General features: G+C 31.3%; 5 protein-coding genes across 5 annotated transcripts; 1 reads left to right on the forward strand and 4 right to left on the reverse strand.

Annotated features, from left to right (window-relative positions):
* On the reverse strand, nucleotides 140–1,721 carry LOC18594655 (zinc finger protein CONSTANS-LIKE 3). Its single transcript, XM_007022280.2, has 4 exons — nucleotides 1,160–1,721; nucleotides 857–997; nucleotides 594–746; nucleotides 140–384 (listed from the first exon to the last, which is right to left on the reverse strand). Exons 1-4 carry the CDS (start codon nucleotides 1,595–1,597, stop codon nucleotides 310–312), a joined length of 807 nt encoding a protein of 268 aa, XP_007022342.2. The 5' UTR covers nucleotides 1,598–1,721; the 3' UTR covers nucleotides 140–309.
* Nucleotides 8,677–13,958, reverse strand: LOC18594657 (uncharacterized protein At4g15545). Its single transcript, XM_007022282.2, has 10 exons — nucleotides 13,586–13,958; nucleotides 13,139–13,207; nucleotides 12,410–12,463; nucleotides 12,164–12,227; nucleotides 11,909–11,983; nucleotides 11,494–11,751; nucleotides 11,316–11,361; nucleotides 10,969–11,047; nucleotides 10,731–10,866; nucleotides 8,677–8,997 (listed from the first exon to the last, which is right to left on the reverse strand). The coding sequence occupies exons 1-9, from the start codon at nucleotides 13,916–13,918 to the stop codon at nucleotides 10,771–10,773; spliced, it is 1,074 nt and encodes a 357-aa protein (XP_007022344.2). The 5' UTR covers nucleotides 13,919–13,958; the 3' UTR covers nucleotides 8,677–8,997; nucleotides 10,731–10,770.
* On the reverse strand, nucleotides 14,598–18,862 carry LOC18594658 (sperm-associated antigen 1). Its single transcript, XM_018125266.1, has 3 exons — nucleotides 18,263–18,862; nucleotides 16,896–17,084; nucleotides 14,598–16,210 (listed from the first exon to the last, which is right to left on the reverse strand). Exons 1-3 carry the CDS (start codon nucleotides 18,440–18,442, stop codon nucleotides 15,536–15,538), a joined length of 1,044 nt encoding a protein of 347 aa, XP_017980755.1. The 5' UTR covers nucleotides 18,443–18,862; the 3' UTR covers nucleotides 14,598–15,535.
* Nucleotides 34,304–34,981, reverse strand: LOC18594660 (pectinesterase inhibitor). The gene has a single exon (XM_018124629.1). It carries the CDS (start codon nucleotides 34,957–34,959, stop codon nucleotides 34,399–34,401), a length of 561 nt encoding a protein of 186 aa, XP_017980118.1. The 5' UTR covers nucleotides 34,960–34,981; the 3' UTR covers nucleotides 34,304–34,398.
* On the forward strand, nucleotides 44,808–45,227 carry LOC108662781 (E3 ubiquitin-protein ligase RHA2B-like). The gene has a single exon (XM_018124359.1). The coding sequence runs from the start codon at nucleotides 44,808–44,810 to the stop codon at nucleotides 45,225–45,227; it is 420 nt and encodes a 139-aa protein (XP_017979848.1).

The following is a 72,089-nucleotide window of genomic DNA, read 5'->3' on the forward strand; positions in this document are numbered from 1 at the left end:
TCGCCTTACTTTAAGAGTCTCAATACCATTGTTCTTCTAAAGCTTTTATGTCATTTTCTAAGCATTAAAATGAAAATGAAAGTAGTATACCAAGAGTCTATGACTCTCTTTTTTCTTTTACTTCTATATGCGAATAAAGTTCATTTGAAAATAATCAATTTGAAAGCAATTGCTATGACAACACCCACATTAGAATGGTTGGAGTGCTTTTACAAAATTACAAAGTAAAACAAAAGAGGCATACTGCCTTCTTTTTAGACTTCCCATTAGTAATCCCTTAGATATACAAGCTAGCTCTATTATATTATATCAACCAGCAATATAAGGTAAATACATCAGATTTGCCATAGCCTCTTGCAGCCACTCATCCTCATCGTGCTTTATCTGCAAAGCAATAAAATGACAAAACATCATTGCCTGAAGAGGGAACTTAAGTCCATCGATCTAAATAGTAAATAAATGAATCTTTTCTGACATGAGCTGATCCTGTCAACAACTTTTATATGTAAAAGTTATATCCTAGATCTTCTTCTTCCATTTATCTATTTATTCATTAATATAAATGAAGATAGTTATGTGGGAAATTTATGTACCTGGACCGAATCCCAGCAATACGAGTTTTTCTCACCGGTTGAATTGTCATCTTCCTTCTTCATCACCATTTCTTCTTCACATAGTTCAGTGTTCCTGGCAAATCTTCCCCGGACTCTAACCCTTCTATCAGCCAGGGTTTTCCGGCAAGCATACTGTATAATAAGCAATGAAATAGAGTCAATGCACATTCTTGTTGGATATAACATCTAGACGGACAGAGAGAGAGAGAGAGAGAAAGGGAGATCAGAGAAAAGGAAGAGACCTTGATAGTCTTGTTAAAGTTCCTTTGATTTCGCTTCTTCAAGTATCTAAGAATTCTGTCTTTCCTTTCTTCTACTGAATACCGGCCAACCTTAAGATTGCTGTCTTCCATAGCCGGCTGCATTCGATTGCCTTGAATTCCCTGTTAAAAAAAATTATAAGAAAGATAACAAGAACTAAGTACCCCAAAGCACATTTATATAAGCTAATATTTCATATCTGTAGTTATTGGTTTAAACCATTTCATGAAATTTTATAAAACCACACAATGCAGAAAAGAGACAGAAAGAAAGTGAATTCATACCCAAGTTTCTCCCACAGTTGGATCAACCGGCTTGAAATCCTGATGAACAAAACCGCTGCATTCTTCTCCAAACTCACAGACATCCTGCAATTGATATCTGCCACCAAAATTTTGGATGGTTCCAATGCCACAGAACCCTGCGACGTTGTTGTCAGGAAATCCTGTAGGGACAGCCAAGTCCGACGAAATCCCAATTAGCTCCGGAAACAATGCTGCTGGAACTGAAGATGTTATATTAGGTTCTTGCTGCGGAACATCAAGTCCACCACCGTTGTCTAAAAACATTGGAAAACCAATCTCTTGATCTCCCCATGCTGCACCAGAAATTGCACCGGCAGAACCAATATAGTTATCTTGGGAAATCAACAATGGATTTTGGAACTGAGAAAAATCATTGGAGAAGGAATAATTAGAGTAGAACTGAGGAACAGAAGCCATTGAAGAAGAGAAGGAAGAAGGAAAGGTTGAAAGGGAATAGATGTTGGGATTGTTGGTCTTGAGTCACTTAAGGCTTAAAAGGGTTGCTGCATATATATAGTCCATGTGCAAGTGCACTGCTTTGCTTTGCTTTGCTTGCAAGTTGACGACGCTGTGCACTCGAAATTAGGAAAGACAAGCAGCTTGGATAATAATCAAGTCTTAAACTCACAATCAACATCGGATGTTTCTCTAGAGCTGTAAAAGTCTAAATAGGATATAATTAACGAATCGAATATTTCACCCGCTTCATTCTTTCTGTTACTTATCATTTCCTTTTTTGATTTTTTTAAAGCAAAACCAAGCAAATAAAACTATAATTTTATTTATTTATTTATTTATTTAAAAATAAACAAATAATTAAAGAGATAAACATCAAAACTTTTCATTAATCTATGACGTAATGTTGACTTTTATTATTACGCTTTAATTACCTTGAATTTTCCCATTATATATATTTCTGTTTTGGTTGAGTTTTGAAAAACATAAATAACGCAATATAGTTTTTTTTTTTTTTTATGAGCTAGTAATAAAAGAAAAACTGAACACAGAATAGGCTTGACAATAAAAAATTAATAAATCAGCAATTTCCACCTATACATTTTTATTGAATGTGAAATTTTATTTTATAACTTTTTTGAAAATTTATTTAAATTATGTAAATGAAATATTTCAGGAAATATTCTTTCAACATTAATTTTTTTTAAAATAATATAATAGAAAATTTTATATTTATCCATAATGAAAATATAACACCAATTAGAACATTTTGAGTTTATTTGAAAGAAAAATAATTATTTATATTATCTATAATAATTAAATTTTGTAAGAATATAATATATTTTTTTCTCAAGTATTTTGTTTACTCAAAGTAATAGTTTGTTATTTATTTCTACATTAAATGACCTTTTCTTCTCTTTTGGGTACTAATTTTGTTAAGAAATGCATTAAGTTGGGTTCAACTCATTATTCTCCACGTGCTTCTTTTGTTCTTCAAAGAGCACTGAGTTTGGTAATTACAGGACTCCGTTGATTCTTCATGAATAAGCTGACTCAGTTTCTGTGCATGGCCAGTTGTCTCTCTTGCATGTATTAAACAAACATTGTTTAAGCTTTTCTGCATGCATTCATTACGAGTATTAAAAACAAAATAAATAATGAAATTAAACAAAACCAAGGCATTTTAAATTTGTAATAATTTTTTTTTATGATACAAATTTGGATTTAAAAGGGGATCAAAACCCTGAATTTCATGTAAGATAAAATTAAAAGAACAACCTCAATTCTGTTCAATTTAGACTAATTTAAATTCTCCATTTTGAAATCAAGTTGTACAAAACGATTTTTTTTATTAAACCAAAATAAAAACAAATATTAAAATTCATTCATTTCTTTTTTATTAATATTTTTTCCAATTCACTGGTCATCGTTATTTCATTTATCGAATCTGTTTAGTAGTTCCATAAAGAAATCGTAATAATCGGGTGCCTACAGTATGAAGTATTTGTTAGAAAAGTAACGGAAGTCGAGCTTTAATTGATTTGAGAAAAAACAATTTAAACTTAATTAATTAAATCATTACTTGTATTAGGATTTTCCAATTCAGATAAAACTTGATTGGACCAAAATAACAAGTTGATGGTTTAATTGGATATCAAACAAAAAGATATGTAGGAACTGAATATTGGAACCCTGACCTGACCTGAGATGGAAGAACTTTATCTCACTTTAATGCCTTTCTCTTTTCTTTTTCCCCCACCATTTTTCTTTGCACCAAACTCATGAGCAATTATATTTCCTTTCTGTCTTATTTATTTTGGAAAGGGGGATTTGGAAATAGAAGGAAAAGGGAAAAAAAAGTGAGTTTTATGTTCAGGTGCATGATCAAAGTTAAAGGCTAATGGGGACCCAAATAAAGGTACGAGCATGAGATTACTATTCCTTATATTGTTAAAGCTGTACACCACAAATAGTACTAAAAGCTCTAGCCTACTTATGTAGCCACAGAATCTAACACATGGCTTGTAAGATTTTGCTTTCAAATTAAAGTACATCAAATATCCCCCCCATCCCCTCCCCTCCCCTCCCCTCCCCAAGTTTTTTTTTCTCTTCTTATTGATTTCTTCAACTTTTGAAGCCGTTTATAGCAATAACCCACGAAGTAATTTGGCATACATATGTCTTCTCAAATCTCAATACGGTAAAATTTACATTCTTTTTTGTTTGTATATGGAATGAACTATTAAGTACCCATGGCTCTTTTGTAGATAAATATATGTATATGAGATTAAGATTCCTCAAAACAAGGTCTTGTTGAGCTGCTTTTTCGACATGACATGTTTTTGGCAGGAACATGTTCTGTTGATCATTCATCAGTACAATTTTGGGAGGAAAGGTTCTCGTTGAGTTTCCATATGCTTGAATTAAAGTTATCTAATCACTGTAAATTCTTTCTCTTTTTCACTTAATTTTGTCCAAAAAATTCCTTCTCATCAAGTGGGTGTCTTGACAAGTTCTGTTTAAGATATAGAAAATAAAAGGCAGCGGAGAATAATTGGATATTTTAATCGCAAAAATATCTGTCAACAGAAATTAGTTGAATCTATCACAGCTTAGACTTGATCTAGCGATTATTATTCTCTTTTAAGATGATTACAATTTAATTAATTTCTGAATCCTTCGAATCCCTTCAATTTTTTCATATGTATAAGAGTTTTATTTCGGTCTTAACAGTATAATATTTGATAAGAAACAAAAGAAAATAAGTAGGAAGAAGAAGAAAAATAAGCTTCTTTTGTTTGGTGTTTGGTAGAAGAGATGGAACATGAAAATAAAAAAAAAAAAATTAAAGACAAAACAAAAGCTAAGATAATTGATTCTATTTGAATAAATGTGTGTTCCTTTTATTTTTATTTTTTCTCCTCACATTTTCATCTATTCTCTTTATGTCCTATAGCTTCCCTTTTTTACCAAAAGAGGGAATATGAAATTTTTCTCCTCCTTTTTCCTGCCACCATGTTTGTTCCCTCCTATCCAATTAAGGTAGCATAAGTTTCAGGTTCTAAAAGAAGAAGCAATAGTTAGTATTGTAATCCATTAAGTAGCAAGAGGAGAAATGCTGTGCCCACACTATGAACATGATCATTATTGGCAGATGTCACTTTCACCCTGGATGCTGGAAAAAAAGCTCTGAAATATGTTTGCACCAATGATAATGATCATCACTATCCAGTCATACCAAGATACTATTTTTTCTTTTTCATATCTATTTGTAGAAACCTGAAAGTTTATTAATTTATACCTTTCGTTATTAGATTTGAAGGTTTATTCTATGCTTTTTATTTCTTTTTTTCATATCTTTTTGTAGAAACCAGTAAGTTTATTAATGTATACCTTCAGTTATTAGAACTGAAGGTTTATTCTATTCTTTTTATTATTATTTTTCATATCCTTTTGTGGAAGCCTCAAAGTTTATTAATTTATACCGTTAGTTGTTGGAATTGAATGTTCACTCTATGCTTTTTATTATTTTTCTTCATATCTTTTTGTGGAAACCTGAAAGTGTATTAATTTGTACCTTTGGTTATTAGAATTGAACGTTTATTCTATGTTTTTTTTCTTCTCTTGTTTGAACTTTACTCTGGAAGCTTTCTTATGAATTTGAAAGGGTATCTGGTTCAACATGATTTTTTCAAAAAAAAGGAATAGTATTAATTATCTTAAAAATTTGATTCCTAGCTTTTCTTGTCTTTTTCCTTTAATCCTGCATACATATATACATACAAATATATAAGCAAGCTTGGGTTCTACTTTTTCTTAGTAATGCAGTCAGTAAAGGAGAAATTATTATGTAAGTCGTCTAACAAATAACAATGTCATGGGTGTTTAAAAATGATCACGTGGACATATATGAATTCATTTTCTTCATTAGTAAGACTCGTATATATTTAAATAATACGTGATATAGTTTGATTTGTACGATATATCATTGAAATGAAACGATACTTGACCTAAAATATGCCTCAACACCTACTATTCCTACAAGTTCTAGAAAATAAGTGTGCATCTACTAACAATGGTTCTCCCTCAATGCACACTTATTTAGTTAAATGCTCAGATTGAGAATAAACGTTTGGATATTTTTTCAATTGAGAACTAAACGTTTCAATTATAATAATTAAGAATCAAATCTTTTCGATTCCTTATAATTAAAAGCTAAATTGACAGATAAATGGAACGTATATCACACGCATTTAATTGCCATGTCATTAAGATATGCAATTTTATGTCTCGTGACTCCCTTAGAACACAATTTTTTTTTTTAGGCAACTTTGAAAAATGTAGAGGCAGACTCTCCTAGAACACAAATTTTTTTCTTTCTCTCATGTCACTCTTGCTTTTCTTTTTGTTACACTTCATATTGAAAGTGTAGTTGTTACACGTTAAGTTAAAAATTTAATTATTACACGTCATATTGAAAAATATAATTATTACATATCATGTTGAAGATTTAATTATTACATGCCATATTAAAGATTTAGTTGTTACACTATGTTGAAAAATTTAGTTGTTACATCCATAATGAAAAAGTTGTTAAACGTCATGATATAATTTGAACCGTTTTAACTTAACAAAAAAGATTTTATAATAAAAAAAACTTGACAGTTCATGTCATGTGTGTGTCTTACATAAGCCAGACACCTTTCATCTTAGTCTTTAATTGTAAAGAACCAAAAACGTTTAGTCCTTAATTATTACAATTGAAACGCTTAGTCCTTAATTGAAAAGATGCTCAAACGTTTAGACCCAATTTGAGCATTTAACCCACTTATTTTATTGTGAACCTTTTATTTAGTGCCTCTTTGGAAATGACTTGCTCGGAGTTATCCCCCACCTATTATTCCTACAAGTTGTAGAAAAATCTTAGGTAGGATTTTTTGTTTTAACTTGCAAAAAAAAAAAAGACATAATTAATATTTTAAAGTTTTATTGTATTATTCAAAAATTTTAAATAAATTTTTATTATTTTATTACATTTAATCAAGTTTTTATATTTTTATTTTAGGTTAAATAGGTTACTAACTATCATTAATCTAAATATGACTTGTTATTTATATATCATGTGGCACTAATGTGATGCTAACGTGAGGTTACAATGACATGTAACCATTTCATTATATCACATTAACATATCACATCATCATTCATTATTATATATCAATATACCATATTAACATCATGTGATATAAAATGATAAGTGACATATTTTGACTAATAACAAGTTAATTAATTGTTAATCATAAGATTTATTTCACCTAAAATAAAAACACAAAAACCTAATTGAACGTAATAAAAGAATAAAGATTTATTTGAATTTTTCTAATTAGTTGAAGAATTCTTTTTAAAATGCTGAAATTTGAAAATGTTATTGAGTTCTTATTGAAACAAAATTAGATGTGTTATTTATATTTAAAAAAAAAAACAAATACAATAACTAGCATAGATAAAGCAAATAATGGGCTCTAACTCATCTAGGATATATTTATACCAAGAAAACACAAAAAAAAACATAGAGGAAGGAGGAGAAATGGAATTTTAAGGATGAGGATGAGGTGTGTGAGCTGACATCCTCAAATGAGAGGATAATAATTTAATTCCCTATGATGATCTATCCTTGTAATCTTGTTTCCCAGGTGGTATCTGCTCCAACACACTCATGTTGCTGCATGTTGCTCACAGTGAATCTTTAGCTGATTTTTTCAGCATAAAATCACTACAGCACCTTCATATTTTAATTTCTTCAAACTTTCAGACCCACTTTAAGAAAGTATTCGTGTTCCATAGTACACTTGTTTTGTTTCGATTCTTGTTCAAAAGATTTGTCATGCTTTCCATCTACATGTTCACTCGTCTTTATTGCAATCAGGTTTCCTTTGCCTCCCCCCTCCCCCTAGTCTTGATGAGAAAGATATGTTCCAACTAGAAGACGACAAAACATGCCCTCAAGCCCAACAATCTTAACTCAAACATAACCACAGATTATTCTTTATAAGTAGATTCCATACAAGTTAAAGCCGTTTTAATTGAAGCTAAACACCCACTCAGCTGTGTGTGCAAATGCACATGCACGTGCACGTGCAGGCCTCTTTATAGTGGAAGTGTTTACCGAGAAAACAACGTTAACAAAGAACAAGGGATGGAGGGAGGGGGGCAAACCAAAAGAATCCCGAGCCTGCTTTTGTGTGGTAGTGCACAAAAATGCAGAAAACCAGATGCCAGTCATAGTCTTGAGATATATGTATATGGATATAAATATAAAAAGATAGAAACAAGAATGAATATATGCAAGTTCACAACCAGACATACAAACATTTGTAAGAATCTGTGAAGATATTGTGAACTGATGTCCATAGACTTAAATAGTAAGTTTGAAAGCAAAAATACTTCTTTGCTTTGACCCAAATAAGATCACTTTCATGTATAGGCAATGAAGTTAAATACATCGCTGATACATGGATGGAAAAAATTAAGAGGCAAAATATTGAGGATTTCCAAAGCAAAGCCTTTGCATTCACTACTTTTCCTCTACATAAAATATACATGAATACGATATTCAATTTTTTAAATGTATTTCCTGATTAGAGAATGCAATATTGTTGATCAAATATTCTCCAAGGCAACAAATCTAATGCTAATGTAGAAAGTAGTCCAAGAGAGTTTCTGCACTGAGCCCTTGGCATTACTTGAGTAATTTTGGACTAACTTTTTATGATATATAAGCAACTTGCTCACAGCATCTGATTCATGTAAAAACAGCCATACATTGAAGGTCAAAAAGCTTAATTTCGACAAGACATCAGTGTTTTCCCTCCCTTCAATGTAAAGTATCTGCAAATGTTAGTTTCAGGTGTCACTCGAGCTTAGCTCAAGTGGTAAGATATGCAATCCCGGAAAAATTAGTCATTCCTGTAAATGTTGTTAGACTAGCTTATAATTGGGAGCAAATATATAGCAAATTTACATCATGCCACATTTCACTGTAAATAAAGCATCAAACCTTGAGAGGAGAGAAAGGAAGAGAGAGAGAGTTATATCTGTTGCATTTAAGCAATTACCTCATTATGTGCAGTTTGATGTCAAAATCAATTTCAATACACTTTAAACAGCAGATAGGAGATTCTAAAAAGCAGAGCAATTATTTACACAGCATTCCTGCATGAATGAGGTACGGTTAAGACCAAAACTACCTACTCTAATTCGCTGAAACAGAAGCTGATTGAATCCATATTGGCAAATCTTCTGCTATGGAACAAATGAAAACCATCCGCTCAAAGCAAATGAGAACAAGTTTGACAAGCAACCTGCCAAATAGTGTACTTCATCAATTCCACTAGATCAAAAGTAAATTACCTAGAATCAGGCAAATTTGTCCCATATAAAAATGGAGGGGTATTATGCAGCCTCAAAATAAGAACATGATATATTCCAAAACCTATTTTTAAGTAACAAATAATGTGACTCTTCCTTCTAGCAAACCATAACCGTATAGAGATGGTAGATTTAATAAATAAGAATCATATAGATAAATGTTCATGTCCCTACATGCACATACACATGCCAACCTGAAATCATGGATTTATTCAAATAAGAAAATTTACACAACATGGTTTCTTATCTAAACCTACCACCAAGGGATATGTGTCTACAAATGTGCAGGAGGAGAGCATGAATGTGCTTCAAAACTCTATTCAACAGTTAGTTTTCACTAGAGACTAGCTTCTAACTAGGACTGTAAATGAGCCTCTTCTTTATGCTAGCCACATCTAACCAGAAAAGCATTGAGTAATTTCTTCCTCAAGCTCAAGTCAACAGATATTTGGAGAGTGTGAGCTTGGTAATAAGTTGCACAATTATTTTCTTTTTTCTCCATATGTTGCTTGCCAACAAACAGTAAGTACCAAAAGAAATCAACTTAAATTGGCCATAAAAATCAATTTATTTATCTCAATTACTACAACTCAAAACAGATAAAAACTGCAACATAAATATACAAACTCAAGATAACAAATAGCAAAAAAAATGAAAACTTGTATCCACCCTCTGAAGATTGAATCCTAATCCATGAATGTAAGAGAAAGAAAGCGGTGGACTAGGCTGAACCTTGTCAAGGCACAGCAAGGAGACGAATTTTGTGGATATTTCACAAACATAAATGAAACAAGCTCACTGATGTTTTAGTTCACCTTGTTTATTAAATAAGTTTAAAATCCTCTTTGAATTCACTCATTTAGGTCAATGAAAGTATAAAAACAAAAAATCCTCTTTGAATTCACTCATTTAGCTCAATAAAAGTATAGAAACAAGCTTAAACGAAGCTCATTCACAAGCTATTGACCAACCATAATGGTGTTCTCAATTTCTGTAGCCATATAAGAAGTTGAATTTTCTACTAAATGTCAACCGGATATTTTCCAGATGAATAGTTTAATTTGGAAATTCATCTTGCTTATAAGATGAGCATCCATTAGGTATCACCTTGACACTGGCCAAAAGTCCTACTGCTAGAAACATCCAAAACAAGTCACCGGCTGTGTGGAATTCATGCCATAGATTTTAAAAATAAAAATAAATAACACAAGGCCTTCAGATTTATAGTAGAGGCAGTCATTCATGGCCATTTAGTAATAGATTAGAGCAGTGCTAGCTGCCAGAATCACAAAGCAATAAAACTTCAATTCCTTTATCCTTGTCCAGGAAAACCTTTAATAGTCATGTTACAAAAAAGAAATTGAGGATTAGATCAAGTGAAATCCTTAGCCAACTATTTATTGGAGCATGCATTCTTCATATCCACAAAAAGAGGCAAAAGGTCATCTATCAAACACGTGAACCAATGGAGACAACAGGTTACTGAGATTCATGAACTGATATCAGGTCATAGATGTATTTAGTTTATTGCCAGTCTTTTACATAATTATGGATGCACTTCAAGGACAGTGTTGCATTGAAACATAAAATGAACAGGTGGTAAGCGTATGGCCAATGTTATGAATAATACACAAACCACACAGATGGTGACTAGAACTAGACATACCAGTAATCGTGAATAATCTCAAAAAGAGAATTTTCCAGATCTAGTAGTGCATGTTGCGATTTAGCAATCCTTGAAATGATAGGAACAGATCTTTGTTATCTGTCCCAAAAATCTCTTCCGCCTTCCTTAAAGTTTCCTGAAAACAAATTAATATAAAAACCATTAGATTAGCTCAGCAAGCAGAAAAGGTTCAAACACTAAACTGATGTAGAAGTCTTTGATGAAATCAACTTCATACCTCTCGCGTTTGCTTCTGAGCATTTAGCTCTTTGATGTTAGCCAAAAATGCACTGAACTGTTCATAGGAAAGGCGACTCCTGGATTACAAATATTTCAGATCAGTTTGTGAAGAGCCAGGAACTTTTACTATGATGGATCAGAATTGAATATAACTCTCCATGCATCAAACACATGCACAAATACATACATTATATATACATATACATATATATGTACATGTATACATACATACACACATACATACATACATAACACAAGCACAAATACATATGTTATATATACATATACATATATATGTATACACACACACACACACACACACAGAACTCACACAATAGAATTTACCTGGCTTGACGAAAGAATTCCTTTCCATCAATTCGAGGAGTCCGTCCTAAACAATATTTAACATAAAAGAAAAACTAGGTCAGATAAAAGTGGAAGAGGTAACTAATCATGAAAAAAAATAAGCTGGTAACAGCATAACCAATAAATCGAATCAGAATAACAGCAATTCTTATAAAACCTGGCAGTGAACGCCCACGAGGAGGAGAATTAGCAGCAGATGACTGCTGGCTTGATGGATACCATGAGGAGAGCGAAGTACGCCCATCAGATTGAAGCTTTGTCGGAGATGTTGCACCAGAGGTTCTTTGGGGAGAACCAGCAGCAGAATAACCCCTAGGGGATCCAGTTGTAGATATAATTTTTGGAGTTCCAGTAGGAGTAAGCCGTGGTGTGATATATGGCGTTATAGAAAATCTTTGCCCAGCATGTCTTGTGGCTGCTGGAAAAAATTTAGCTTAAAATTTGCATTTTACTTTTAGAAAACCAATCAGCTATGAAACATAGCTTCTTTTACAACTAATGGCAGGCTTAGTAGAACATGAAAACACTCAAAAGATTAAAAAAGAAAAACATAAAGAAACTTGTCCAATTACCTTCATCAATTGTGCTTCCCGTGTCAATTGAACCACTTGAAGAGCGAAGTGATGCGTAGCCGTTCATCCCCTCATCTATGTGGAAGGAAGTATAACATTGATCAGAATATTGGCAACAAGATAGAAGTTGGTAATGGAAAGAAAGGAGAAGGTGGAAATAGGCTATAGTTGAATTTCTGAAGGGAGAGAAACTATGAATATACAAGGGGTAGAAACCTATTGAAGAAAAGAAACATCAAGTGAGCTTAACAATACCCTTTTCAGGATAGGCTTTAGGGACTGCCTGGTCACAAGTCCGAATATCAACTGTTTCAGCTTGCTGTTAAATAATATTGAAGACAGATTAAAAAATCAGTTTCTTCCAATATCTGAACAAACAGAAAGTGAACTGTACAGAGTGCAGATAAAGCAGACAAATATTTCTTGAGGAATAACAGAAATATTCATTCTCGAATCATGAAAAATATAAACAACAAGAAGGGCTAAACACGGAAATCTTACAGATGCATTGTCATCACTTAGTGACTGCATCAGTTGCCGCTTAAAAGTCTCCAACTGCCAAATATTAAAATGCGTTATTTTTATATGCTTCTAAATAGAATAAATATAAATATTACCAAATGAATTGGCAGTAGATATAGATTAGAAAATGCTTTAATCGAGTATCCACAATGCAATAGACAAAATATGCAGAATGCTATTGCACTCCTAAGTCTTTAACAGCATCATGTGACGCAGAAGTACAGCACTAGGTACTGAGAAACTCAAGAATCTGTTTTAGTAAAGATACTACTCACCAACTGCATTGAGCACCCTTAAATTTCTTTATTTAAAAAGTTAAATAAAAACTCCAGTTCCAGTCCATGAATAAATTATTATAAGCATCTAATATACTAGTATTAGAATTGGATAGCTGACAGCACATTAAATGCACATGAAAACAGCCCACTAACTCTTTTTGGGTTACAATTTCAAACATTCTTTAGTTCTACACTAAGGAAAGAACCCCTATGAACCTCCAGGCAATGGACACATATTAAAAAGAGCAAAGAATCTTTCTACATAATATGGTTCCTGGCCCTGAATAGTCCACATTAATATTAAATAACTTATCTAGTCACCACATTTCCATAATAAGTAGCATGTAGTTTATTTTAGAAAATAAATTACACTAAAGAAGCTTACTTACATTGGTGAATTGAGAAAAAAAAATGGAAATTACAATCTCACCTTAGATAAATCACGGCTAAGTTTCTTTGCAGTCATCGCCAATGAATCTCGCTCCTTTGAAAGCTTAATCTTCAATCAGAAACAAGACAAAATCATCCAAACCCCACAAATTTATATAATTCCTCAAAACAAGACCGAATTTTTACCCAAAAAAAGTTCCTCGTTTCCTCCGAAAACCCCAAAAACATATATAAATACATAATAAACGCCCACAAAAATAATCACCACACAGAAATTTAGAAACAAAATTATAAAAATCCAACCGAATTTCTACTTAACACCATGTTTGTGAGGAAGGATGAGAAAACTCTAGAAATAGAAATAAAGGAAAAAAAAAGGCATAAAAAAACCCCACCATTTGCACCTAAACTTCAAATTCTTTCAAAAACAACCATAAAAATCCCTAACCAAGTTTTAAGAAATTAAAAATAAAAGAAAAGGACTAACATTTTCATCAAGAGTAATCTTTAATCTGGACTCAGCATCGTGATTCGCTTGCTGCAATCTGGAGAGTTTCTCTTCCAAATCGTAAATAACACGATCTTTTTCGTACATTTTTGCCCTCATCCTCCCCATCTCGGCCTCCATCTTCGACACTCTCGATGCGATTGCCATCGACGTTATCTTGCGCGCCAGATCCAACTGCTCGTACGGGTCCGTCGGTATGACGGCCAGAATCTCCTCCGGCAAATTGAACTCCATACCTCCGCCGCCGCCCTGCGACATCGCCGATGATGTCTCTTCTTCTGTCGTTTTGGTTTGTTGGGGAAACGAAAACATTTAAAACAGACAAGAGAAATGGAGTATGTAATAATTATAAAATAAATTAATGGATTTGAGTAAATTGGTTGTTTATTATTATTGGGTTGGTAGATTTTGGACTTAAATTGCGGGTGATTTGTCTGTTTTTAAAATTTTGGAGGGTTTTCCCTCCAAACCCAAAAACAATATGACAAAACGGGGAAAAGGAAATTCGGAAAGCTTGTCAGCTTTCTTTATCAACTACTACTACTACGCCCTAGCCGCGTTCAATTTAAATTTATAATTTCATTTCATTAATTAAGATTTGAATAATTATTGATTTTATGGAAATTATAAAAATATTAATACTTAAAAATAAACAATCATATTGAAATTTTAACTATTAAAATATTAATATTTTTTATAAATTATCAAAATATTAATATTTTTAATTAAAAACTATAAAATATAATAATGAATATTTTATTCTTTTTTATTTTTAAACTATTATCAAAAATAATATATATTTCTTATTTTATAATTACTTCATTCCCTCTATTTCATTCCACCTACAAAGGGCAGAGCCAAAAAAATATAAAAGTAAAATACTCGATCTTTTAAATTTGAATCACAATTAAACGAAAATCTATTAATTTTCGAAATAAACATTTCACCTAAAGATTAAAAACACTGTTAACAAAATAATGAAAACAGAAGATTTACATTTTGAATATAAATAAAGCTCCTTACCAAGGATACAATCCATACACAAAGCTTGGTAGTGGAGAGACTACATTTTACAACAATATCTTGATTTTCATTCTCAGCATAAGATTTACATTTCACTAACCAGGGCTGCTTTTTCTTCCTTCGTACACAATAGAAAATAGATTGAGAGACAGAGGGCATGGGTGATTTACTCTGATGTCTGATGCACAATCAATGGCTGGCTCCTTACAGGCACATTGTACCAAGAACATCCTGAAACCCATCTCTACAGGAATAAGGGCTTAACCCATATCACCTAGTTCTAAAAATGCATTCCACACCCCAGAATCAAATAACTTTATTCACGAATCAACAACAATTACAGCCTGTTAAGTCATTATTCACTTGACCGGAACAACATAATCAAATACATATCATATCATAAATATATATATATATAATAAACAAAAATACAGATTTTGTATTAATTTAATGATAATTACCAGAAATTAAGAAAACTATTGCTGTATAAATTTGTTCTTCCAATGCAAACAAGCTGACAGATTCAATGTTCTCATCTCCCTTGATGCATTTTAAGCAGTCAGAGGAGAGTCAGGCTTTGATGTCTCCTTCAAGAGGCAGGCAAATAATTACATCACCAGAAAAGATGATTACCTGACTCCAAAATCAATGAGGATCATCTGTTCATATGCAGCCTTTTTCAAAATATTGGTGGCAGCCTGAAATTTTCGATTGGCAGTGTAATAGGGAGAAACTCAAACAGGGCAACTGAAAAAAAATATCATTCCCCTGGCTTTGGATATTTAAACATGACGGATCAACCACAGCTTCTCAAACTACACTTTCCTCAACATAGGAGACTGTTTGTGGAGATGTCAGAATCAGAAACATTAAAAACATTCATTGTATTTTGTACTTCATCCCATTTCATCTCACTGGTCGCATACCAACAGTTCTTACACGAAAACGATATTGAGGCTGGGACTCCTCCTCCTCCTCATCATCATCTTCACTAGAGTCATCTTCAACTCTATCCCACCGTGCATAGTCAAGAGCTGAGTGTCCCTTTGGTTTAGGGATGGCCTGCCATCCTTTGGAATCTTTGACGCCCTGTTCTAGAGCAGCAGCAGCTTCAGTTCTTTGAGGCACATTCTTCTGATCTAACTGTCCCTTGGGGTTAGGGTTTGCCTGCCATCCTTTGGAATCTTTGATGCACTGTTCTAGAGGAGCAGCAGCTTCAGTTCTTTGAGGCACATTCTTCTCATCTAACTGTCCCTTGCATTTAGGGATCGCCTGCCACCCTTGGGAATCCTTGCCATTTGGTGCTTGAGGAGCAGTAACTCCAGGATTTCTTTTGGGCACATTCTTATAATCTGTTTCCTGCTCAGGAGATTCTTTGAGGTCCGGTTTCTCAAGGGCAATGATTTCTGCTTTAACCAGATTCTCATTAAGCTTAGCATTTGGATCTTTCCTAAAAGCTGGCACTACTATATCTTCCTTTTTGTCATCTTGTTCCTCTTCATTCTCCATTGTGAAGGGTTGCCGATGTTCTTCTTCCTCTTCTTCCAACTCTGCTTCAGATTCAGGTATTGGAGCAAGTGCCTTTCCTTAAGCAAAGAAAACAAAATCCATTTTCTTACTGACATCCCGAATATCCAGTACAAGTAAGCATAAGAAAGAACTATTGAACTTATTGGGGTAATAACTTCCCAATGAGGCAAAGACAATGAACAAATGGTCACAAGAAAAGAAACACAGGCTGCGACATGATCAAGGATTATAGGAGTTCTGTCAGTTTCATTCCAAAACACATTTCTTCATTAAAACAAAACTTAGGATGATTATAAAACCAAGTCCACCCCCAAACCAACTTGAAATTCTTAAGTATTTGCCAAATTTCGGTCATCATAGATCACAAGATTAACACAATAATGAGGCTAGCCTACAGCAAAAACAATGAACTTGGACCAACCCTTTGCCATGTATTTTATATCCCTTTCCCTCCCTTGTTCTGTGTAACCCATTTTAGAAACCAGAGACCTTTGAAGACAAAGATGGAACAATACTATCAATCAGAAAATAAAGGACAAATATAAGGTGACACAGTCATCTGAAAACAAGCCATCTAAAGAAATTTACTCAGATTCAGCTCCATACAGAGGAAATAAGAGAGCAATTGATTTTGTATGAGCCAACAGCAGACAATTTCAAACTCTTAGTGAAATAAAGAGTAAAATTACTGTTTTAACACACAAGATGCCAGCCCAATAGAGATAGGAGGATATACCACTTGCGTCCTCAAACGAGCTTGAAGGTTATGATAAACTTCTGAAGAGGGATTCAACTCTATGAGCTGGTTGACATCGAAGAGGGCTGAATTGTACTCCTTTAGAGTGACTAGTGTTTGAGCTCGCAACATCAAAGCTCCAGTGTGCTTGTGGTCAAGCTCAAGCACTGAGGTACATTCTTCTGCTGCCTAAGGGTGAATTAACAACATCAGTTTGTAGACAACAGTTTCAATGCATCAAAGTTAAATGAGTAACCCAGCATGTATGCATTCCATGAATAACAAAAATAAAAGAACTTGTAGAAGCAAACAAAATTAGTTCCTAAGAAGTTTTCCCACATGATCATACTCAAGAAATGGCCTTTAATAGAGAATAAAGGCTAAATTCAATCCACAGAGCCATTCTCACATAGTGGGAAGATGCTTTCTTTATTGCTGCTATAGCTGTTCTAGAACCTTTCTAAAGAACTTTGTGTGCGTCTGAGCATGCAGGCGCATGCATATGTGCATGCACGTGAGTCTGTCTATACGTGCAAGTTATGCATACCCTTCATCAAGCATCAAAACCAGTAAAAGTTGAAAATCAACAGCACTGAATAAGTTGAAGAATACAACATCATACTTTTCATAACTTATAGTTGTTGAAATTTGAATCTTGCATTATCAAATAGGCTACTGAACTGTGACAGTTTCGATTGCTTAAAGGAACAAATGCGGATTCTTACTAGAATCTAGAATCAAAGCACAACTATTTATTTTAAATAAGAACTTTTGTTACAATACTGAGTTTTAAATTAATAGCTTCAACATTATATCTACTGAGATAATCTAATAAAACAAGGAAATTCGTGTTATCTATGTCACTGTTTCAACTCTTTTTCCCTCTCTATTCTAAAAACATAAAATCATTCCATAAATCTTATTGCGAATTAATAAATTTCAAAAATGTAATAACATCTTAGTGAAAGAAAATTAAACTTTTTACTAAAATCTCTAGAAACATAAAATATTTTTTTTTCTTGAAAAATGATAAATATTCAAAAGCAGTCAAAATAGAATATATATAATATCCCAAATATATAGGGAAAAAAACAATAAAAAAAAAGAGGTAGAAATTGCTTTACTATCTTCTTTTTCATCCATCAAAAGCATATTAATAATACTCTCACAAAACCAAGATTTTGTCCATGAAAATATTATATTACACCCAAAAATGTCCAAATAAAACATTAAAATACAACTTTTTTTCATGTTCCCAAAGCCCTTCGAAATCCAATCTGAAGCAAGATATTTATCAAATCTAATAAATAAGAAAAACCAATAAGCAAAAATCAAGGCAATTCAAAGGAATAAAAAATAAGAAAAACCTTTTTGAAATGATGTAATTTCAAGTAACAAGCAGCTCTGTTACTGTGCAAAGCGATCTTCTGAGGGTTGGTTTTGGCAACAGCCAGCGCCTCCGTGTAGTAACCAAGCGCTTCCTCGTACCTCCCTTCTCTGTACATCTGGTGGGCCCTCTCGATCTTGTTAAACGACGCCGTCGCCATATTCACCCTCCCCCTACCCCCGCCTCCCAATCCTTCCGATCTGTTAATCTATTGTGGAATACGGATGGAAAAAGGTCTAGTAATAATAATAATAATAATAATAATTCAAAAAGAAAGACAAGAAGTGAGGTGGCGTATCCAGAGATAAATGGTAATCGTCTTTGTGATTAGTGAAGCTCAATAAGACACGGATATTCACCCTCCCCCTAAATGGTAATCGTCTTTGTGATTAGTGAAGCTCAATGATTGATTGGATTACAAGGAAATGCCGAACACGCGTGGCGTGGGGTTTCAAATTTCACTTTCCAAAGGGTTTTGAAATTTTAGTGGGAAAGCGTGGTGGGCAGCAGGCGCTGGCCCATGTGGAAGCAGGTGCGCTTTAGCGTAGATTGAACCCTCCCCTGAGTCACCGATTAATTGCATTTCAAGGTCGCTGTGTCCATGCCGCTGATTAATCCATTTCGGTAGAGGTGAACAAAATTAAATTAAATTAATTATTAATTTAAATTAAATATGATTTGAATAAAATAATTTGATTTAATTGATTTATTAGATCAATTAATTCAAAATATTTGATTCAATTAATTTTTTTATCGTTTTCAATTTTAAAATTTTTTTATATATTAATATAAAGATAAAATTTTTTATATATATTAAAAAAATTGATGGTAAATTTAATTAATAATATAGTTAAAATATATTAATTTATTATATGTACGTATATAAATTATAATTATAGTAATTTAATTTTACTTATATATATATTTCTTTATAAATATGTATTAATGTGAAATTATAAGTTATATATTTTAAATAATATAATTTATATGATAATGTTATAATATATGATAGTAAATATCTTACATATTAATATGGTATAAGTATTACACCTTAGTAATGTTTCATAATATAAAAATATTATGAATATATATATATATATAATTATATAAACTTTATTTATATGATTATTGTTAATAACCTGATTAATTATCACCTTATTTTTTATAACATACTATTTATAATTAGTTATTATTTATACAAACTTTGATATAAAATATTATAACATATAAGTTGTGTCATTAATTTCATATGTAAATAATAAAGTAATATATTATATATAAACATATATTTAATTTATACATAAGTATTACTATAACTTATAATAGATTTTATTTATATTATTACACTTAATAATTTTATTAGTTATCGTCTTAAATTTTATAACATATTGTTTATAATTAGTTATTATTTATACAAACTTTGATATAAAAATTAAAATATTATAACATATAATTTGTGTCATTAATTTCATACATATAATAAAGTAATAATATATATATATATATTTATATTTAATTTATACATAATTTATATATTTTATAATTATGGATGAAATTTATAAATTTTAATATTATAATTTGTAAAAAAAAGTGATAAAATTTTAGTCCATTGGTCCAAAACCAAACCAACCAAACTAATTTTATATTTAGTCGGTTTGGTCTTCCTTTATGTTTGATCGGTTTTGATCGATATTTTAAAATGTTTGGTTTATTTGGTTCTTAGATATGACAGATCAAACCTCCAAATCCACCCATTTGCTCACCTCTACATTTCGGTGCCATTTGATACTCTGTGCTTATTTTATGTTATATGATATTATTAAAAAATTATATGTATCAATAGTTGTATCGTGTAGAAAATATATTTTATAATTACGGTAAGGATGTACTTTATGATACAGTTGATACATTTTTTGTAAATTTAATTTTAATTAATTATTAAATTTTTTTAGTTAAAATATGAAAAATTATTTTTTTATTAATTTTAATCTTTAAGATTTAGATTTTAAACAAAATGTTTAAAAAATCGAATTCAATTTTAGTTTCACTATGATAAATGTTTTTTTAATTTTTAATTAATAAATTAATATAAAATACATATTTTAGTTAAAAATATATATTATTAAGAAATATGTTGAAAAACAATTGTATTTTCAGTTTACATCATAGAATTAGTTCTCTTGAAAAATATAAATATTTTTGAATTTTTTCTTTATTTTACAGAAATAAATGTTATTTATAATTAATTTTAAAATTTTTTACTATTAGAACCAAGATCATAGATGATTGAAACCTTAAGAACAGAAGAAAACGAAAAGACCCATTTGGAAAAGAATGCTTTGGAATTTTATATCTCAGACTTAATTTACATATGAGAGAGGAAGCAGTATTTATATGTACATGGGAAGAAGAGATATTACAAAACTATAAATTGACTACTAAACTAATTACAACAATACCACTGCACTTATTTACAAAATTACCTCCAACTAATAAAAGATTAAAATCTAATATCCCTGCAAGCGGAGCATGGATGTCCAAAATGCTCATTTTAAACAATAAACCGTGAAAATGTGTAAGGGGTAACCTGCAAGTACTTTATCACGAACAAAATGACAGTCAACTTCATTATGCTTCGTTCATTCATGAAATATAGGATTTTTACAAATATGCAGCACAGATTGATTATCATAATAAAGCAAAACAGGAAGAATATTATCAAGCCCAAAATCATGCAGTAAAGAAAGAATTCAGACAGATTCATAACAAGTAGTGGCCCTGATATTCTGCTTCAATGGAACTTCGTGCAACAACAGACTATTTTTTAGAATGCTAGCTCACAAGAGAATGACCCAAACAAACAAAAAAACCAGTAATAGACCTACGAGTATCTTAACAGCCCACCCAATCACTATCAGTGTAAACCATTAATTTCAGCTTAGAAACAGATGAAAGTAAGATACCTTGACTAGGAGCCTTTTTCAAATAATGAAGGACTCTATATGGTACCTTGTAAATGAGAAAAAGTAGGTCTATCCATATATTAAGATAAGCATGGAATAGCAACTGAAATGTCTGGGTGTGTAAAAGTAAGATATAAGAGTTTTCCCACCAATTGCCAGTACAAAGTAAGATCCACAAAATCAGAACCATCACAAGCTTTGGTAAGCTTAGAATTATAGTCAATGGGAGTAGTAATCGGTTTAGCACCCAAAAATCCATACTCATCAAGTAAATCAAAAGCATACTTACGTTGATAAAGGTAAATCCCTTGACTGGAACAAGCCACTTCCAAGCCAAGGAAATACTTAAGCTCATCAAGATCCTTAAGTTTAAACCGACACTTAAGAAAAGCTTATACCTTATTTGCAGTAGTTAGAGAAGAGCTCCCAATAACAATATCATCAACATAAACCATCAACGCTACAAAATCACCATTATTAGTAGTAAGAGTAAACAGTGAGTAATCATATTTAGATTGAATAAACCCAAAATCCAAAAAGGCAGTTGTAAATTTCAGATTCCATTGACGAGAAACCTGTTTTAAACCATACAATTAGTTACGTAATCAACAAACCAATTTTGATCAAAAGAACAACCTTGCTTAACATCATAACTAAGAGGTAAATCCATATAAATAGTCTCTTCTAAATCCCCATTTAAAAATGCAATATCAATATCTAGTTGAGATAAAACCCAACCCTTAATAGCAACATGTGCCAAGCAGGTACGAATAGTGGCTTGTTTAGCCACGGGACTAAATGTTTCATGATAATCGAAACCCTCCAATTGGCTATGACCCTTAGCCACAAGTCTGGCTTTATACTTTTCAAGACTCCTATAAGCTTTGAGCTTGACTTTGTAAACCCATTTACACCCTATAGTGTGTGCATACTTAGGAAAATAAATGATAGACCAAGTCCCATTGTTTTCAAGAGCCTTAATTTTAGATTTCATGCCTATTTGCTAATGAAGACATTTGACTGCTTGATGATAACTAGTGGCTTTTGAAAAAAGATTAAAAGAAGTAACAAAGGCTTTATGATTGTTAGATAATTGATTGTAGATATGAAATGCTGTGTAGGATATTTTGTGACCAGGTTTGAAGAGGTAGGCAAATTATGATGGTAAACATCTAGATATTTTGGTAATTTTTTATGTCTGGTGCTTTTTCTAAATGGAGAAATAGGAAAAGAAACAGATTGTGAATTATGTGAGGGAGAAGAAGCAACAAAAACTTCAATTGTTGGTTCAATAGCAGTAGGTTCAGACAGGGGTTCAATATAAATAAGTTCAGGTATAAGTATAAGAGAATTTTCAGAATGAGAATTATTAGGCGGAGCAAAAAGATTATTTAATGAAAAAGGTGCAGGTATAGATGGATCACTATTAGATTGAATAGTAGTAGGTTTGAATGACATAGCAGACAAATTCATATCAGCTATGTGAAATGGAGAAGAAGTGATAGTAATATTGTCATTAAGTATTTCAGAAAAACGGAATACAGGAGTAGGAGTAGAAATATTAAGTTTTTGAAATATTAAGACACTTTTTAAGTTATATGCTCATAAAATATAACAGTTTTGGAAATGAATGTTTGATGAGTGTTGGGATCATAGAATATGTAACCTTTTGTACCTTGTGGATATTTTAAAAAAAAAACACACTTTTTAGCTCGTGATTCAATTTTTTTTTCTATTGTGTGGAAGTGTAGAAGCAAAGCATAGAGATCCAAACACTCTTAAAATGAGAGTAACTAGGAACCTTAGAAAATAAAACTTCATAAGGAAATTTATTATCTAAAATAGGAATTGGAATTCTATTAATAACGTGTGCAAATGTAAGAATAGCTTCTCCCTAAAATCTTATAGGCAAGTTAGATTGAAAAAGTAAAGATTTGGCTACTGTTAAAAGGTGTTGATGTTTTCTTTCAATAACCCCATTTTGTTGGGGTGTTTCAACACAAGAGGTTTGATGAATTATTCCATTAGATGAGAAAATATCAGACAGGTTAAATTCAGTACCATTATCAGATTTGATTTGCTTTATTTTTAAACCAAATTGACTAAAAATCAAGTTGTAAAAATTGGGAACGATTGACATAACATCTTATTTGGATTTCATTAAAAATACCCAAGTGAATTTGCTAAAATCATTAACAATAGTTAAAAAATATCGATGACCCTTGAGTGAAGTTGTATAGTAAAGACCCCAAACATCTATATGAATTAATTCAAAACATATAACAATAGATTTAACATGAACAGGAAATGGTAAATGCTTTTGTTTAGCATAATGGCAAACATCACAAACTATATTTAGGGAAACAATAACATCAAGTGATTTTTGCTGTACAACATGCAATCTTTTTGAGGGAATATGTCCTAACTAAAAGTGCTAAAGACAAAAAGATTGAGATATAGAATTACAACCAACATTGCCAAACATTGAAAAAATCATCTGTTCAAAAGTTTGTATTATTTGAAAAAGAAGATTGAATGTCAGAACTAGCTTTAAGAGTAGAGGATGCTAAATCTACAACTTTGCTCTGCAAGGTGTAAAGTCTAGCCTTTAATCTAGCAAGACCAGTCATCTTTAAAGATTTGTTTTCTTGAATCATACATCTTTGATAAAAAAAAACCAAGTTAAATTCTTTGGAAGCAATAACTTTACCAACTGATATGAGATTGAACCTAAAGCTAGGAACAAACAAGACATTATGCAAGGTAAGATTATTCAATAGTTGAATTGTTCTTCTGTGAGTAACTAAAGCCTTAAGATTATTAGGCATTTCAACAAAACCATTGGAAATTGTGGTATATGAAGTAAAGAATTTAAGTCTACATACTATATGATCAGTAGCACCCGAATCAACAATCCAATGATTAGAAAAATATCCAAAAATATTATCAAATGATCCATAATAATGACCATGAACATAATTAAAGCAAAAAGGGTTAGCAATTATACCTGCCATTGAAGAATTGACAATTGCAGGTTTGAGTTGCTAGTTCTCAATACCTTTGTTTAGTGAAGAGGGTGATTTATCACTAGAATCAGCATGATCTTCATTGATTAACATCATTAATTTATAATATTGAGACCTAGTGAAAAACAATTAAGATAAGACATTATCATGTTCCTTTGTAACATTAACCATCACACTATTAGAAGAACCTAATTTGTTAAGAGCAGAATTCTTATTCTTGGTAAATTTAAAATCAGGAGGAAAACCGACAAGCTTGTAGCAGTTTTCCTTGGCATAACCAACCTTACCACAATGGCCATAAGTAACATCAAACTTAAACTTCTTTCGTTTTTCACTTGTTACCATCATAGCAGACCCCTCAACTAGAGGATGAGATTGCATACGCCAATTCCTCTGACTCTTTTCTCTGATGATCATATTATAAGCCTCATCAAGGCTTGGAAAAGGCTTCATTAATAGGATTTGCGACCGCAATGCATCATATGATTCATTCAGGCCATTAAAAAATTCAAACACATTATCCTTAGTCAACTGGTCAACATATTTCTGGAAACATTCAAGATTGCGATCTCCACAGTCACAATGAGGTAATGGCTTAAAATTCGTAAGTTTTTCCCAAATAGCATTAACTCAGTGAAATAGGAATTGATTGTTCAAGTACCTTGTGTGACATTGGAAAGAGCAAACTAGAGGTTGCAAATCCGTGAATCATCAAGCTAAGCAAAAAGCTTCTTTAAGACCTCTCAGATTTGTGCCTTTGAGTTAATGTAGAAAACTGTTGCTACAATCGGAGGAGAAATCAATTCCAGCAACCATGAGACTATTAGATTATTACATCTCAGCCACTATACATGAATCTCATCGTTGGAGTCAAGTTCAACAATTGTACCATTAATGACCCCTAGTTTGTTTCAAATTTACAAAGCTAGAATGAAAGATCGATTCCATGAAGCATAGTTGTTCACATTTAACTTTGAATTTATCATCACTGAACCATGATGATTTGAATGATGAATATAATAAAGAGAATGAGGATCATCAACGGTAGAGAAGAGGAACTTCGAAGTTGAAACGTTAGCCATGATTTTTCAACAACTACACAATCAAATTGCCAAACAAGTAAATTGATCAAAGGATTTAGAAGAAAATGTCATAGATTTAAAAAGAATCACAAATCTAGGGTTTCTGGAAACACAAAAATGAAACATCACAAGAAGGTTGAGAATCAAGAAACTTGTAAACAAACGAAGCAGGTTAATGAAATAAATCAAAAAAATAATTCAAGCCTCATCGATATGTTCTGATACCATGTTAGAACCAAGATCGTAGGTGGCTGAAACCTTAAGAACAAAAGAAAATGAGAAGACCCATTTGGAAAAGAATGCTCTGAAATTTTATATCTCAAACTTAATTTACATATGAGAGAGCAAGCAGTATTTATATGTACATGGGAAGAAGAGAAATACAAAACTATAAACTGACTACTAAACTAATTACAACAATACCACTGCACTTATTTACAATGTTACCATTAATTAACAAAAGATTAAAATCTAATATTTACTGTATCTTATAATACGATACTTGATATTAAAAAAATTATGATACATGATACGTATCTCATTTAACAATTATAAGTATAGATAAATATTAAACTAATGATTAAAAAATATTTTTATTATTTTCATAATAATAATAATAATACAAATTTTTAAGAAGACAAAAATGAGCTCAAATTTAATTAATTTTTAAAAAGTCAAATCCATTAGACTTGATTGAGAGATTGCTCAAGTCCACTCATGAACACCTCTAATAGAAAGATACAACTTGAGCAATTAAGGTATATGTTGATGAGGAAAGGCTAACAATTGTTAGAGAGAAGCCTTCAAATAAAATTGTAGATAACAAATTCTCATGATTTTATATTTTTAAAAAGTTTAGTTATTTACGTAGTTGGATCCAATTAATTGATAACATGTTTTAACATAAAAAGGAAGAAGCTGACATTTGGTGTTTTATCATTTCATAATTTTAATGAAATTTGATTATTGAAAAAGTGATTGTTAGGTATTAAATTGTAAAAAAGATAACATTGTAATATTTGATATAAATGAGAAAGTGTTTATTAAAATCTTAAAAAAAATAATATTGTAACATTTATTAAAGATCAGGCTATTGAGCTTTTCTTTTCAAGCTATCAAGTTTGAGCTTGGTCTAGTTTTTGTTTTTATGAGAATTATGCAATTTTATTATTAAGAGCCATAACTAATTTACCTATGGATTTTATGAGGACAAATAATAAAGCATAAATAGTAATTAAATACAAGAAACTAATCCCTATGCTTTTAATAACCGGGTTTAGGGATGTCCGAATTTTGAATAATAGCTATCCAAATTCAAACAGACCTTAAAGCTACTGACCAAACAACGTCTAGACCATATAAATATGCTGTCTAACCTTAAACAACCCCTATAGTTGCTGTCCATCTTGTTTGAAGGCCACGAATTGTCCAAATTTAGCTAACAAATAGCTAAGTGAATCCCATTTAGATGCAAGCCACAGACAAAATTCTCATGTTTGAATTTGGACAATCAAATGAGGGCTAAATGTTGTCAAAACTTGAAAATATTCCTAAATAACGCACAGCAAAAATACCCACTCAGCTTTTTGAATATCTAATAGAGTGTTAAAGTCCTATTTCAATTCAAATCAAATTAAGATAGAACTCTATAACTTGCAGATATATCAAACTCTTCAATTTGAAAATACGTCCCATGTCCCCATCAAGCCAAATTATGAGTTCAATATTTCCAAGAGTTCCACATCATGACCAACACCATCCTGGGCTAACTTGTCAGCTTCAACATTACCTTTTTTTAAAATATGTGATATTTTCTAGCATACAATTGATGATCGAAAAACAAAAATTTGTACCATACATTGCCTACAGCTCCATGATGCTTCTATAGGCTTAGTAATCCATCGAACTGCATTCATAAAATCACTTTCTATCTACAAATTAACTTTTTTACTTTGCAGATAATTTGCAAATAAGAAAAAAGCCTTTTTAATTGCATGAAGTTTTGCATAATTTGAGTCACAATCACCAATTGATCTAGAAAATTTAATAAAAAAGGATCTATTATTATCTCGCAATACACCTACAATTCCAGCTGGTCCCGAGTTCCCAAATGCAGAACCATTAACATTAAATTTAACCCATCCTTGTGGTGGGATGTACCATTGAACATCAAGTCTAATTGAGATAGGTCTTTAAAGCAATGTAGCTATATTTGAACTTGGAAACATATCATCTGTAAAGCCCGACCTTATAAAATACTATTCATGACATACATGTGATGATAGCATGATTGCATGCTAGGAGAGTCTCGAAAAATTTACAAAAGTCGGTATTGTACCTAGAGGTACAACAAAGTTTATTTAATCCTCGAACTAGATCAAATAGAAATTTTAAGGTGAGATTAAGAGTTTCACAGTTCATGGATGACTTAAAATGGTAATTTGGAGTTTGAGGATCAATTTAGAGTCAAATCGAAATTTTCACTAACTAGGGGCAAAATGGTCATTTGCCACTTGGGGACAAAATGAAAATTTTAGAAAAGCTTTTTGACCCCATTTGACTTATTGGAGTATAATTTGACTTATAGGAGTATGATTTGAGGTTTAGAAGTGAAAAATTTTAATTTCGGTATAATTTGGAGTAAAAGGGTAAAATGGTAATTTTGTCACCCTAGGGGCAAAATTGTAATTTTCCACCATCAGGATATTTTTTCCAGCACATGGTCTTCCTTTATCTTCATCTTTGACCCTTGACTAATCATGTGGTGGAGATAAAATGCTTAAATTTTAAAAATAGACCAATTAGAAAATACCATATGTCAAGCTTAAAATATTTTATTATTTAACTTAAAAATCAGCACAAATCAGCCCATTATTCCCCAAATATTCGGCCAAGCAAGGAAGAGAGGGAAAGAAAGGAAAAACAAAACCTAGGTGAGGAATTTCAAGAGAAAAAGTGTGGAAAATCAAGGAAAACAAGTGAAAAAGGTAAGATTTTCAACTTAAGCTTGAAATCTATTTTCGTTAAGCATTTCTCTTCATTTTCCATGCTCAAATTGCATGTTTTTATGATGAATTGTTGGCTGATCAAAATGGGTTAGGAGAGAGAAAGTTGTTGGATTTATTTGATTTTAATTTATGTTAGTGTTTTTAGTTAGTTTAGCATATTTAGAAACAAAACAACAAGAAAAGAATTTATTTTCTCCCACAACCATTAATGGCTGAATTTATCATGCAGTGAGTGAGGATGAGTTTGATTTTTATTCTAGTATAATTGGTTAAGAAATGATGAATAATGAGCCTAGAAAAATAATGAGAATTTTCGGAGCAAAAATACGAATTTTCACCCACTAGGGGTATTTTCATAATTTACTATCGAGACTGATAATTTGCACCACACTGAGGGACATTAAGTTAATTTGGGTGCAATTGAGGTATAGAAACTGAAAAGAATTAAATTGGAGTTTAAATGGACGCGTTAGGAATTTAATCGGGTGATAAGACGAATTAGGCCAATACCGGGTTTAGATAGTTACCAGTGCATTTTTGCATTCCATATCATGCATTGGTAGTCTAAATTAGTTTAATTTTGATTTAGTACCAACTTGGTGAAATTCTCGATTTTGTACTGTGTCAAGGTGGTGAGTCCTCCGATAAAGGCAAGGAAATTGCATCCGAGGACCAGTAGACAGAGTGCTTCGAAAGTCTGCATTCTAGACATTGTGAGTAAACTTACTGTCATTTTAATTATCTAGGGTGGTTTTTAGATGCTTTCATGAATTCTATGGAAAAAGGAATTTAAAAAGATAAATTTTCATGTTTTATGAATAAATGAGTTTCAATGAAATTAAATTATAAATTGTTTTGAAATTAATAGTGATTTTGAAAAATAGAGTACACGGAGACTGTTAATTGTGGCAATTTGATTGTTTAAATTAACTGGCTTATGATAAATCGAGCATGATTGGCTAGTTGGCAATTGTATTGAAATGCGAATTGTTTGGTTACCTTGAAAAACTACGAATTACAAAATTGCCATATCATGTTATTGAGTTTTATTATATGGTGGATTATATATTAATTAATCACTGCAGTAGGGGGTTTCTGTGGACCAGCCTTTTAGAGGGGCACGGTAAACCCCATTATATTCTTACCTCGAACGGAGAGGCGCGTAGGGTATCTCCTGGGGTAAAGTTTAGGGTTCACTTCACGCTAAACCACCACGTGAGGGGGAACTCAGCCAACGCCAAGGAACGGCTATGTTTTCAAAACAAAAACATGATTTATGTGAAATGTGAATTTTAATAGCCTTGGCGGTCTCGGTAGGATGCCTCGGCCAAGGTGTCCCCGAGAATGGATTTATGGCACAAGCCTAGATTTTTATGAGATTCATAAGCCTCTTTACGTGTTTTGAACAAAATGTGTTCTAATGCTATAACCCAGTTTATGATGATTTACTTTATTGTCTCCATGTACTCAACTCTAGATGTTTATGATGATGTTTGTTTACTCATTGGGATTTTATAATCTCACCACCCTCCTTTCCACCCATTTCAGGTTCAGTATAGACTGTAGATAGCTGATCTCATCGAGGACTACAGTGGGATCTGCATTTTCCAAACCGTAGGTTCACAGTCCTCTTTACTTTTGTTTATTCGGGGGCCCTCTTGTTATTGTAAATTAAATTAAATATTTTGGCTTACTGTATTTCAGTATGTATAAATTTATTTAGCTTTTACGCTATAAAAATTATTCACGTATAACTCTATAAATATTGTTTTATAAGAAAACAGAAAATTTTACTTAATATTTCTTTTATTTTCTTATTATATTCAAATAACCATAATTTCGTTTTAAATGAAGATTTTAGACTTTTAAACTCATTTTGAATATGAATTATGTGTTTTGTACTTGTATATTACGTTTTAGCCAATTTCAAAATTTTTGATAAAAATGATCAAAATACCCATGTGAGACGAAAAATTAATATTTTATTTGTTTAAAGTTGGAAACAGCTTAAAATCTTTTAGAACACGATATTTGACAATGGTTGCTCACAAGGGAACAGAGAAACTGATAATAAAGCTTTGCGAGATTTTGGTTTGACATTCCGGGCAATGAATGTCTACCGGGACACCGCGGCGGTTGTCACGGGCTCGAAGGGAGTATCGATTCGTGACATCATCAATTTTCTCACTCAAGTCCAACCAGTTTGCCTTACTCCACATAGCTACACGTAACTTGATTAAGTCGTAAACTTGAAAAACATTTCAAAATTTTTCATTAAAGACTATCTCATTACGAAATAACCAAATTGTCCAAGCAATAGCATAAAAGCCTAGCATCCATACCTTATGATTATTCCCTAAAGCACAAAGTACCCTTCATGATAGGAAAAAGTTCCTAGGGTTTTCATGAGTGACACATTTTATTCCCCAATCATAACACCACATATTCTATATTCTCCAAGACTCCTCGTAGGAGAAAAACAGATGAAGAACGTGCTTAGACTTTTTTTTAAATAGACGAACAAGTTACCTGGTCGTCTCCAATGAAGTTTCTTCTCAATAATTCTAATTTAACAGGAATTCTTTGTCACATCAATTGCCAAACAAATACCTCAACTCTGTAAGAGCATATCCAAGCCATGTTTTTGACCATAAATTTCTATTCACAGAGTATTGATTGCATACAATTTGACAAAATGATTTGGATGAAAATTTACCACTTGATGTAGCTTTCCAAATGACGCCATCTTAAAAATTTTTTCCAAGTGTAAATTCTTTAAGAAGACTCCATTTCTGTGTCCATTGCTGAAATTTTCAACCAAAAAGATTTCTTCTGAGGTCTATTTTCCATTGCCATCCACCATCGAGCCAATTCCCATAATCACAAAGCTTGTCGTCTTTTTGAATTGACAATGGAAACATCCTTAGAAATTCATTTTTTAGGACCAAATTACCCATCCATAAATTATTCTAGAAGGATATGGACATCCCATCACCTACAACAACCCCTAAATTAGCTATTACTTGTAAGAAAAAATTATTAATAGGCATTAAAGGAGATAGTATTTTTTTCCAAGTGTTTAAGCATTTACGAGTAACAACAAGGTTGGGAAGGAGGGCACAAGGTTCGTAGTCATTCTTGGCTGCCACAATTTGCCTTCCTAAACTATCTAGCTTATTCCCATATCTTCGTAACCACTTTGTCAGTAGATTAGAGTTCCTTATTTCTAAGTCAATTAAACCCAAACCTTCATTCTCCTTTGTAGTACATAGGCTGTCCCAATTCACATAATGTACCTCACGATTGTTATTTGATCTTGCCGATAAAAACCTCTTCTGAAGTTTATTCAATTCGTTCCTTATTCGAGTAAGCATCTTAAATAAGGGCATGACAAAATTGGTAAACTATTAATTATCGATTTCAGAAGAGTGATTCTTCCACCATGTGAAAAAAGCTAGGATTTCCAACCGTCCAATTTATTTTTGACATGATCAATTAGAGGCTTCCAAGTCTTAAGTGAATTGCTACTGAATCCCAGAGGAAGACCCAAATAAGTAGTAGGCAAAGCTCCAACGTTACAATGAATCTAATAAGCCCATCTAGCAAAGACTCCCTCATTAACACCAACACTAAATAATTTAGTATTTTGAAAATTGATTTTGAGTCTAGATACAATTTGAAAACACCTTAAAACTCTCTTCAAGCTTAGCAACTCAGTAATATTAGATTTACATAATAATAGAGTATCATCTGCAAATTATAAGTGAGTAAGCTTGATCCCACAATTCTCAATTTCAACGCCATTACAAATACCTTTTTCCTTTGCCTTGCACATCATACAACTAAACATCTCTACCACCATGTTGAACAGAAAGGAGGATAGTGGATAGCCTTATCTAAGGTCTCTTTGCAATTTAATAGGTTTCATGGGAATTCCATTCAATAAGGTAGAAATTGAAGCAGAGGTAACACATTCTGAAATCCATTATCGCCATTTAATTCCAAACTTCATTTTGTTCATAGTGAAATCAAGAAACTCCCAGCAAACACTATCATAAGCCTTTTCAAAGTCTACCTTCAACATTAGCCCATCATTAGAGCTTTTACAAAAGAGATCCACTATCTCATTTATGTAGACACATACTTTTTTTTCCCAAATAATAACTAATAATAAATAATAAATAAAAAAAAAAAACAAACCGAGACACATGGCCTCCATAATCAATAGCCTATAGAGCATTTAATTCCTCTTGGCAGTTGGATTTAGGTCACTTTCGGTTGCCACCCACAGATTTTCTTTGACTTAGAGCCCTTCACCTGTAAAATTATTCTCAGAAGAGCATGATTTCACTTTCTAACACTACAAGAAAACATGCTTTTTCCGACGAAAAAAACTCTGTTGGAAATTTCCAATGGATTTTCAACGAAATTAAGATGGAAATTTATTTTAATTTTGTTCGACGAATTTCTGACGGAATTTTTTTCATGGAAAATGTTCGCTGGAAATCTGTCAAAATTTTTTTTTGATGCAAAAAAAAAAAAATACTCCCACCAAACTTTCTGATGGAATTTCTAACAGATTTTCATTGAAATTTTCTAGTGGAAAATAATCCATTGGAAATTCATCGGAAAGTTTAAGACATCAAAAAAATTTACTCGGCCAAACTTTCTGACGGATTTCCAATGGATTATATTCCGTTGGAATTTTCCAACGAAATCTAATCCGTTGGAAATCCGTAGAAAACCTAACTATTTTTTTTAATTTCATGTAATTAGGAACAAACCCATATAGTTAATTAAACTTGTAATGTTGTTGCCTAGTTGTAAACTTGTAATATTGTTTAAGTTGTTATTTGAATATTTGTTTTTAATTATTTAAATTAATATTTGACATATTTGTTTTTGATTGTTTAAATTTAAATTTAAATTTTATTGTTTGTGTACTTTTATAAATTTAATTATTAATGAATTATATAGAATATGAATGAGAAATATTATTGTATATGAATACAGGTACGAATTTGGGTTTAGGTACTTAGGTACCCATAAAAAGCATTTTAATAATTTTTTTACATAACTAGATTTTTAAACGAGTTTGAGTAATTATCGAGTAGTGGTTATATATTAAGATTCAAATTAGAGTAATAAATTTAAAAAATATTTGGATAATTGTAAGATATAGGTACGCTATTAAGTAATCGAGTTTGGGTACCTTACTCCTTGACATCCCTAGTCAATGGTAAAGTTACATTCTCAAGAATGTAACATGCCAAATACAAGAATATCTTTCCGATTTAATTAATTAATTTTCAAAAAAATGATGTACTTTCTTGATACCAAAGGAGATCTCGAATTGTTGAAATAAAGCTACTTATTGATAACTACAAGATTTGTAGCCAAAACGATATTAACAATGTTTATTTATATCTATTCACGAGTCAAGGCATCCATCTTAACTGGTTTTAGGTCTAGTTTGGAATAGCATTTTTAAGTTGGAATTAGATTTATGATTATTATTTTTTAAAATAAATATTTGATTTTAATTTAATTCAATTTCAAAAATAAATTATAAATTTCAAAATATCAATATAATTTTTTACTTTTCTAATAATTAAAATTTAAGTCTATTAGCGGGCCTAGATGGGTCCGTACTAGGCTTTCAAAATGACGAGTAAGACTTGATGCGTACTCGCATTGGAATTTCCCCTATATTGCCGCCTTACCTATATATTTATTATTTGGTCAATTTTTTTCTTGTATTAGTATATATCGTAATTTTTTTATATTATTCTTTCTCTTTTTACTTCTATTATAAGATATAACTTTAGAGACTTTGGGTTGAAAGCATATTTAAGAGTTATTTTGTTGGTATTGTTGAATAAATAGTTAAAAAAAAGATCTATGCAAATAAGAGGAGGGTTTAGGATAAAAATCTTTAAGAATGGAGACAAATATGATTTTCTTTATTTTCTTTCCTCATTTCATTCACTCTCACAAGCACTGAAATTCAAAATTATTGTCTAACATGATTGACAAGCTAGAACCTGTCGATTATTCTCATTGCTGCTTCAGAAAGATCTTCATAAACCCTCATTTCAAAGAGGACATGGTTAGGAACCCTCAATTTCAAGCTCAAAACATTTTTGTTACAAGTTACCTCCTGCTCAAGTGCTGTTCGCACGGAATGATTGGTCTTATCATAATCCTTCCTCTTCAACTGATCCGTGGCTGTAGATAGATCGTGCTTCGCTTGAGAAAACCCTTGCTCACAATCTTGCAATAGAGACTTTATGTTCTTGTCTTGGACACCCGAAGCTAAACTGGACATGTTTTTTGCCAAGGTTTCAGCATTGTTGCTAAGACATTTTAAGACGATGGTAGCTATCCCTACGTTATCGGATACGACTTCTCCCTGCGGATCGGATTTTAGGCATTGGATACAGACTGCTGGCACTTGTGCATTGTGGCACTGCAGCTCGATCAGCCTGTTGTCAGCGAAAACAGGCTTGCTGATATGGTGGGAAGAGGTGAAAAGAAGCAGAAGGATGAGGTGATAAAGAGGAAGAGCAGCGAGCATGGATGCTTTGAAAGAAGCCATAGAATTCCTTTTCCTTGGAGCCTATTGTAGCTATGCTTGGTACTTTACACATATATAATAACATGAAGCTTGAGAAACGCTTAAGAGATCATTTACTAGCAGGTTCAAAAAGCTTATGAGGTGGTGCTGCATCGAATAGTGGTTGGTATAATTGCCATAGAAGACCATTGGTCTAAACTGCAGTTACGCTTCAATTCACACTCTTTTCATGGAAAAAAGGTGAAAGTAATTCAATCAGATTCCAAAAGCAGTAATAATTGTTGGAATTAATTTCAGTTTGTCTACATTCATGGTGCTTTGTTTTCCTTATTTCTTTACTTATTCTTTTGAGTATGTGAAGCCACTGGCTTTGAAGGATAGACAGATATAGTTGGATTTTGTGTCTACGCTTGGCATTAGTTGTTCGGGAGTGGATGTCAAATTATGCAATTTTTTTTGAAGGGCGTCAAATTATGTAATTAATCTATATATTTTGTTAAAGTGGTAGATTTAATCTTTATATAATAATTTATAAAAATTGAGATAATTCATGTATTTTGTCAAAATGATAGACTTAATCTTGTACAATAATTTGTAAAAATTAAATTTTTATATTTTTTAAAATTGACAATATTAATTCAATCATTAACGATGTTAAAAGTTATCCGTTATTTATATAGAAATAGTATTTGATTGTATTGACATACTATTCAAAAATGATGTAATGAGTATTTTACAAGGATTACTTAAACTCATTATTTTGACAAAATACAAAGATTTGACTGAAAGTGAAAATCACCTTCATTCGTCAAGATTCCATGATTCCAAAAATATGAGTTTATTGGAAAGGCCAACCGCCACATTTAGACATAATAATTTGCTTTGATGTAAAAACTAGGAGAACCCCATCGCTGGAGGTGCTAATTTATTTTCACGTTTAAAGTATAAATCAATAAATTGTTATGTTGTGTATTTTTTTCTAAAAGGTAATAATAATTATAAATTATTAACATTTGTAGAAATAATATCTAAAAAGGAAATCAATTAAAAATTAGCAAAAATAGAAAAAATATGATAATAAATTTTTTTATTTTCTTTTTGCTCCTTTATCTTTCTCTTTCTTTCACCAAAAGGCTTAAGTTTTAATATAAACAAATAATTAAATATTTTTAACTCTATTTAAAAAATATATATTGATAGAATAGATATGTAATGCTTTTAATTGTAATGAATATTTCTGTGAATATCCATTAATACTATGTATATCTAGATTTTGATGTAAATTAAATTGGATCAACATTAGGATTTAATCCATCCATTTAATCTCTTAGTATTATATTCATCTTATAAATTCAATATAGATAAGGGGTTATTAGCCTATAAATAAGTCCCTTCACTTCATTTGCAGACACACACTTAAATAAGATTTTCTTACTTCTTTAAATACTTTCTTTTATATTTCTCTTATGGTTATTCTCTTAAGATTTATTTCATAACAACATAATGATATGATCTCTCAAGTTTTAGAATCATTTTGTTTTCATTATCTTCAAGTTTCGGAAAGATTTCAACGATTCGGTTTTGATCTCTGGTTTTAGCAAATCAAGTAAGTATTGATATTATTTGTTTTCATCATCTCCAAGCTTTAAAAGGATTTCAATGGTTGATTTTTAATTTTTGGTCGTAGCAAATCAGGTAAGTGGGTTGATATGTATTCGATGTTTTCATTCCTTAAAAATCAACCTTAATATAAAATTTGCTATCATGTAGTATATATTATATTTTGTCCCTTGATTGAAAAGTGAAATTGCTGATATATAGCTATTAATGACAAATCATGAATGTTCATTCCTTGGAGTGAATGCGACAAACGAGTTGCTAATAAAAATTATGAATCTGTCCATTTCCTAAAGTGAATGCGACATCATTTGATAGTTATGGTCATATTCATGAATCCATCCATTTTTTGAAGTGAATGCAAAATCATTTAATAATTAGGTTCGCCATAATAATTTACATTATCACTATTTTAATTCTAAGAATAATTTTACCACCAGTGATAGATAATTTTACTATCAGAATCTAAGAATAGTTTTACCATCAGAAGTGGATGAATAATTTTACCATCAGAAGTGAATGGATGCCTAAACCCACAAACTCACTAAAAATGAAAAATCCACCAAAAGTGGATAACCCATCATAAGCGGATCACCTACCAAAAGTGGATGACTACTTTCAACCCACCAGAAGTGGATGAATAATGAAAAAACAAAAATGAAAAGAATTAAAGGAATATAGAAAATGTATTGTCATTGATGTGGCATTAAAAGCCATTAATCACGTTCCTGTTGTACATCTTGAATTTTATCAAGCATCACTAAAAACTAAAACATCTTGTGATGATTTTAACCATGGCCAAGTTGATATAGCATATCAAGATGTTTGTCCACCCTGAAAGAGGAATTGATTATATGATCTGTAATGAAAATATCCATTGTTGATTTTCTTATCTTAAAAAAAGAATTGATCATTTGATTGATAATGGAAATATCTAAGAATGAACTAAATAATAATTGGTATATTTTAGCATAACTATATTATGAAGATGCTTTAATATATTCTTATTATATGTAAATGATATGTTCTTATTATGTGTTTTAATTCTATATTGAATGTTCTTTTATGTTAACTTGCAAGTTTCTTATTGTATATACCATTTTTCTTATTGAAGAAAAATATGGATATTCATATTGTTGGATCCAAGATTTATGATGTAAATATAGGTCTAGCAGACATTGCTACAATGCACACTATATTTAAAAACAAAAAATATTTTTCCCATTTGACAGCAAAAAAAAAAAAACTAATTTCAATACAATATTTGGTAGTGCAAAATTAATTGAAGACTCCGTAAGAGCTAATATTTTACTACATTTTTTAACAAAGTTTATAATAAGTCTCAAAGAAGTTTATTAAGGTTTAAAGATATTAGTCTAAATAAATATCATATTGAGACAATGAATGAAAAAGACACTTAATACATCTATATTACATCTATTATCTCAAGTAGGAAGTGTGTGTTGAAAAAAAAATTACTCGTTTTGTTCTCTAGATTAAAATACATAAATATTAGAAAAATTGAAACTCATAGTAAACTAGAAATTTGTTAATGATTTTAATACTTGGCATGACCGATTAAACCATCCTGGATCATTAATGATGTAAAAAATTATTGAAAATTAATATGATTATTTATTGAAAAATTAGAAGATTTTCAATCCAACAAAATACTCATGTGCTGCTTGCTCTCAAGGTAAATAAATTATAAGGCTATCACTTGTTAAAGTTAGGAGTGAATTCCCTACGTTTTTTAAATATATTCAAGGTTATATGTGGATTTATACATCCATTATGAAGCATTTAGATATTTCACAATTTTAATCTATACATTGACTAAATGGTCAATGTGTACTTATTATCAACTTGCAATTTGATATTTGCAAGATTAATCACCCAAATCATTTGTTTGGAAGCATATTTTTTTGACTCTGTAATCAAGACAATTCGTCTTAACAATGCCTGTGAATTTACTTCTCAAACCTTTAGTATTGCATATTAGTTGGAATAACGATTAAAGAACCTGTTGCTTATGTTCATACACAAAACGATCTAACAGAATCATTTATTAAATAATTCCAACTAATTGCTAGGCCATTACTTATGAAATTTAAACTCTTAATTTTATTTGGGGGCTTGCCATTTTGGATGCAGTAACAATTGTATGCATTAGGCCAAACAAGTTATTATATATTTTCTCTTATATGATTAGTTTATGGTCAAGAACCAAATACATCTCATCTAAGAATTTTTAGATGTGTGATATATGTTTCAATTGCTCCACCACAATGCACAAAGATGAGTCTTCAAAGGAGGTTAGGAATATATGTTATATACGAATCTCCATTTGTAATTAAATATTTAGAATTATCAATAGGAGATTTATTCATAGCAAAGTTTGTTGATTGTTATTGTAATAAAATAGTTTTCCAACATTAAGGGAGGAAAACAAACAGCTGAAATTTTTTTTTGATATGTATTATCATTATCTAATTTTGATCTTCACACAAATCAATGTGAACTTGAAGTTCAAAAAAAAATTCGTTTGTTAAATATAGTAAATTAGTTACCAAACATATTTGCTAACCTAAAAAGAATAACTATATCTTATATACCAGCTACAAATGCTCTTATTAGTATTGATGTCTCGTAGAAAAAGGCACTCCAGAAGCATGGAGACCAATCAGTTTCAATGATAAAATCCTCGAAAAAGGAAATGAACAAATATTCAAGATGGTCAGAAAGAGGAAGTATAAACTCTAGAAAAAAAACCCCTGATATAATTGATAAAAATTTCAAAAGAAATTTAGGTATTTTAAATCATTAAAAATGAAGAGATCTCAATCAATTATGTTATGCAGGAAAAGATGAAATTAGAATGAAATAAACATTGACGACATTTTTGTATATAATATAGAGCACAATATTATGAAAAAAAAATAAGGATTTTGAACTTACATCTGTAAAGAATGTAGACATAAAAATAATTAACCAATGTGGAAAGACACAATAGAGGTGGAATTCACTTGCAAAACATGAACTTTTTGAACTTGTAGTCAATACTCCAAATGGTGTAAAACTAGTGGGACATAAATGGGTATTTGTGTGAATACGAAATGAGAAAAATAAGATTATAAGATATAAAACGTGGCTTGTCGCATAAGATTTTACCAAAAAATCTAGTATTGAATATAAAGAGATATACTCTTTATGGTGGATGCAATTACAATTTTATAATAACTAGTCTAGCAATGTATAAGAAGATTGAAATGTATCTAATGAATATAACTACAGCCTATTTATATGGCTTATTTGATATCGATATCTATATGAAAATCTTGAAAGATTTAAATTCCTTGAAGTACAAAATTTGAATTTCTAAAAAATTTATTTGATCAAATTAAATAAATATATATGGATTAAAACAATTCAGACGCATGTGGTATAATTGCCTTAGTGAATATTTATTAAAAGAAGGTTACAAAAATGATACTATATGCCTTTATGTTTCTATAAAAAAATTTAAATCTGAATTTGTAATAATTGCTGTTTATATTAATGACCTAAACATTATTGGAAGTTTTGAAGAGTTATAAAAAATCGTGGATTACTTAAAAAAAGAATTTGAGATGAAAGACCTGGGAAAACAAAGTTTTATTTGGGTTTTTAGATTGAATACTTGACAAATGGAATTTTTATCCATCAATCTAATTATATAGCAAAAGTGCTGAAATGATTTTATATGGACAAAATACATCTATTGAGTTCATCAATGGTTGTAAGTTCACTAGATATGAAAAAAAAAAAGACCATTTCTGACCTCATGAGGATAATGAAGAACTTCTTAATCTTGAAGTACCATATCTTATTACAATTGGAGCATTAATGTATGTTGCTAGCAATATATGACTTAATATATCAATTGTTGTAAATTTATTAGCAAGATATAATTCTTTTTCAACTCTAAGACATTAGAATAGAATTAAACATATACTTCGATATCTCCAAGGAACAATGGATATAGGCTTATATTATTCAAATGCATTAAAATTAAATTTAATTGGTTATGCAGATGCAAAATGTTTATTTGATCCACACAAAGCTTAATCGCAGATAAGTTACTTATTTACATGTGGAGGTACAACTATTTCATAGTGTTCTATAAAACAAACTATATTTGTTACTTCTTCTAACATTGCAGAATTTTAACTATTCATAAAGTAAGTCGTGAATATGTTTGGTTAAGATTTATAACTTAACATATTTGAGGAACATGTGGCTTATCAACCAAGAAGAAAATTTCAACAACGTTTTATGAAGATAATACTGCTTGCATAGTATAGTTAAAAGAATGATATATTAGAGGCGATAAAACAAAATATATTTTGCCAAAGTTCATATTCACTCCTGATCTCTAAGAAAAATGTGATATTAATGTTTAACAAATTCAGTCAAGTGACAATATAGCAGATTATTCATCAAAGCCCTTCCTATTGCAACATTTGAAAAGTTGGTACAAAAGATCGAAATATGCTATTTTAAAGATCTTAAATAATGCAGTTATTAGAGGAATAAGATACACACTGTACTCTTATCTTTCATCAAGATTTTTCTCATTGGGTTTTTCTTACTAAGGTTTTTAATGAGACATTACTTCAAAAGTGTATTTTTGAAAAAAATTATTTATTCTTTTTTCTTTATTCGAATTTTTTTCAATAAGGTTTTTTCCTTATAAGATTTGATCGGGGCATATTTTTGATATAATGGATATTCAAGGGGGACTGTTATCAATATTTTTGTGAATATTTATTTATATTATATATATTTAGATTTGGATATAAATTAGATTAGATGAACATTAAGATTTCATCCATTTATTTAATTTCTTAGTATTATCTATCTTATAAATTCAATCTAGATAAGAGGTTATTAACATATAAATAGGCCATTTCACTTCATTGTAGATATACATTTGAATAAGATTTTCTTACTAATCTAAAAATTTTTTTCTATCCCACTAAATACTTTATTTTATATTTCTCTTACAGTTGTTCTCTTAAGATTTGTTTATAACATTAATAATATTTTTATTGACAAATATTTAAAAAATGAAGAAAAAATATAGCACACGCACACACAAAAAAGCCCAAAACCATTTTTATTCATGACAAGCCCAAAACCCAATAAACCACTCCTTAAGACCAACAGAAATCCACCATTGCAAGACCCAAATATGAAGCTCCAGTTCCCAACATACAAACCGACCATAACTAAAAGGCCCAAAGTTATTAATTTGATTGTAGAATTGAAGGAAAAAAGACCGCTTCATTTATATTTATTGCTTTGGGTCATTGGTTTCAACCTTTAATGTTAAACATTTCCCCATCTTATGTATAGTATTTCTTGTTTTCCAAAACAAACTACTAAATTTGCTATAAATAATTTCACTTAATTTTTTTTGCTAATAAACAAACACCACAAAAAAAGTCTTAAAAATTTAACAACTTAAATTTGACTGAAAGGTTTTTAAAATCTTCAATAAAATAAAAAACTAAAATCTCAAGTTCGAATCCTTAATGACAAGGAGTAATATTTTAATTAAGGTGTTGTTTGATAAACTGAAAAAATTTAACATTGAAACATTAAAGTTCTGAAAATTTTAAATACTGAATTTATGATATAAAATTTGTTTGTTATATTACTAAAAATAAAATGTTAAGTAGATTTTTGTTGAATCTTTTATAAAAGAAATAGATGATTTTATAAGTATTTTGCATAGATAAAAGTTAAAAGAATAAAATAAATAATTAAAATAGAATATAATATTAATATAATTAAATAAAATTAATAGAATACATTAAATAAATTAAATAATTGAAATATTTTAATTTTTTATTTAAACTTTTTTTAATAATTTATCAAACACACCCTAAATTTTTTTAAACAAAGTACCCAATTTCTTGAACAAAAATTAGTCTTTCTTTCACTGCTATTAACTTCTAAATAATTAAGCAAATAATGGAAAAAAAATGCAAAAGCACCAATCAACTGGCCACTTAATCCATATGGAAACAAATAGGGCCTAAATGTTTGGTTTGGCATGGGGAACAACTAGTCAATTGAACATAAAGCTAGCTATAGCACTATTTCCTTGTTAACCGAATATGAATATCTAACTATGCACATATTAGCTTTCTATTTAAAACTCTTTTGAAAAAATGGAAATAAGGGAACGTTTGAAGATTCAGCTATAAACGGCACTAAAGAACTCTTTCGTTCTTTTTTTTTCCCCTCGTTAGACTTTATTAGTCAAGGAAAATGTTAGAAACCTGGGACCTTTCATACATAATACCATGAATAAGACATCCCAAAACGACACTTCGCAGCCTTATGAATTTCCAAGAAACACCATGCATAATGCTTGCTTAATGTTTATATCTCATCTTTTGAGTTATGAATTCATGGTGATAAATGTAGGGGAATAAATTTTATTCTTGTTGAAAAGTAGTGAGGTGGAAAATGATGCATTTTTTTGGTGAAAATTAATATTGTTAGGTTTGAAATTAGGTATGTTTGCTTGTTAATTCTGTTTGTTTAATTTTTTATTTCTCTAATAATTAGAGTGCAACGCTTAAATCTTGCATAGCCAATTAATTAAGTTTCCTTTATTATATAGATTATTATTATTATTATTATTATTATTATTATTATTATCTTATATATCAAAATTAAAAATTTGGAACTCCATATACAATCACATGTTATTTTAATTGTAGTCTAATAACCGTATATTCTAATTACGTGGTCGAAAATAATAACAATGATAGAAGAATAATCCTCCATCATAAAACCTGTATTTGAATTGAAACAAAAGGAGACTTGACTAGGATTTGTGTGGAATCATAACCACCTGCACTTCCCGCCAGAGCTTACCTTTTTCATATGCCTTTTTCTAAAAGTTGAATTGTTGGTGCAACTTTTTGATTACTTTTATTTATTTACTCTTCTATTTTATGCCCTTTTTATTCCTTCTCTAGTTTCATCGTTAAAATAGTTATAACATAACAGTTTAATGTTTTGAGATGACATCTTAAAATTTGAGATTACATTTTAAAATTTTAAAATTTAAATCTTAAAATTAATGAAAAATTATCACACATTTCGTTACTCAAATCTACTTATATATATATATATATATATATATATATATATAAACCCTGATTTTCAATGAAATTGAAATTGGATGATTAGGATCCATTTGCTTAATGAGTTTTTTTATTTTTTATTTTTGCAAACAATGAACAAATATAAAATACCTTAGAACATTAATTTTATAAACAAAATTAAAATGCACTTAATCGACTTTTTTTTGTAATCTTCCTAAAAGTAGAATGCACAATTAGTGATAATAAACAATTCGTAATAGTAGAGTATCTCTCTACCTGTATTTTTAATATCTTATGCAATAATATCCCCGTTTTTGTTTCCTGTTCTGGGCACTTTGCTGTATATTCTTTTTTGTGGTGCCCTGTTCTTGTGGAGGTGGGAACTATTGTTGCTTTTGAATTTGTCCCTCTGATTCTGGGTGGTTTCTTCCTGCCATTTTCTGGCAGTCCACAGGCTATAGCCTTTCTGTAAGTCTTTAGCCATTTTTGGCAATATTAATGAATACATACCATGTTTTTCAAATTTGAAGTCTTTAGCCTTTTTTGGCAAAATTAATGAATACATACCATGTTTTTCAAATATATATATATATATAACTAAAAGGTTTATCCGTGGTGCTGAATATTTAACTGAGATGCGTGTATCTCTTGTTCAAATAATGGGGTTGAATCCCCTTTCTAGAATGGAAAAAAAAGAAAAAAAACAAAACCCTTATCCAATGCTTAGCTTTCTCATCAGTGAAGTCCTCCTATATACACTCACGTTGGTTTAACATGTCCAAAGAAATTCTCTTGTTCAAACATTGGTTTAGTATCACAAACTAACATGTTGTTGTTTCAATTTGATGACGGTGGCATTCAGCTTCTTTCAACTCCCGCATGTTTTAATCAATCTTTGACTGCTATCTTTCCAAAGCATTCCTTTTGAATGGGACGTTTCAGCGTCAATTGTCCCACACCATTCCGTTTATTTTTCCAACACGTGCCTCCATAAATATTCCCATCTATATTCCAGCCTTTTCGAAGCCACATATCTATCTTTCCTTCGCTCTCTTTTCCCCTATCTACTCTCTCTGTCTCTCCACCATGCTCATCGGCAAGCTAGGCAACTACTTCTTTTCTTTTCTTTCAATCGTTTCGCCTCTGAAATGGGCATGGAACTTCTTGCTTCTTTACTCCTTGTTGCCTTCTCACATGCCAGGAATTGGTGAAGATCTTAAGCTAGGGAGGTGCAACTACTACAAGCAAGAGTCGGGCGAGGAAGTGGTTGAATGTGCTATTTGTCTATGCAATATTGATGACGATGAAGAGATTAGAGAGTTGAGATGTGACCATCTTTTCCATAAAGTTTGCTTGGATAGATGGATTGGATACCGGAATTCAACTTGTCCCATTTGTCGCAGTTGTATGACTCCTCGGAGGCTAGTTACTGGCATGGAAGTGATACTTTTCAATTATGTTTCTTTTGATGATTGCCGCCACCGGGATGCCTGGTGGCTTCGTTGAAAGGGAATTTAGTCGGGGAGGAGGCTTGAACTTAAACTTTTGATTTACAAGTGTCAAGCACACCTGCTAAGTTATGTGACAGGTAACACTTCTCCAACTCCATAGTCCATTGACGTGGCTTTGTAAATGATGCTTAAATTGAAGTCCGAGATATGCCAATGCTATGAATTCTAAGACCAAAAAAAATTATGTACTAGATCAACCGAAAGAGTATTATCTCCCTTCCACCTAATGGAGGATTCTTCTTTCCTTGTTGAGACTAGTCATAGTCAAGACCGAAGGATTTCCATGAAGATTGGTTGATTTAATTCTTTTCTTGTTATTTCATGAATATAATCTTCTCTTTTTTCAGTTTTCGTTAAACTCCTTGTCTCCATTGAAGTGGAACTTGGTTTAGGATAAATCTAATAGCTGAATGAGACGTTTGAGTTCAAATAATAAGAAGACATGCAATCACCGGCTATCAAGGGTATAGAAAGCGGTAATAAAAGATAAATATCATAATTTATAAAGTGAAAGATATGTTATGTACATAAATATAAGAAAAAATGTTAAAAGTTTTGACTGCTTGATTACTCATAAAAAAATAAATGTTTTTACAATATTACTATTTATTATTTATTATTTTCATGTCATTTGTGACTACTAAGTAATCATAAAATATATATAATAATTGATTTTTCATTTATAAAGTTGTAATGTCGACATGGGTCTTTAGTCCTTGTTACGATTTTAGACTTGACATTTCTGTAATTTATCCATCATTTTATATAAAATCATAACTTTCAAACTCAATATCCATCTAACCTGGTTGAATGATACATGGATGTATGTATTTATCTCGTGGAAAAGACATTGATATGAGGTCAACCTTTCACTTTTAACACACCTTAAATTTCCACTCCTTACAAAAGTTGTTTGAATTTAAGCTTCATATCTGTTTCCTGAGTTGATATACAATTATTCATAAAGAACTAACATTATAGACGAAAATATTAAATTGAAGAGAAAGTTAAAGTTAAGCAGTACGAGTCCAAAACAGAGAATGACGACACTACAGGACAAGCCTTACCATCTTAAGTATTTCATGTCAGGCGATGATAGTCTGCAATGCATGCAGTTGAGAGTCAAGGGCAAAGAAGGGCGTCTTTGTTCTATTTTTGTTTGATTAATAGAGAGAGATGGTTGCTTTTCTCGGCCTCAAGGATGGTAGCGCTTGTCTGTTTCTTGGTACTTAATTTTGGTGGCTACATATATTTGGAAATTCTAAATTCAATTCATTTGTTTCCTCCTATTCCAATTCTAGGCATCATTGGTGAAATGGCATGCACATGTTCGTTGCTACCAACACTACAGTTTTTATAATAAGTACGAGGAAATTCAACGATGGAGGAGAATTTGAATCTTGAATCTTAACGTTACAGTTTAAGGGGTCAAGTCTTCTGATAATTATGAATCGTACAAAATGGATCAAAAAAATATAATCCGAACAGGTCGTATACAAATTTGCATATATACTTTTTTTGGCTTTATACGAAGAACGACCGAGTATACAAAGAAATCACCTTTAGAATTGTATGAAAATACAAACAATATCTTTGGCCTAATTGGATTTTAGCTCATCTAAATTTTCTCTATATTATTAATTTATTATTCTCTCTAATCTATAAATATTGTCTTAACTTAGCTTAAAGACCGAAATTTTTCAAAATTGAAAAATTTGTTTTGAATTTTTAGTTTTAAAAAATTTAGATACTTAATTTATGATATTGTAAAACCTCCATAAACTAATACCCTTGGATTATAAAAATTTATTAATTAATCAAAATATTATTTAATTGATAAATTAATAATTTATTAATTTATACATTAATTAATAAAAAATTAATTTGTCAAGTTAGTCTTTATTTTTTTCAAAATATTTAAGGTAATACATGTATTGTGTATTGTGATTATATAAATATTACCTAATTATCAATTGCAAATTATCATTATTCTATGTATTTGTTTAACCAAAATAAGTTTATGAATGTAATTAGTCTTATTAAACAGAAGTTATGAATCTATCTATTTTTACAACAAACTAAAATTTCATTTAATGTATACTTAATTAATATCCTCATGAACATTAAGTCAAGCAAAAACAACTATAAAAAGAACATATAGTATCACAAATGGTAAAATAAAAGACAATGGCTTCTCATCTCAAAGATATAAAGAAATTAACAATAACAAATGAAATACATAAAGCATTGTGTGAATACAATATAGAAAATCCAAATTGCACCAAAAAGAAATTGCAACAATGGATGTTAGAAAAGTTTAACTTTCAAGTAAGCCAAGCAACAATATCAAATATGATTAAGAGATCACCAGAGCATTTATCATCCAATATCAATTTTTTCTTGTAATACAAGAACACTACAGTAGAACTTCTTAATGCACTAAAAAAAAATAAGAGATGAGGTCTAAGGAGATATCAATTTCAAAAAAAAAATAAACAAGTAACATTTGAGTCATATTTTGCAAAAGCCTCCTAATTGAGTAAAGTATATATATAATTTTAATATATAAAGAGATTATTAATTTATATATCTAGAGAGACTTATGTGTTTTTTTTAAAATGTATTATCTTATAAATTTAGTGAATTATTAATTTATCACATTGGTCTTAAGTCGGGCTGACCAAATATATTGTTTAATCGAAATTATTAATTTATCGAGATTTTACTCCATAAAATTTGTTTGTTTTACTATTGAAAACAAAATGTTATGTAGATTTTTATTGCTTCTTTTCTATTGAAAATTACGATACTTTCATTAATGAATGAAAGCTCAGTTGCCAGGTTAAAGTTTTTAGCCCATGACAGAAGCCTAGCATTCAACCTTCATGACTGTACAGCAAAATACAATCCCAAAAACATCCTGCACTTTATATGAAACACCTAGCCCGTCACGTATTACAGATCGTTAACACTCGAATCTCCTAACTTAGACAGGAAGAAAATTACCAGCAACTCTAGAACCACTTCTTGGTAATACACTGGTAATATAGGAAACAAAGTCAAACAAACTCACAAAAGAACCATCAACAGTAAGCAACCATTCACAATTTTATCAAGGACTCGAGACTAGGTGGTCAGACTATTTTATTCTGGTGAAAATGAGATGTTAGCTTAGTCCCCTCCTCCCGTCATGCTTGACTTGTTAATCCTGTTAGCTTAAGGCTAATTAATTGGATTTGTTTGTAAATTTTTTTTTTCAAAAATAATGTTGTAATTGTTGTAAAATTTTGAACATTACCAATTTCTTTTCACCATTGACATTACATTAATTAGAATGCAACACTTAAATCTTGCACCGTCAGTTAACTAATTAAGTTTTCTTTATTAAATAGATTATTATCTTATTTATCAAAATTGAAAAATTTGAAACCCCATAAACAATCACATGTTAATTCAATAATTATTTTAATTTTTTCCCTTAACTGTAGTCTAATAATCGTATATTCTAACTACATGGTAGAAAATAATAACAATGATAGAAGAGTAATCCTCCATTGTAAACCTGTACTTGAAAGCAGAAAGAATTGAACGAAAAGGAGACTTGACTAGTATTTGTGTCGAATCATGACCACTACCAGCATCGCTGGAGCATACCTTTTTCATATGGCTAAATGAGCTATAGGAGCCATTTTATTTTCTAAAGTTGAGTTGTTGCTACAACTCTTAGTCACTCACCAAGGTGACTAGTCTTTTATAGGACCCATTATCCCCTTTTTTATTCCTTTTGTAATTTCATCTCTATAACAAATTAAAAAGCGTTTACATCAATATTTGATTTGAGTTATAGCTTAATGTTTTCAGAGCTTGTCATCCTGATGACTAAAATTTGAGATTTCATTTTAAAAATTTTGAATTTAAAGCTTGAAATGGACGAAAAATTATTGCTCATTGTGTTAGTCTAAATCAAAGAATTTTTTTTTTAATCTGTCTAAAAAGTATCTCTTTACTTATATTTTTAATATGATATGTAATAATACCTAAAAGGCCTATCCATCTTTTTAAAGTCCCTTTTTAATTAATTCCAAGCCTAGGTTATTTTAGAACTATCAAAATCAGGTAAGAGTGACAACCCTTACAAGCAACATAATAAGCATGATGAATGCAAGCACACAAGCACGTACAAGGTAGAAAGCCTTCAAGAAAACAAAAAAAGCATACAAACAAGCAAAGAATGCGAAAGCAAGTAAAAGTGTGTAAAACGAGATTTGAGAGAGTAAAGCTTCAATTAGCATTGAATCATTAGTTGTACAATGAGTTTTGAGGGGGAGTTTTATACATAGAGTCTCCACAAGTAGTTAATTTTATATTTACGAGCTATTTTGGAGCCTAAAAGTGGCTCTTTCCCTTTAATGAGCAAAAGGATGTGTCTAGCAGCTAGATTGGTTCAAAATGCAGTAGGAGGCTCCCACGTAATGTTTTGGCGGTTCTGCCCCTCCAAGTGGACTGTTGGCTACAGTGCTGCCCAGTCTGCCTGCTGATGCTACATGCAGGGCTGCAAGGTGGCTCGATGGAGTACACAGTCTGCCTTGCTGCATGCAACCTGGTTCGTCTGCGGGTCACGGGCTGTTGTGCGCCCCAAATGGACTGTTTGTGTGCCTAGGCACTAAAGGGGGTTATCTCCCCATCTCATGGTCTGATGAGGTTACCCAGGGTCCTGTGTTTTCATTGACTTATCCTCTTCTGGTGTCTTGAACCACGAGTCGTGACATGTGCATGGTGCCAACGTTATGGTGATGAAAATTCCACAAGCTTTTATCTGTAAGGGAACTTTTAATGTAAAAATTAGAAAAACGATGAACACTTATTCTATTTGGAATAATCATATTACTTGATGACCTTTGAAGTTTCTATTAAACGTGATAACACTTGGTTAACGTTTAAGTCACTTTTGAGTTATGAATTCTGCTTGAATGAAGATAGTCTAATTTATGGTTACATATGTAGGGGAATAAATTTTATTCTTGTTGAAAAGTAGTGAGGTTGGGTGGTCCGGAGAATGGTGCAGACTTGAATGCTTCTTTATTATGGTGAAAATGAAATGTTAGCTTAGTCCCCTACTCCCATCCCATCGTGCAATTACGCCGTATTCACCGCAATATGCTTGACTTGTTAATTCTTTCAGCTTAAAGCTAATTAATTGTATTTTTTTGTAAAATTTTAAAAGTTAGCAATTTCTTTTTTACCAATCACATTACATTAATTACAATGCAACGCTCAAATCTTGCACCGTGAATTAATTAATTAAGTTTCCTTTATTAAATAGATTATTATCTTACATATCAAAATTGAAAATTTTGGAACTCCATATAAAATCACATGTTAATTCAATAATTATTTTAATTTTTGCCCTTAAGTTTAGTCTATTAATCGCATATTCTAATCACATGGTAGAAAACAATAACAATGATAGAAGAATAATCCTCCATTGTAAACCTGTACACGAGAGCAGGAAGAATTGAACGAAAAGGAGACTTGACTAGTATTTGTGTCGAATCGTGACCACCACCAGCATCGCAGGAGCCCACCGTTCTCAAATGGCTAAATGAACTATAGGACCCACTTTATTTTCTAATCTTGAATTGTTGCTACAACTTTTAGTTACTCACCAAGGTGACTAATCTTTTGTAAGACTCATTACCCCTTTTTTTATTCTTTTTGTAATTTCATGGCTAAAACAAAAAGAGGTTACACCAATATTTAATTTGAGTTATAGCTTAATGTTTTTAGAGCTCGAGACATCCCGAATTATTAAAATTTGAAAATTTATTTTAAATAATTTGAATTTAAATCTTAAAATAGACGAGAAATTATCGCTCATTCTGTTACTCTACATCAAAAACTCTTTTTTTTTATATGTCTAAAAAGTATCTCTTTACGATATGTAATAATATCTAAAAGACTTATCTGTCTTACCGAGCATTTAACTAAGATGTTTGTGTCTCTTGTTCAAATAATCCCCAGTCCTGGATGGGGAAAAAAACCCTCATCCAGTACTTAGCTTTCTCAGCAGTGAAGTATACACGCAACACCGCACGTTGGTGTAGTGTGTCCAAATAAATTCTTATGTTCAAACATGGTAAGTATACTATCGCAGTCTAACATCTTGTTGTCTCAATTTGATGATGGCAGCATACAGCATCTTTCAAGTCCAGCATGTTTTAATCAATCTTTACTGCTACTAGAAGAAGTTTTACTCGTAAGAAGGACATTTAAAAGAAAGTTATCTTTAACTGCATCTTTTCAAAGCATTCCTTGACAACGGGACGTTTCAGCATCAATAGGCGCACACCTCCCATTTATTTTCCCAACACGTAACTCTATAAATATCCCCATGTGTTCCAGCTTTTTTGAAGCCATATCATCTTTCCTTCACTTTCGTTTCCCCCTACTCTAGTACTCTCTCTGTCTCTCCATCATGCCCAATCCACAAGCTAGGCAACTACTTCTTTTCTTTCCTTAAGATCGTTTCGCCTCTGAAATGGGCATGGAACTTCTTGCTTCATTACTCCTTGTTCCCTTATGACATGCCAGGAATTGGTGAAGATCTTAAGCTAGGGAGGTGCAACTACTACAAGCAAGAGTCGGGTGAGGAAGTGGTTGAATGCGCTATTTGTCTATGCAATATTGATGACGATGACGAGATTAGAGAGTTGAGATGTGACCATCTTTTCCATAAAGTTTGCTTGGATAGATGGATTGGATACCGGAATTCAACTTGTCCCATTTGTCGCAGTTGTATGACTCCTCGGAGGCTAGTTACCGGCATGGAAGTGGTACTTTTCAATTATGTTTCTTTTGATGATTGTCGCCACCGGGATGCCTGGTGGCTTCGTTGAAAAGGAATTTAGTCCGGGAGGAGGCTTGAACTTAAACTTTTGATTTACAAGTGTCAAGCACACCTGCTAAGTTATGTAACAGATAACACTTCTCCTACTCCATAGTCCATTGATGTGGCTTTGTAAATGGCGTTTAAATTGAAGTCCGAGATAGGCCAATGCTATGAATTTTAAGAGCAAAAAAAATAATCATTATGTACTAGATTAACTGAAAGAGTAAATAAAGGATTCTTCCTTCCTTGTAGAGACTAGTCATAGTCAAGACAGAAGGATTTCCATGAAAATTAGTTGATTTAATTCTTTTCTTGTTATTTCATGAATATAATCTTCTCTTTTTTCAGTTTTTGTTAAACTCCTCGTCCCCACTGAAGTGGAAATTGGTTTAAGGTAAAACTATTAACTGAATGAGACGTTTGAATTCAAAGAATAAGAAAACATGCTATTACTCGCTTTCAAGCGAATCAAAGTGGTAGTAAAAGATAAATATCATAATTTGTAAACTTAAGGATATCTAAGGTACATAAATATAAGAGAAATGTTAAAAGTTTTGATTGTTTGATTACTCATAAAAAAATAAATATTTTTACAAAATTACATTTATCATATATAATTTTCCTGTCATTTTTTTGATTAGGGATGATTTTTTTAGCTCTAAAAAATAATGTGTTTTCGAAAATAATATTTTTTTAATTTAAACTATTTTTAGTCAAGAAAAAAAACTTTTGAACAAAATTATCCTTAATGAAACCTCCTCATATTCAAGTGTTGTGCTCTCTATTTTTAGCTTTTTTTTTTTCCTATTGATGTTACATGCTATTTTTTTTTATGATTATAAGAAATGTAACAAATAAAATAACCCAAAAGGTAATTATCCAAATTAGAGGATTTTGGATAAGATTTTTTATCCAAATCCATTTCATCCCAGTAGTAACATTGACGTTGAATAATTTTTAAATGCATCTTCATTTTCATATCAAATTCCATTTTTATTTTAAACTTTATCTTTATCATTAAAGTGTTTAACTTCAAGAGTATATATCCTTGTAAAATACAATGATAGAGAACAAGTTACATACTATATTTAACAAAATATTGTTATTATATTTCATGTTCTAAAAAGTATTGTTACAATTAAAAAAAAAAGTTGTTACGTGTTTTAATTCCAAGAGTTTATGTTGTAGGTAAAATACAAAGGAGCAAGTTATACACTATCTTTAACAAATGTTGTTGTTACAAAATGACACTCCAAGTTTAAGTAGATGTTACAAACTTTAGTAGAAAATGTTACACGTTAAGGTCAAAGCTTCAGCACCAGATGTTTCATGTTATGGTTAAAGCTTTAGCACTAAATATTACACATCAAAACTTCCTTCTTCCTCCTGATGTTACACGTTAAGGCATGAATCACTTTGTTACATGCCAAGGCATGTTCTACTAAACTTGAATCACTAAAAAACTAAACACCAATAAACCCAAGAGCTTGTTGTTGCTCACCATGCCATACTTTTTGGTTTCTAGATCGATATTGAGATGGTGAGAGATAAACAGAGAAAAAGTTTTGTGAATGTAAACCAATAAATCCAAAAATATATTATTACCTTCCATGTCATGCTCTTTAGTTTATAAATCGATGACGATATGACAAAATGATAATTTTGTCTTTGTCGTGACGTGCGGGTCCGAGAACCCGTCCTATTAACTCGATTCCTATTAACCCGATTCTAATCGACGAAGTCCTAAATTAATTTTAGGCCCGTCGAAAGAACGAAAATTGGTCTACATTTTTAGAGATGGGTTCGGGAGTGCGGTTACGCACGGAGAAGGGTTAGCACCTCCGTGGCGCCCGTTCTACGAACGGCACCATTTAATCTTAAGTTATCTTAATATAGCCTTTTCTTAATTTAATCCCTACTTTATTAATTAAATTTTTATTAAATTGACAGACTGAGTTTTTTATTTGGTTTTACGTATGCATGTGATGCAAGCGTAGGATGATGTCATGACTTTTTTATTTTAGATGATGGAGTCGGTAATCTTTTATTGGAAAATTATTCGAAGACCATCCCAACGCTTTGGTGAAGTCTCGAAATTCTCCTCACCTAGAGATATCCCTGGAAGAACTCGTCTCTACGAGCTCCTCGGGTAAATCCCATCATCGGGATTCCCGCGCCATTTGCAAAATAAGAGTGGCATGCAATGACAGTATAAAATGATGAAATCTATATGACCGTATTTATTAATTAGTTGATTGGTAATAATAACATGCTTAATAATTTCAGGTAATTTATTGACTTATTCATATATTTATCGTTATTATTTATTATTATTTATCATATATATTTTTTCTTAAAACAAACATTATTCGGACTAATGGGTATAGGGGTATAGAATCTGGATTTATCCCAACGCTTCGGTGAAAATCCGTTTCGAACTCCGCACTTAAGTGACCCACCCGAAAGAGACAACTCTTTGCCCCTCATAGGTGAAATTTTTTTTTAAAATAATCATTTCATTTATTTTTTATTTTTATTATTATTATTATTATATTTTATTATCTTTACTATCATTATTATTTTCTGATTTTTTAATATTAAAAATAAATATTCATATTATATATATATATTTCTTTCCTAAAAAAATAAATGCATTTTAATTAAAATGGGCTAGACCCAACACTAACTAAAACAAACCCAAGCAAAATAGAAAAGGGTTATACCTTGTTGGGCTACGATTGGCCCAATTCGGTGGCCTGCAGAAGCCCAAATCTACTACGCCCGGCCTGCTTCTAGAAGCCCACGAGGTAGGAGTCAAAACGCACCGTTTGGTGCCTGCAAAGCCACTCAAAACGATGCCGTTTTGACACTCTCCCCTTTTTAAAATTCTGACTCTAAAACGGGACCGTTTTGAAACCCGATCCCTAGGTATTTAACCCCTTTTTCTCTCTTTCTCTCTTCATTTTCATTCCTCACTTTCTCTCTCTAGCGGCGGCACTCTCCACCTTCTCTCTAGCTCCAACCGCTGGTCAACTCCCTCTCTTCTCCTTTTCTTTCTCCGACGCCCCTCCTACACTTTCCTTACTGCCGAAGATCGGCGAAACCAGATCCCGAATCCCCCTTTCTCTATCACAAATCGACGGATCTAAACCTCCAAAAATTTCCCTTTTTGTTCTGCCGGCCACCCACTACCCTTCTCTCCTGTCGCCGGCTGCCTACCGTACCAGCCAAATCACGATTTTTCACTACCCCTAAACTCCTCCCTCCCTCATTTTTCAGATCTAACTCCTTTTTCTTTTTTGCTTTGTGTTTGTTTTTGCTTTTTTGTTTCTGTGGCTGGGTATTTTTTTTGCTGGTAGATCTAGGATTTTTTTTTTGTTTTTGTTGTCTGTTGCTTGTTTGGATTTTGCAGGTAGTTTCTAAAGAGCCGGGTTGTCCAAAAATTTGGACAACCCGACGAGGGGGTTCTGGCACCAGGGAGTTGGTGGCCAGAACCCCATCACGCGTGGTGGTTGGGGAAGGGATGGGGAAGGTCTTTTTTTTTTATATATTTTTATATTATTTCATGTTTTAGTTTATTTTCTTATGATTTAAAATTTTTTATTTATTTATTATTACACTTTTTTTTTAGGTGTCTACAGTCTTTTGACTATTTGAGTAGTTGTAAATTATAATAAGTGATTCTTCATTTATTACCGATTAACTACAGATTGGATTAACGCTTCTTCTTGAAATTTAACTAACCTGAACCGTAAAAAGTTACCATCAAACTCAATATCCATTTAAGCTGATTGAATAAAACATAGGTGGCATTTGGTATTTTGTTAGGAATGTTATTGCTAGGAATGTAATTATTAAGTATGTGATTGCTGAGAATGTGATTATTGGAAAGATAATTTTGTAGCGTTTGGTATAACATGAGAAAGTGATGATTACAAAGAATGTGATTGTTGGAAAGATTACATTGTTTATTCGGTTTGAAAAGTACTTTACTAGGAATATAATATAAATTTACAAAATTACCCTTATATATGAAATATTAAGTTAAATAAACTCATCTTTTATTTAATGTAAATTTTTAACTTTTAACTTTATCTTTTAAAATAATAAATAATAATATGATAAATATAATATAATATTTAAATATTAATTATTATTATTATTAAATATTAAACTATATAAAATCACTAAATATTATATTTTTAATAAATAAATATTTATTAAAATAGGTGAGTAACTAAATATGTTTTTTATTCCACACGATGGAAAACACATATTTATGGTCCACAGTCAAAACCCTGTTCAAGTTTTTCATTTGATATGCCTTCTCAAGCCTAACCAAAAGAGAGAAAAATAAAAAAAGGTTGCCAAGAATTTATTGATTTTTTTGAAAGATAGGCAATTATGTTTAAAAGCATATACAACATCCAGAAAGCCCATAATATTTTTTTCTATTGAAAAGTCTGACAATCTCGTCTCTGTGCTTCCTCCAGCACCCTTTATAGCCAAGAAATATAGCATCTGTCCTCTGTATTGTAGGTCTTCAGTTACCCAACCAGGCAGACTCCTTTGAGAGGATATGCAAAATGTACAATAAGAACTTCTGCTACCTCTCCTTTTCCTTTCTAACCCAACAACATTCATTATTTAATTTATACATCCTACGTCTTAATTGCACATCTTTTCCATCAAGCTAGGGTGAAATGAGTTTGCCTATGGAAAAGTTTTAAGAACTTCAATGCGACTCTGCAGCTAGTCTTCTGGGCGGCCAGAGGAAGAAGAAGAGAAAAATAGAAGAAAGGATCTGCAACAGAGGTGAGGACAATTTGGGGAAAATATGTTTAACTACTCTATCATTGTTGAGGGAAAGTTGCTTACCCTTTGTGAAAGAAGGGAATGACATTCCTCAACTCTTTGCAGTGACTTTACAGCGAGGAAGACTTTCCCATGTCTAAATGACAAACCAAACATTGCAAAGACCTTACAATCATTTAAATTGTCGGGAATGTAACCAACTTACACCATACCAAACGTCCCCATAGATGCATGTACTTATCTTGTGAAAAAGACACTGATGTCAGATCAACCTTTCACTTTTAACACACCTTAAATTTCTACTGCTTACACAAGTTGTTTGAATTTAAGCTTCATATTTGTTTCCTGAGTTGATAACAATTATTCATAAAGAATTAACATTTTAGCCGAAAATATTAAATTGAAGAGTCTAAAACAAAGCATGACGATACTACAGAACTAGCCTTACCATCTTCGCTCTGCCAATGCTTTCTTAGATACTTGTGAAATGATTGTAATTTCCAACATTTAGTAAGTAACATGCGTTTAGCCGAATATTAGTCTCTTTCTGAGTGCACCGTTAGGTGATGATAGTGTGCGATGCATGCAGTTGAGAGTCTAGAATGAAGAAGGGCCGTCTTTGTTCTTTCTTGTTTAATAAATAGAGACAGATGATTCCTTTTCTCATGCTTAACGGGATGATGGAGCTTGTCCGTGTCTTGGCTAATTTTGGTGGCTACATATAATTGGCAACTCTGAAATCAATTCATTTGTGTCCTTCCACTCCAGTTCTAGGCATAATGGGTGAAATGGCATGCACATGTATGTGCTTGGCTATAATACGAGGAAGTTTAATGATGGAGGCGAATTTGAATCTTGAACCTTAATGTTATGATCTAAGGAGTTGAGTTATGTTATAATTTTAAATCATATTAAATGAATAAAAAATATATAGTTTGAACAGGTTGAATACGTACATGCACAGTGACGAATCTATAATTTTATATGAGAGGTGGTGAGTAATTATACAAAGTCAGAGATCAAGTCAATGATTCGATTTCGAGCAAAAAATTAATCACTTTAGAAATAAAATTAAATTATAATATAAAATTTCATTAACAATTTAAACATAAATTTTCAAATTCACTAATATAAATAGACATAAAATAGAAAAAAAATTAATATTAGATTTTCAAATTATGTATCGTAAGCTGTGCTCGATGTGCTTTCATACTTTCAAATTCATCTATAACTAAATCAATGTCAATAGTTTTGATAATCTCTTTCTCAACGTAAAAAATAAATGAACTAACAAAAAAAAATCATCTTCCATCTTATTACTCAACCTTATCTTTACAATTTTCCTAATTGAAAATGCATGTTCTGTAGTTGTTATAGAAACTGAAAGAGTTAAAGTAAGTCAAACCAAACGATCTAAGAAAGGATATACAATTGATTTTTTTTGTCTTTCACATTAACGTGTATAGCTCTAAAAGAGTTAAAACACTTTGCAAACATAGGTCTTGTCTAATATCAAGCTCAAAATGCTCCAATTCATATTTCATATGCAATTAAATGATCTAGGAGAATGTATACAACTGATTTTTTTGCCTTTAACATTAATTGGCATAGTTCTAAAAGAGCTGAAACACTTTGTACACATAGATATTGTCTAATATCAAGTTCAAAATGTTACAATTCATATTTCATATGCAATTTTTCTTGACGAATGAAGTCATCAAGATAGGACTTCTGAGCAAGCTTGCATATGTCATCAATCTTGAATAATTAAATCCATCTTTAGGATCAAAAGATGAGTTAAGGAAAAAAAAGAAAAGAAAAACAATTCCAAAATTTGAGTCGAGATGAGCTAAGGATAAAAAGGGAAAAAAGAAAAGAAAAATAGTTCCAAAATTTGAGCTAATGAATAAAAAGGAAAAAAATTCTAAAATTTTAGCTAAGGAAAAAAAAAAGGGAAAAGGAAAGAAAAGAAAAATAATTCCAAAATTTGGCTCAGAAAGTGAAAAGAAGAAAAGATGAGTTAAGGAAAAAAGGGAAAAAATAAAAGAAAAATAATTTCAAAATTTGGGTATAGATGGGCTAAGGAAAAAAGAGAAAAAATAAAGAAAAATAATACTAAAATTCGAGCTAAAGAAAAAAAGGAAAAAAAAGAAAAGAAATATAATTCTAAAATTTGGGTTTAGAAATAAAAAAATAATTTCAAGATTTGAGTTAAGGAAAGAAAGAAAAAAAAAGAAAAATAATTTTAAAATTTGAGCTTAGAAAGGATTAAATCTAGGCATTCAAAATTTAATTTAGGTTCCTTTCTACTACTTCAAATCAGTTCTTTTGATTTGTTTAAGAATGGCGAAGTTATATATTCTGACTTTTATACACATAAAAATAAAAAAATAAAAAACTGAACTGCCTCTGTACATGCACATATATATTTTTTGGTTTGGTACAAAAAAGAGAGAATATACACATAAATAAAGATATCACCTTTTGAACTGCATGAAAATACAAACAATATCATCATTAGTATTCAGCCCATTTGAATTTTGGGTCATCTACTATATTATTAATTTATTACTCTCTCTATCTCATGTATACGTTGTCTCAATTTAACTTAATGGTCCAAGTTTTTCAATTTTGATTTCATTTTATTTTAAATATATCAAAATATAAAAAAATACATTTTAAAAACCTTGAACGAATAGGTTTTTAAATACGTATTCATGAAAATTTAATTTAATAAAAAATTTAAAATACTAAATGTGAAGGTTCGAAAAGTTTAAGTCTGCAAAAAATCAAATTAACTCTAACATTATTTATTATTTATGCGACGGAAGGAAGGAGTATGTCTTAATTGTCCATAAACAATGTTGATAATGAGGCAGGTGCAGAGTTTCACAGTGGAGAAATGCTTTAGGCATGTCAAATTGGCAACAGCTAGTAAAAGAAAAACGTGGCGATTGGGTTAGAGGCTGCTCTATTTCTTCCATATTTCTAAAAGCTTGACCGCAGACTGAGAACTTTTGCTTTGAATTGAGTTCCAAGAAATAAGTTAATTTAACGCCTGGAGATGTATTGAATAATTTTCTTCAGTGCCTGGGTCATGCTATAAGAAAAGACGTGTAGGCTGTTTAGTTCAACGATTGGACAACAAACTTGTCACCATTCCATTATTCTTAACTGCCAAATGAGAATTATATACTTTACAATATCTATAATCGATAACTGCGCAGCTCTTTCTTTTGTCTTGTTTAGGCAGCTGTTTCTGTTTCTTCTTCTTTTCTCTCTCTCTCCCTCTCTTTTCAACATAAATTCTTATTGGTATTGGAGGGGCCAATCATTTGTTATTAAAATAAATTAAATACTAATCACAGTATCAATGCAAAAGAAATGTTGTAGAAAAATTCATCATAGTAAATTACTGTAGCACGACGACATAAGATTATAAAATTTTAATTTTGATTAAATTGTATTATCAAGAAAGTGTTGATAGTCAAAAGTCTATTAGAATACATTGATTTATACTTAACGTTATGAATTACTTGTTTATGATGTTTTTTGATGTCAAGGTTAATCTTGTTATCGATCAGAGTCGAGGTTCCTCTATCTTTATTATATAAATAAACATTTTCTCTTTAAAATAGCTTCGAATTGTTTTGACGAAATTATATAATGGTATGATTAAAATTTTAAAACATAGACATTTAGTAGAATAAACCAATTGAGACTCACATATGATAGAGGTAAAGCTCTGATCCATTGTCAATTTGGTCAGTCCAAGGAAAATTGTCGTCCATCTGCTTGGTCAATTTAATCTAAAAGTTGAATTTTTGTTATAGTTCAGATATCCCTTTTTATTAACTATTTTCATCTCATTCCTAAATGTATAATTGTTTCTTAAAAGTCACTATATGATTTTCCCTAAATATTTTTGATCATTGTGATTTCTTTGTAGGTATTTTCTACACATTACTATTTGGCTTTTTAAGTACACTTGTATTTTTTGAAAAGCAGAATATCTATATTATGAAGATCATCATGTACAAAATTAACCAAAAACAGGACTTGCCTGTCCCTACACAGCTATAGCACTCAAGACTAGCAGCATATCAAAATTGAAGCAACCAAAAACAGGAAGGGCCTGTATCACGGGGCGTCTGAAGAACCCCCACGTGACACCTGTCCTTATGCAGTCATATCATTAAAAGGCAAATAGCATATCTTGTCTGCGTTGACCACCAGCTTTGCTTGCCCCAAAATATGTTAGATATTTAGATATGATTTGATATGTTGATACTTTATACCTACAAAGTGTATTTTTTGGCCGAATACAAATTTCTATGACAATGTAGACTGGAATTAAAGTAATTGCAAACATTCAAATGCAAAGGATGTGTTTACCTTTCAAAAAGTTGAAAAAGTTTGTAGTTTTAGGATGGGTTAAAATCATATGGGTTGATTATTAAGTAGGTTGAATCACTGCCTCCTATAAACTCTAATTTGCCTACATTTCAACAATTCTAGATTAAGAAAAGTAAAGAACCAATAAAAATAAATTACCTTGAAAATTAAAACAAGAAAGATGTATACAACTCAAATTCTACTAAGAAAAATTGAAAAGAAAAGTAGAGATCATATTTTGTTTCTAGAAAGGTATTCATTCATCTTGGTCCTCTAGTAATAGATGCTACTGAGGTTTTAATTTGGTTATTTATTCAAAGTGAAAAATCTTTATTACAAGGTATAATTTGAATTTGTCCTCCATAACAGGAAGCAGGAGCTAAGATTAAATGTGGGTAGGTGGGTGGAATATATAAGTCAAGGTTTTTTGTAGCAAGAATCAAGTTAAAATAAATAAATTATTATTATTATACAATTTTTTATATATTTTTAAATAAATAAATTAGCTTAAAGTTTGTTTACTTAAAAGTTCTCGCATTATTGTATTCTATGCTATCCAAATAATATCCAAAAAAAATTATGCATAGAAATATAGTTTTATGAAACGAGATATTTTGATTTAGTAATTAATACATGTTTTTCTGTCAAAAAGAAATTTTGTTTGCTATTTTCATATTTCTAAAGTTGTAATTGATAGAACTATAATTATATAAAATATTTATTGAATACGTAGACAAATACTGAAGAATTTGTTTTAATACATTGAGCACTCAAAGATATTAAATGAAGAGTTTGAAAACTTAATTGCAAAATCATAAAAAAATTGGGAAAGTTAAGGGGTCAAATAAGGATTAATAAAAATTAAATCAAGGAAAACTGAACGGGTTAAATGATCATTTAAAATTATTACGTGAGCCACATAAAGGTTGTATGAAAATGAGAGAAAACCTTATAGGTTGAAAAGCAATTTTGGCAAAACCAGGGGGCCATCCTCCATATCTAACTATAGTAAAATACAAAAGTGGTCCTTAACCTTTGAAGTAAGTTTCATTTCAATCCCTAACCCCTGCTCAATTGCTTAATTTTTTTTTTTTGGATTTGAATTGCTTTATTTAAATCTCAAGCTTTTTTTTTTTAATAAATCGTTGCAATTGAGTTCTTTCATTAAATATTTTGTTTAAAGTGGATAAAATGTGCTTACGTGGATAATCTCAAATTTTTTTACCTAAAGATTTAGATTAATTTTAACAAATAATAGAGTTGTTTAACGATAAGACTTTATCGAAATAACTTACAGAGACTTGTGGTATTTAAATGAAGCAATTGAAAAGTTAAGAATCAAAATCAAAATTTGATTACTAAACGATTAGGAATTTAGGGTGCATTTTACTTTCAATCTCGTGCATTTGATTTCAGCAGATAATATGTCATTTCTGTTTACCTCGTGGGAGAACAATCATCCATTGTTGACATGTTACTTTCCGTGGTTGGAATTTATGGTCTCAATGTCTAAAAGCATATTCAATCTTTCTCGAGCTTCGCTCAACGTGAAGAAAAGTCATTTTATTTACTTTGGTAAGAAAAAAAAAAAAAAAAACAAAGCTACCTTTTAGAGGATACGGGCCTGATCCGAAGTTGGTTTAGCTTTTTGGCCCAAAGCAAAAACCATATACCCTAAATTTCCAACCACGTTTTAAAGACATACCCCAAATTTTCCAGCCACGTTTTTAAAGACTTGTGCTTATACGTCCAGGACGTTGGTTTGGTATGGTATGGTATGGTTCATCACCCTTTGAAAATTCCTATGCCAGCTTTCGACAGGGTTCACCTCCTTGATTCCTTTTTGTCCGCCAAAATTCAACACGGATGGCTCAGTTAGTAAGAAGCCTGGTCAAGCTGGAATATGTATATACAGGTGGTGCTTCTATCTACACTGATAATGAAGAAAATTGGATACATATTCCAATTCTGCATAATGTTGGGGATTGAAGTCTCTAATTCTGCAGATATAGAAGACTCTTGCTCTGTTTCTTCCCAGGCCCAGACCCCTGGCCTGAGTTCTGACCCCATCACTAATTATTTGAGAGTGACTTGGTAGTTGTCATATCTTCACTTAAGAAAAAATTAAAGTGGGAATTAAGGCCTCACTGATTTCAACAATAAAACCAACCTGAAGGAGAAATCAGTAGCCCTATTTTTGTCCTCACCTTTTAGGAGCAGAAAATGTGGTCAGGGATTTGTTGGGGATGCCGGATGTTGGCAGGCCATCATTGTGATCTCATTCGTTATAATATCACAGGTACGATTCTTTTATATTCAACATTATTGAAAATGTATTAAAAAATATTAATAAAAATGTAATTAAATCTCCCACTTAATGCTTTCAAACCGATTTTTTGTTTTTATTTTAGAAAAGCATTTGTCATTTCTAATTAGGCTCCATAATATAAACAATCCCTTCATTTTGAAAAATATGGTCACATCCATGATCCATGGCATATTAGGTCGAAATTTACTTTCAATATATAAAAAAAGGGTAAATATTGTTTTTTTTATATATGCATATTTAATATTAAAAATTAAAAAACTTAATAAAACTCGTAAATTACTCGAGTCAATTATTACAAAGTTTGAACTTGACCTAACTTGTTATTCGAGAAACTTGACCATGAACTTGGCTTGATAACCAACATGTTGAATTGGAGGATTCATTGAGTCAAGCCCAAAAAACATACAAGTAGCTTGACTATTTACAACCCTGGGTATGCCGCAATTCAGATCTTGCTATCTAGGTGGTGACTTTATATTAAGTTGCATAATTAGTAAATTACTATAACATTTTTCCTGCTCAATAAAAGTAATGTACTTATTGCATCAAATGTTGTTCTGATTTGTACGTTAAATAAGAAGTACAATCATGTAGTGAGGGAGTTAAGGGTTTATATTCAAAGAAATTCAGAAGGAATGGAGACAAAAATGAAGGTGAGCCTTTAAATATTTATGGAACCAAAAAAGGTCATACAGAAGATGAATTAGCTTTTGAAATGGGAGAAATATAAGTAAAAATTCCAAAACTTCACAAAAAATTAAGAAAACTAAAAGAAGACAAGGCAAGAATAAGTAAAGTAGCAAACTTGAAAAACTAAAAGGGGGCATGTTTGTGTGTAGTGAATTTGGACAGTTCTCAAAGCAAAATAAAAAGAGGAAAGTGAGGAGAGGTTGAATCGAAGAAAATGAGAGAAATGGAAGAATAAAAGAAAGGGAACAAAAGTGTAACAATTGAGATCATGGGAAGGAAATCTTGGGATTATTGCATAAGGCCCAACCAGGAGCATGGTCTTAACTGGTTATGCCAAAGCCAAGGCCCAAACATAAAAGAAAGAGAACACATATGATTCCAAATTTTTTACTCTAAAAAGGTATGTAAATTTACAACCTATAGTCTATTTTATTTCTGAAATTTAGGTATGCCTTTTATGTGCATTTCATTTAGTGACTAGAATATGAAATTATCTAAGCAAAGCTTATATCTTAATGATAGAAATTCTCACAAAAAAATTGTTATGCTCATTTGTTTGAGTAAATCTTGAAGTGTTTCTGAGCTCCCAAAGTGTTAGGAGAGTTTAAACATTCTTTTTCAATATATGAGCCAATTGAAATCGTGATAAAATTAAAAAATCCCTAAAGGTTATGTAACTATGAAATAATTAAAGCAGATTGTTAAGAAGATAACTCTACAAATAAAAGATAATTCAAATTCTTTGAGTCATACTTTAGCTCTTCAATCATAGGAGTTGTTTCAACTTATTTTAAATTCAAATATATTGTGTTATCTTGTACAGTTTCCCTATGTATTAACTTGTACTCTATCACATCAAAGATAATAAATTTTCCATTTCAAATATTTTATATGGTATCAGAGCACTTTCTCTTTAACAAGATTAAGATCCATGGCCAATTCTACAACATCCAACACCACTCCCTCCTCTGCAACAATAACTCAACTCATTATTGAGTTCTAACCAAAACCCGTAACCTTTTTTAATTCTAGAGCATAAATTGCATTAAAGCTCTCAGCCACCAATTTTCATGCATGGAGACGTTAGGCCTGATCTCTCTTTGCCGAAATGAAGTTAATAAGTTATGTGGATGGAACTATTTCCCAACCATCAAAACTAGCTACTCAATCAGATGGGTCTACTACACCCAATCCAGATTTTGATTCTCGATTTTGTCAAGACTAGCTCATTGTGAGCCTGCTCCTATCCTTTATGATTGAAAAAGATGACATTGCTATTTCCGCATGCGAGACCTCTCGCCAACTATGGATGGCTTTTGAAGCCAAATACGCAAATCCATCACATTCTCATGTTATGTCCCTCAAGAATCAACTCCAATGAAGCCACAAAGGCTCTCTGTTAATCACAGAATATTTGTTCTTTGTCAAAAGAATAGTTGATGAACTAGCTATTATTGATAATGTAATTTTAGATGATGACATTACTATTTATGTGCTTAATGGTTTAGGTACAAAATATATGGATATTGCTGCCTCCATTCGAACCAGAGACCATCCATTCTTTTTTGAAGAGCTTCATAGCCATTTAGTTGCTCCTCCGGAGTACTTGAAATACGATGATGTTGCCAACTTGCACAAAAAAAAAAAAATGGATCCTCCAACAAGCACTTTCAATCCAATCTGTCAACTCAACGTGGTAATAGTGGGGCTTATCATAACACCTCAAATACCATTATTTCACACTCACCTGGGCATGGCACTATCAATAGCTAAGATAATTAGCAGCGCAAACGCAATTATGGTCCACAAGGTCGAAACAATAAGCCACCTCTTAAATTTCAATTTTGTGATCTGCAAGGGCACATAGCCAAATACTACCCCAGCTGATGCAACGTTCTACTAGGCTTCCACCAACTTTGCAACATTTACCACTCCATTTCCCACTAATTAGGTACTTAACAGAAGTGCAAGTCATCATGTCACCAATGATCTCAATAATCTAAGTCTGCATTCTCATTATGATGGACTTGATTAAGTAAAAATAGGTGATGGTTCAAGTTTGCTCATAACTCATGTTGGTTTTACCCAACTTCCCACATTTATTTCTTCCCTTCTTTTGCATGATGTTCTTTTAGTTCCAAAAGCACAATATAATCTTATTTCTATTTCTAAATTCTACCACACCAATGATGTTTTTATTGAATTTCTTTTATTTTCTTTTTGTGTGAAAGACCTTATGATGAGGGCAAAATTAGTTTACGATCAAAGTAATGGTGATCTTTGTACATTCTAGCCTACAATGAAAAATTTCTCACTTACCATTACAATCGCACTCTCCGCCACGTGATCCTCTCCACTTTAATGGCATGTTTATCTTAGTCATCCATCAATGAAAATTCTATAATAAGTTCATAAAGAAGTTGACTCCACAAATAAACCTAAGACTACACTTCATTGTTCCTTTTGTCAAATAAACAAGAGCTATAAATTACCTTTTCATGAATCCTCTGTAACATCTAATTCACCATTAGAGCTTTTTTGTTTGGATGTTTGGGGACCTTCACCAATTACTTCGATAAATGGCTACTATTATTATCTCCTTTTTGCTGATCACTTTACTCATTATATTTAGTTCTTTCCATTCAAATTTAAAAGTGAAGTAGTTAACTTTTTTCCAAAATTTCGAGCTCAAGTAAAATCTTTCCTTAATCATAAAATACATTCTGTATATACTAATGGAGGAACTAAATATAACAAACTCAAATCCTTCTTTCAACTCCATGGTATTTTCCACTATATTTTTCCATCTTACACTCCTAAACACATTGGTCTTGCTGAACGAAAATATTGTCACATTGTCGAAATAGCCCTTGCACTCCTTCATCATGCATCTCTTCCTGCAAAATTTTGGTGTTATGCTTTTGAAACAACTATTTATCTCGTTAATTGCATGCCAACACCAACCTTTCAGAATGACACACCTTTTCATAGACTAGTCAACAAGCAACCATCATATAAATTCCTAAAGGTTTTTGAATGTCTATGTTATCCATGATGTCATCTATATGCAAGTCACAACTCCACCCATGTAGCACCCCCTTCATCTTTCTTAGCTATTTTTCCCAACATCATGCTTACAAATGCTTTAACCCAGTTACCATAAAATTTATATCTCCAAACATGTTGTCTTTTTTGAAATAGTATTTCCATTTTCTCAAAATTTCACAACTTCATCTTTATCCTTAACTCTCTCACATGGGCCCACACTTATCTCAACCAAAACCATCTTTCCACAATATTTAGACTAAATACATCTTTCTCTAAATCAAACACTTCACCCACATCTTTTTATCCAACAATACTTTTCCACATCCCAAGACTTGCGGTAAACTCTCCCACCTTTCCTCCCTTCACTAGATTTAATTCCAACCCATTCAAGTCGCATCTTTCCCTACTAATGTTGAAAATTTATCTCAAAAAATTGCTAATGCATCATGTGATCATGCACCAAGTCTACCATATGTTTCACCACTATATGATTGTGCACCAACGTTTGCTCCTTCACGGCCTGTAACTTGTTCTATGCACAACATTTGTAAACCCAATAAGAAATTTACCCTCACCACCAAACACCCTCTTTCATTGACCATTGAACCAACATGTGTCTCTATAGCAATGAAGTTTCTTGAATGCTCTATAATTTTTTTTTTTTATGTTTTTATGGCTTCCATGCCTCCAAATTAGACTCATCTCTTTTTGTTCTCCATCTAGGTAACACCCTTTTACATGCACTTGTATATGTGGATGACATTTTAATTATTGGTTATTCCCTATTTGTCATCAATCATTGTATTTCCTCTTTGGCCAAGCAATTTTCAATAAAAGATATGGGCTCTCTTCATTACTTTTTGAGCATGGAGGTCATTCCAACCAAGACAGATTTACTTCTCAACTAGCACAAGTATATCTGTGACTTTCTGGAATAGACAACCATGGCTGATGCTAAAGAAGTTCAACTCCACTTTTCATTAGCAGTTCTCTCACTTTGCATGATGGCACCGCATCTGTGGACCCTTCCCAATACAAAAGTATTATTGCTACTCTCCAATATCTGTCAATGACCAGGCTTGACATTGCATATCTAGTGAATCATTTTGCTTAATTCATGCACAAGCCCACCATCATACACATGAAAACTTTCAAACGTCTTTTGCAATATCTCAAAGCCACATATGCGATGGTCTTAACCTACACAAAGGGTGTCTATTTGCTCTTTATGCTTTCAGTGATTCTAATTGGTAGGCAACAAGGATGATTACACATCAACATCAGTTCATTTGGTCCTTTTTGGTGGCAACCTCTTTTCTTGGAAATCTTTCAAACAACGTGCAGTAGCTCAATTATCCACTGAAGTCGAATATCGATCTTTAGCCACAATTGCTGTTGAACTAACTTGGGTCTAATCCTTGCTTTCTAAACTTTGCATTCCAATTCGAAAAATTTCCACTATCTATTGTGATAATCTCAACACCACCTATCTATTGTGATAATCTCAACACCACCTATCTATCTCTAAATCAAGTCATGCACAGTCAGATGAAAGACATAGCAATTGATGTGCACTTTATTTGTGATCTTGTCCAGCAAGGAACATTACGAGCTCAACATGTTTCTACATTAGATCAGCTAGCAGATTGTCTCACTAAACCTCTGTCCAGACAACGTCATCACCTTCTCAAGCACAAGATTAGTGTTCTTGATGGCACACCACTCTTACAAGGACGTGTTAGGGAGATGACTCCACAAACAAAAGATCATTCAAATCCTTTGAGTCACACTTTAGCTCCTCAATCATAGGAGTTGTTTCAACTTATTTTAAATTCAAATATATTGTGTTATCTTGTACAACTTTTCTATATATTAACTTGTACTCTATCACGTCAAAGATAATAAATTTTTCATTTCAAATATTTTATACAAATCATTAATAATGTATATAAAAAAGAATTTGATTTAATTCCATAAAACCACATGTTTTTTTCATTTTAGAGTAATTGAATCTCCAACCAATGATGGAACTCACAAGGGAATTGTATATTAAAATATTATTAAATAAATATTTGGATTTTAATTTTCCTACTCTTTCTCATTTTCTCATTTTTTTCCAACTCTATATCTTTTTTACTTAATTTTTATATTTTTCTTAAAATATTATCATATACACAGTTGAATTTTTAAACTTTACAAGCGAAGTTAAAGGATTAACATATCTTATTATGATATATTTATGAAATTTTAAATGAAAATATGACAACCATATGATCTCGTTTGTGCAATTTAAAAACTTTTTCATCAACGTACTGTATAATAATCATCATTTTTCTTTTATCTTATTCTCCTTTCTTCTTCTCTCCCTTCAAGGTTGGCTAGGGCCAAACCCAACCTTAGAGCATTGATCAATATTAATAAAGAGAAAGGAAAAATAAAGGAATGAAACAAGGAAACAAAAAGAAACTAAAGAATAAAAATGACCTAGTTTCCATGTATCAAATTTGCCATGTGGACATGGCATAATTGATGGTATGTGGCAACTGTTATTAAAAATTAGGAAATCAAACTCTGAATAATTAATTTTATTTAATGAGCTTTATACATGGGAGATAATTTAGGTGCAAGAATCATTTCTCTTGTTGAGAATGTAGAATTAGTGTTTTATAGGAATTATATTAAACTATCTTTGCATGGTTGCATTAATGCAAATAACTTAGGTTAAAAAAACTGAAAACGAGTGAAAACTGCCTTAGCATTCTCATTTCATTCTACTATTTTTATAGTACAAAAGCGATTAATAAGATAAAGTAATAAAGGATTGCAAAAGAATTATAGATAAGATTAAATTAGAGTTCAACTTGTAAAGTTAGGTAAGGTTGCTCTGATCTTATTATCTTTGAATCTATCAACTTGAAGCTTTTTTCTTCTTATCTGTTTAATCACTTCTTATCAATTACTTAACAAATGGGGTTGATGATGCTTGTTCTCTAATATGCCTTGCAAGATGTGGGCACCTTTGGTGACACTAATCTTGGATAGAAGATCATATGAATGAAGCTTTGTACAAGGGTTTGGTAAGTGCATATGATATATTGGTGTATGTGAAAATGTGTTTGATATTAAGGTGTCCTTGATTAATTTTTTCTTTGACAAAGAAGTAACCTAAAATGAGGTGCTTATCCTTGTGTGAAAAACATTATTTTTGTAAGTGAAAGTTGCACTATCCATAAATGGATGATTGGAGATTGATACTTTGAAATCTAGAAGTAAAGATTTAATCCACATGACCTATGAAACAACAATTGCAATCGCTTTATATTTGTTATTTAGGAAGAGAAAACTCAGCATATTTCATTCATAATACATCATCTATATATATAGCCTAAACATCTCTAAAATAAGAAAATAATAAAGAAAATAAAATCCTTAAAGTAAAGAAAATAAAATCCCTATAATTATGATGATTCTCAATCCCTATAATTATGGTGATTTCTAATTCCTATAATCACGTTTATTAATAAAAAAATATTTACACATTTCTAATTCTATAACACTCCCCCTTAAGTTGGAGCATAGATGTTAATCATGCCCAGCTTGCTACGAATATAATCAACTCGAGGTCCATTTAACGCTTTTGTGAAGATATCTGCTAGTTGGTCTTCAGTTTTAACATATCCTGTAGAGATGAATTTTTGCTAAATCTTTTCACGAACAAAATAACAATCAATTTCAATATGCTTAGTTCGTTCATGGAACACGAGATTGGAGGCACTATGGAGAGCAACTTGATTATCACACCACAGCTTTGCAGGCAAAGAAGACTTAAGACCAACTTCACTTAATAGCTGATACATAAATACTACCTCACACACAATTTGTGCCACAGCTCTGTATTCTGATTTTGCACTAGACCGAGATACTACATTCTGCTTCTTACTTTTCCATGAGACTAGATTTCCTCCAATAAAAACACAATATCCTGTAGTGGATCTCCTATCACTTTTGGAACCTGCCCAATTTGCATCTGAAAAACATTCAATATTAATGTGTCCATGATTTCCATAAAATAGACCACATCTTGGAGCCCCTTTCAAATAACATAGGATTTGTTCCAAAGCTGCCTAATGGTTAATTGTTAGAGCAGACATAAACTGACTGACAACACTAGCAGAGTATGCAATATTAAGATGAGTCACCGTAAGATATTTCAATTTTCCAACCAGCCTTTTATACTTTTCAGGGTCTTTAAACAATTCACCATCTTTTTTTGTAAGTTGCAAATTAGGAGTCATTGGTGCATTACACGGCTTAGCACTTAATTTTCCTGTCTTAGTCAACAAGTCAAGAACATATTTTCTTTGAGACAAGAATATACCTTTCTTACTCCTTGTCACCTCAACACCCAAAAAATACTTCAACAACCCCAAATCTTTTGTTTGAAACTGGGTATGAAGAAAGGATTTGAGAGATGAAATACTTGCAGTATCACTCCTGGTAATGACAATATCATCAACATACACTACTAGTAAGATTATGCCTACCTCGGATTATCTATAAAACACTGAGTGATCACACTTACTCTTCTTCATCCCAAACTCCTGAACTGCCTCACCGAATTTGCCAAACCAAGCACAAGGGCTTTGTTTTAGGCCATACAAGGATTTTCAAAGATGACAGACTTTTCCATA

This window comes from Theobroma cacao, chromosome 7 (assembly GCF_000208745.1).
Source record: "Theobroma cacao cultivar B97-61/B2 chromosome 7, Criollo_cocoa_genome_V2, whole genome shotgun sequence".
Classification (NCBI taxonomy): Eukaryota; Viridiplantae; Streptophyta; class Magnoliopsida; order Malvales; family Malvaceae; genus Theobroma; species Theobroma cacao.

Excerpts from the sequence above, each read along its gene's own strand:
- LOC18594655 (XM_007022280.2), bottom strand. The coding sequence starts at position 1,597 with ATGGCTTCTGTTCCTCAGTTCTACTCTAATTATTCCTTCTCCAATGAT. Across the intron at positions 747-856 it reads ACTTTAACAAGACTATCAAG|TATGCTTGCCGGAAAACCCT; the intron begins GTCTCTTCCTTT and ends CTTATTATACAG. Across the intron at positions 385-593 it reads ATTGCTGGGATTCGGTCCAG|ATAAAGCACGATGAGGATGA; the intron begins GTACATAAATTT and ends ATTGCTTTGCAG.
- LOC18594657 (XM_007022282.2), bottom strand. The coding sequence starts at position 13,918 with ATGTTTTCGTTTCCCCAACAAACCAAAACGACAGAAGAAGAGACATCA. Across the intron at positions 11,362-11,493 it reads TCGTGGGCGTTCACTGCCAG|GACGGACTCCTCGAATTGAT; the intron begins GTTTTATAAGAA and ends AATATTGTTTAG. Across the intron at positions 11,048-11,315 it reads GAATTCTTTCGTCAAGCCAG|GAGTCGCCTTTCCTATGAAC; the intron begins GTAAATTCTATT and ends TTTGTAATCCAG.
- LOC18594658 (XM_018125266.1), bottom strand. The coding sequence starts at position 18,442 with ATGGCGACGGCGTCGTTTAACAAGATCGAGAGGGCCCACCAGATGTAC. Across the intron at positions 17,085-18,262 it reads AATTACATCATTTCAAAAAG|GCAGCAGAAGAATGTACCTC; the intron begins GTTTTTCTTATT and ends ATTCACCCTTAG. Across the intron at positions 16,211-16,895 it reads CTCGTTTGAGGACGCAAGTG|GCACTTGCTCCAATACCTGA; the intron begins GTATATCCTCCT and ends GCTTAAGGAAAG.
- LOC18594660 (XM_018124629.1), bottom strand. The coding sequence starts at position 34,959 with ATGGCTTCTTTCAAAGCATCCATGCTCGCTGCTCTTCCTCTTTATCAC.
- LOC108662781 (XM_018124359.1), top strand. The coding sequence starts at position 44,808 with ATGCTCATCGGCAAGCTAGGCAACTACTTCTTTTCTTTTCTTTCAATC.